The sequence below is a fragment of the Nicotiana tabacum genome, chromosome 5, assembly GCF_000715075.1.
Source record: "Nicotiana tabacum cultivar K326 chromosome 5, ASM71507v2, whole genome shotgun sequence".
Lineage (NCBI taxonomy): Eukaryota > Viridiplantae > Streptophyta > Magnoliopsida > Solanales > Solanaceae > Nicotiana > Nicotiana tabacum.
In genome coordinates this window covers 16974891-17046979 of record NC_134084.1, presented here as the reverse complement: position 1 = coordinate 17046979, position 72089 = coordinate 16974891, and the positions used below count along the sequence as shown (strand labels likewise).

At 36.9% G+C, this 72089-nt stretch overlaps 3 protein-coding genes across 4 annotated transcripts in view; all 3 read left to right on the top strand.

Annotated features, from left to right (window-relative positions):
- LOC107774763 (uncharacterized) overlaps positions 1–5439 on the top strand; it is a 7686-nt gene extending 2247 nt beyond the window's left edge. Inside the window, exons 1-4 of one of the 2 annotated variants that reach the window (XM_016594407.2) lie at positions 1–419; positions 2740–2861; positions 3389–3564; positions 5107–5439. The exon at positions 1–419 is cut by the window's left edge and continues 2247 nt beyond it. In XM_016594407.2, coding sequence (XP_016449893.1) covers positions 351–419; positions 2740–2861; positions 3389–3564; positions 5107–5327 — 588 coding nt within the window. In that variant the 5' untranslated portion in view covers positions 1–350 and the 3' untranslated portion in view covers positions 5328–5439. The remainder of the gene's footprint in view (positions 420–2739; positions 2862–3388; positions 3565–5106) is intronic. The other variant, XR_001645592.2, reaches the window with a different exon arrangement.
- Positions 5440–12301: 6862 nt separating this feature from the next.
- On the top strand, positions 12302–17867 carry LOC107774764 (mitochondrial import inner membrane translocase subunit PAM16 like 2). The gene is made up of 5 exons (XM_016594408.1): positions 12302–12616; positions 15167–15214; positions 16872–16959; positions 17298–17428; positions 17511–17867. Exons 2-5 carry the CDS (start codon positions 15212–15214, stop codon positions 17631–17633), a joined length of 345 nt encoding a protein of 114 aa, XP_016449894.1. The 5' UTR covers positions 12302–12616; positions 15167–15211; the 3' UTR covers positions 17634–17867.
- Positions 17868–30883: 13016 nt separating this feature from the next.
- LOC107774765 (basic leucine zipper 9) lies at positions 30884–39526 on the top strand. The gene is made up of 6 exons (XM_016594410.2): positions 30884–31252; positions 35863–35977; positions 36496–36649; positions 37423–37498; positions 38279–38404; positions 39105–39526. Exons 1-6 carry the CDS (start codon positions 31019–31021, stop codon positions 39426–39428), a joined length of 1029 nt encoding a protein of 342 aa, XP_016449896.1. The 5' UTR covers positions 30884–31018; the 3' UTR covers positions 39429–39526.
- Positions 39527–72089: the final 32563 nt, after the last annotated feature.

The window sequence follows — 72089 nt, the reverse complement described above, 5'->3', positions numbered from 1 at the left end:
AACTCATCTTTTTCCATGCCTATATCAAGAATAGGATTGCCCAGAATCACACTAAAGGGCTGATCACTATTAGTGGAGATGTGGTACACACTGACAGGGCAATTGAAGCAGAGATCATTGGATTTTACAAGGGACTGCTAGGCATTTGTGCTACACAACTACCTGCAATTACACCTAGTATTCTAGGTGCTGGCCTTGAAAGATATATCTACCCCTTATAGCTCCAGTCATAAGAGAAGAAGTCTACCTAGCCTTGAAAGATATATCTGATCTGAAGTCCCCAGGATGTGATGGATTTAATGCATTCTTCTTCAAGAAAGCATGGCCTATTATTGGAGATGGTGTTTTAGATGTCGCGATCCAGTTTTTTCAGACTGCATGGATGTATTAACTGCACCATTGTTACCTTGATTCTTAAGGTACAATCTCCCTCTACTATTAAGGAGTTTAGGCCCATATCTTGCTGCACTATGCTATACAAACTGATCTCTAAGGTTATTACAAAGAGGATATAGAATGTCATGGATTACTTAGTTGATAGTAGCCAGACTACCTTTGTTCCTAGGAGGGTCATACCTGATAATATCCTATTGAGCCATGAATTGGTAAGGGACTATGGGAGGAAGGGTACTTCCCCAAGATGTATGCTTAAGATTGACATGCAAAAAGCATATTATTCTGTAAAGTGTGCATTTATTGAGCAAGTGATGTTTGGTCTGAACTTCCCTAGTGCATTTGTGGGCTGGATAATTACATGCCTTAGGACAGTATCTTTCTCAATCATTATAAATAGGAAGCCTTCTAAACTTTTTGATTCCAAAAAGGGCCTGAGGTAAGGGGATCTTGTATCCCCCTTCCTATTTGTTTTAGTGATGGAGTCCTTGAGAAGATTGTTGAAGCAATTGGGGCAAAATCCTTATTTCAATTTTCATCTCAAGTGTGCCAAGCTGAATATCATCCATTTGGGATTTTCAGATGATTCACTTCTTTTCTGTAGAGGTGATGTTGCATCAGTAAAATACTTGATTAAGCATTTTCAGCACTTCTCAGCTGTTTCTGGACTCATAGCTAACCCTGCCAAAAGCTCAATCTACTTTGAAGGCATGACTACTGATGTGCAACAAGAAATTTTGCAGATACTTGGATTCACTAAAGGAGAACTCCCCTTCAGATACTTAGGGGATCCTCTTAGCTCCAAAAGAGTTTCATTTGTACAATGTAACCCTCTGCTAGATAAGATTCTGCAGAGAATCAAATCCTGGACTACCAAGTTTCTATCATATGCTGGTAGAGCACAACTCATTAAATCTGTCTTATTCTCTATACAAGTCTTCTGGGCTCAAATCTTTGTGCTCCCTAAGAAAGTTGTGCAGATCATAAAAGCTGCATGTAAAAGCTTTTTATGGTCTGGTGGTGCTGAACTCTCAAAGAAAGCATTATTGACCTAGGACAGAGTATGTCAACCGACAACTGCTGGGGGCTTAAACATTTTAGACATCACTGCTTGGAACAAAACGGTTATTAGCAAATTGTTTGGAACTTATGCCAAAAGAAAGATAAACTATGGGTTAAATGGATACACTGCTATTATGAGGCTAGTAGGAACTTCCTGGAGGACATTCCAAAACAGATTTCATAGATCATCCAAAAGATTATGAAGGCATCAAAGTACTATATAGAAGCAGGATATGAACTAACTGATATACACAACATGAATCAGTTCTCTTCAAAGCAATTATACCAGAGGCTAAGAGGTGAGTTTCCAAAGGTGGCCCGGAGGAAAATGGTATGTAATAACCTTGGAATACCCAAATGGATCTTTGTGTTAAGGCTAGTAGCTCATGGCAAGCTATATACAAGGGATACACTAAGTAAATAGGGTATGGCTAGCGATAAAATATGCCCTTTGTGTGGCCAGGAGAATGGAAGTCGCTCCTATTTGTTCTTCGCATGTGAATTGGCTGCTCAAGTCTGGCAGAAACTTCTGAAATGGCAAGGTATTAACAAGAGGCCTAGGAACTGGGATGATGAGCTACAATGGTCAGTCAGGTTTGCTAGTAGGCGTGTTAGAGCACATGTGTACATAATGTGTTTTGTAGCTTCAATCTACTCTATTTGGAGAGAAAGGAACATGAGAGTATTTCAAAACAAGCAACAACCTGTGTACTTAATGACCAAGTAGATAATCCAAGAGGTGTATTTTATAGGTTGTAAGAAACCCAAAGTAGCTAATTGGTTGGCAAGTTTTGATTTCTATCCTACATAAGTAGTAAGTAGTTTGCCTTGGTGGTTTTAGTATATAGTTGATTTTGATCATGAGCCTGACGGAAGTGTTGGAACTACTGTCCAACAGTCAGTCGCCGAATGCTTTATAATGCAACACCCATTTTGGTAATAAAATTTTTATTTACCAATAAAAAAATGACGGCTAGGCTTTATGAAGAGAATTCTCTTCAACTTTTATAGGATATCTATACTGTGTAAATCCCTTGGTGGTACTGACATCTTCTAACATAGGTTTCTCCATCCTCGAGGCTCGAACTCCAGACTTCTAGTAAAGACCGAACGGATCCGATATATCTCACAAGACATCCACACCCCTTCGCGGTGCCAAAACATCTTGATATAAACATGGACGAATTAGAATAATCAATATTTTTTGTGTACTCTTACTAGTTTTTTTCCTTTAGCTTTCACGTCTCTAATATTGGTAGTTCTTCTAATTCTCCGATAAAACAGGTAGATAGTCATGTTGTGGTGTTAGAGGACAAGGATGTAGTCAAAGCAATTGTTGAATATGTGAATAGAACTGGAGTAGAGGCATTGATTTTTGGTGCTGCAAGAAAAGACGGTTTTCTCAGGTATGACTCCATCATTAACAAGAATTAATTAATAATCTGATAAAATTATGTAACAAACATGTTATGATATATATTAACTATTATTAATAATGCTCATCGTTCTAAACTTACCATAGGGATATGTAGATATTAGTGCATGATTATGTTACAAACTTGGCTTTAAAATATTTTTTCCAAAAGTTTTTGTGAATAGAAGATAAGGGAAAAAGGTGTGTCTATACATACTTAAATGTATGCATGCCTTTCAAGCTCTGTTGATTTTTCATTTCATATGTTAGATTTGAATAAAACATCTTACTCGCATTGGTAAAAATTTACTCATATTTTATGTTTACATCAAATCTATAGGTGCATTATATGTGTCTGCTCGTATACTTTTCTCACTTCATCATAGTTAATTAAGATGTACTTTCACCTCATTAAATCACTTGACCATAGTAATTTAATATGATTTGGTATAAAAATTCTATGCAAGTAAACTTTTACCTCTTCAAATGGTCTAATTTCAATAGCCTTCTGCACTGCAGATTCAAAGCCAAAGACATTCCAGGAGGCGTATTAAAAGAGGTTCCTGATTTTTGTACTGTACATATCATCTCCAAATACGAAAAGATAACATCTACACGACCTGCTTCTCGTCCCGCTCCTTTTGTCCATCCACCACCTCACCAGTTCACCAACACTGGATTTGCTAATTCAAGAGGTGAGGTTCTATTCGATTCTAATATGTACGTGGCGGACCTAAGATTTAGAACTCATGTGTGCTTGCCGATAATAGTCTCAGAAGCAGAGGGAGAAAAAGTTTAGTTATGGGTGCTTACTCAATGATTGTTTAAATCCTTTGATAATTGCCTATATTAGGACAGTCCGATGCACTGATCTCTCGTTGTGCGCTTCATAATTTCGTGGCATACCAAATAAGGGATTGTTAGAAGAAACCTCCTATAGTGGACAACTATAGCCCTTTGTATAGGTTGGGTGCTTGTTTAAGGCCATAAAGTGCTCGCTTGAGGAGGCAAACAAAGATAGAATGCTTTTTGAAGATGAATTATCAGCACCTTGAACTGTATACGGACGTAGATGATATCATCACAACCCCTCTTTTCGTACCGCTAGGGATGCTTAACGACACTTCACCAAAAAAGGGTGCATGGCCTCTTTGAGTGAAGAAGAGAGGAGCTTTGTATAGACACTCTTGAGCGCAGGAGCCTAGGAAGGGCCGAACCACAAGGTCTATTATACGCATTCTTGCCCTGCATTTCTGCAAGAGCCTGTTTTCATGGCTTGAACCAATGACTTGATCCAGGTCACATGACAATAATTTTACTAGTTATGTCAAGGCTCCCCTTTTGATAATGGGCTTTTTTCACTTTTAGCCCGCGCCAGAAACTATCTATATTGTAAATATAGCACGGTATAGCCAGTTTTCAGACTGGTCATTCAAAAATAGTCAGCGTTTACGAAGTCAATGAAAAATAGCCACTATTTTGCTGCAACAAAGACCGGTCCAGCATAATATACTAGAGTTCGGTGCACCTGTGTATGAACTCCAGCATATTATGCTGGACTGGTATACTCTGCTGACTCCAGTATAATATACTGGAGCACCAGTGCTCCAAACTCCAGTATATTATACTGGACAATTATACTTGCTTGAACTCCAATATATTATGCTGGAACTCCATCATATTATGCTGGAGTTCCAGCATACTTGTCCTGGAACTCCAGTATAATATGCTGGAGTTCAAGCATACTTATGCTGGAACTCCAGTATAATATACTGACGTATTTTTCGGGTTTTGAACAGTTTTTGCTCAGATTTATCTTTACATGAAAAGTGGCTAAATTTCGATTACTTTTGAAACTGAGCTATTTTTGGCTATTATTTTGAGAGCGGTTATACAATGTCATTTTTCTTTTGCTTAATTGTTTCTATAAATCTACTGTATCTGGTCAAAGGCCTTGCTTCGCATAGGCTCGGGTCAATGGTAACAAAATATATAGAGAGAGAAAAAATTAGGTTGACAAGTATGCAATAGATTACAGTTAAATTCTCCTATTACGGTATTATATGCAAGACTAATACTTGATCAATAATTTAGAGAATTTTCTCTTATTCACAAAGAGAAACAAAACTTTTTTTCTTTATTTTCATTTCTTTCTTTTTTCCCTTCCTTATAATACCTATTTTAAGTTTCACACTTATTCGAAGCATATCTTGAATTTTACATGTATCGTGATTCAGGTAGAGCAAGAAATCAAGAAATGGAGGAAATCAAGAGAGAACTTCAACAAATAAGAGCTCAATTCGTCGAATTAGAGCAACATACGAGGACGATAATTGTTATGTTGTCCGAACTCTACGAGACTATTGGGAGGAACCACAGCCCCTATTCCGCAACACCATCATCTCCACCACCTCCTTCCCCTCCTCCTCCCTGTCCCGTATTTGTTGTAATCTCATAAATGGAATCCGGAAAAGATAGTGTGTATGCAGTGTTATTCCTACCTTACGAAGGTAGAGAGGTTATATTTTTCTTTTAAACGTGAAATAATCGATACTACAATAGTTTAGTTAGTTTTCTTCGGCTATGATTCTTCAACTTTTCTGCACTACTCCAATTTATATTCCTTTCACACAATGTCCTAAATGTTAAAATTTTATCTGGACACAATTCTTTATTTATTAGCACAATGTTTATCCAACATAAAGAAAATAATATAAGCAAAATCGAAATTACATGTTAGAACTCCATAGCCATTATTTTACATGAATTATTAGGTAGAAGAGAAAATTAATTAATCTAAATAACTTCAGTGATGGCAGTAGCCATAGGCCTTTCTAGGGCTGACAAATTTGGTCCAAGCCCAAATGACCCGTCTAAATCGCCCAAGGTTGGGTTGGTTATTGACATACTCATTTATTGGATTCAGCCTATCTTAACTCAACCCATCTCAACTCATTTAAAGTTGGGCGATGTCCACAAATAGCCACTATCAGCACCTGTCTTTATTTTAAAGCCAGTGTTTTAAATGTCTTTAGTTTTTAGCCACTGGTTTAATAAATTTATACCTGACTGGACGAAAATACCCTTCTGCTATAACTTATACCTGTCTTTATAAAGAGCATTAATATGGTGTTGGTAGAAATCAACCCTGAGCATCATTGACACCTTTTGCAACTTCATTAATATCAAACTCACCCATTCCTGATGACAATGTCAAACGAGTTTCAAATTAGGATGAAAAACAGAGACGATATTCAGTAAACACTAAAGTCATGATTTAATATATATATATATATATATATATATATATATATATATATATATATATATATATATATATATAAGTTCAATAAATTAAATTTTTTGCTTACCACACTCTGTGATGTAAACAGTTGGGTTCTTGTAATAATTTTTGTGTAAACGAGAAGCTTTTCAAGTCCCATTGGAGCAACAAAGAAAATGAGGTAACTTTAAACATAAAGTTAAAAACTCCTTGTCCTGAACTTTTGAACGTGTAATTCAAACTTAAGGATTGCCTCTCTTTAACTTTTGAACCTGCATTTCAAACTTAAGGACTCATGTTCTTAACGTTTGAACTTTGAACTCAAAGTTAAAGACTGCATGTCCTTAACTTTTGAACGTATTATTCAAACTTAAGGATTGTCTTTCCATAACTTTTTAACCTGCAAATCAAACTTAAGGACTCCTGTCCTTAACTTTTGAACTTGAAACTCAAAGTTAAGGACAGACGGTCCTTAAGTTTTGAACTTGAAACAATAACTTAAGGACTGCCTGTCCTTAAGTTTTGAACTTAAAACTATAAGTTAAGGACTGCATGTCCTTAACTTTTGAACCTGAAACTCAAAGTTAAGGACAGAAAGTCCTTAAATTTTGAACTTGAAACAATAACTTAAGGACTGCATGTCCTTAAGTTTTGAACTTGAAACTATAAGTTAAGGACTGTCTGTCCTTATCTTTTGAACCTGCATGTCAAACTTAAGGACTCCTGTCCTTAACTTTTGTAAAGTTGAGGACAGAGAGTCCTTAAGTTTTGAACTTTGAACTCAAAGTTAAGGACTGTCGGTCCTTAACTTTTGAACGTGTAATTCAAAGTTAAGAATTTTAAACTTGAAACTGTAAGTTAAGGATTGCATATCCTTAAATTTTGAATCTGCATGTCAAACTTAAGGACTCATGTCCTTAACTTTTAATCTTTGAACTCAAAAGAAACAAAAACAAGGTAAGAAGAAAGAAATTTTGAAAATTCAGTCATCTGCTCAAAAATTTGAACATACAGAATTTAGCAAATAAGTATTGAGGATGATGTCATTCATAAATACTTTTGTTAGTGTTAGTACAATGTAAGGCTTACTTACCCAGTGACATCCTATACTATATACCCAGTGACTGAAGCAACAAAGCCAAAGAAAAGCTCAACTACTACGCTATATATTAATAGGGAAATCGAAATCCAGAAAATTCTTTTGAACTTTGACCACGAGCTAATTTGGCTGCAACTTCATCATTATGATAATTCTCTGTCTTTGCATATTATTGATGAAATTTGGACGATTTTGGAGGGCTTTTCACATTTACCATTACTACGCTTGATATATACTTCACCTTCATCGCTTCTTTCTTTTTGCAAAAGGTTTTGGGAATATAACCATTGAAGAAAGGGTAAAAGTGTCTTTTTCCTATTAGTAGTGGCTATTTTTGCTGAACATTATAATTAGTGGATAAAAATTAAAGACCCCCTTAATTAATGGCTACTACACGCCATTTTTACTTTAAAGTTGGCTTAATTTTTAGCCCAAAGTGATCCATGAGTAACTTTATCAAAATATCTTAGAAATATTTTTTTTTGTTTGATATGTTATATGTGACTATAACAAAAGGAAAAAAAGTCTTATTTAGTAATTATATAATTCATAAGAAAATAACAAATATTAAGTAAAGCTTGATAAGAGTTGGGCGATTGGGTTATAACCCAAATTTTAGTTTATTTTCACTCAACCCATCTTAATTCAAATAAAATGACGCGTTCAACTATTGACTTAACTCATTTTTACCCGTCTAAAATTGGCTCAACTTGCCCGTTTGACACCCCTAGGCCTTTCAATCAAGAGGTCCTTTTGGAAAGTAAAATTTAAATAGTCACTTTTTTGCCACGAGTAATTGAAAATATAGCTGTTATTTTAGAATTTCAAATAGTACTATTTGAAGGGTCTAGTTCGGCACGAAGCTTGATTTCTTCAAAGCTCTAGATATGGGCATTTCTCTTTACTGCCAAATTTCCATAATTTTAAGAAGTTTAATCAAATCAAGTGACAAAGGTAAGTAGCATTCATGACAAAACTTAAATTAAGAGGATTAAATTTTCTCTATTTTAAGGGCTTCCCTTCTCAATGAATTATAGCTATGGAACCATATATTATATATGATGTTCATGATTTTGCAAAACGGTAACATAGCAGAATTACGAAAAATCAAAGATCTAAAAACAAGAAAAGATCAACTTCCTTAGTTAATATGGAACATCCTTTATTAATATGGAACATCCTTTGTGTCAAAAGGGCTAAACTTCCACCCAAGTATTTTGCGTTCACGCAGGGTTCGAGCAGGGGTCGAGGCACAAGTCAAGTTATGGATTCGGTTGAATTCAGTAACTTTTGCTTTAACAATGTATTTGATGTTTAAAATTCATTAAATATGTACAAATATAAAATTTAGAACTCAGTTACAAACACTTGAAATCATCGTTCTAAAATCCAGAATCCACAAGGTTGAAATCCTAGTTCCGTCTCTGGGTCCGAGGAAGAACCGTGATAAATGATGAAAAGTGAATATTTTTAAGTATATTTGCATACTAATTCTTGTGTGAGTCGCGGGAGATTACATGGTTTTTGAAGTGAAATATGCTCATTATGTGCTTCTTATGTGTAGGAACGAGTTTGGATGACAAATGATCAAAATATGACAATTTGACACAAAAAGGAAGAGACGGAAAGAATTGGGAGCTCGTCCAATCTCGTGCATGGCATGATGGAGTGATTCCGAGCTATGTAGATATTATGGAATGAATTCAAGTGATTTTTTTCTTTGAAATCTGAGTAAAAGCCCAAGGAATTAAGCTGGGATCGTGTTCGGGGATCAACGAATGATAGTTAAAAACAAACGAAGAATCGAGTAGGTATATTGTGCACTGTCTAGTGAAATACACATAACTTTTCTCTCAGAGCTCTGTTTGGGCTCCACAATATATTTTTGGAAAACTAATTCAAAGGACTACAACTTTCATGTTTTACATTTTTTCAAATTCCCAATAGAACAGGGTGAAAAGTGCACGAAAATTGCGTGGATGCGCACTGACCGCGCATATGGGACAGAATAGTGTGAAAAGTGCGTGGCCAAGTGCGCGGCCGCGCACTTCCTATCCAAAAAAAGTGTCCTTTTTCGCGAAGGAGAAGGTGTAATTGTTTGGGCACGACCCTACTTGGTATATATACATGGGAAAATGGTATTTTGAGGACTTTTGACCTAATTTAGACCTAAGGAGGCTAAGGAGAACTTTGGAGGAAGAGACACTACTTTAGGGATTCGACCTAAGTAGGCAAGAACACACTAGGGGCAAGGCGGAGAATTCTTCTACAAGTTTTTCACTTCCTTCTTCCTATTTCTGTTATTCGTTATGAATTCTAGTATTGTAGTTATGCATACTATTATGAATAGCTAATTTGCTATCTAGAGATTTGATAGAACATTTTGTGGGATAAATTCTTGTTATGTTTTTATATAATTGAGCTGTTGGATTTCTCTACTTGGTCAACTACGTATTTATTGTTGTTGATTGAATGACCATCAATTGACTGTGTCTATTTAGTATCTATTGCTTGGAAAATGGTACATATTTAGGTAGTTGTTGAACAACATCACTCCTGACGTATGTGAGGAATCAATACGAAGAGTTTAAAGGTGAGATTAGGAATAACGAAACCTTGGTGCGATCTTAATGAGCGGTAAACTAGTGCCAACTAGCGTAGTTCGGATGAATATGTCTAGTAAACTGTGGTAGTTGCTCAGAAGAGAATTATGACACCCGAAGTACTCACGATTGATAGAGAATACTTAGGCGAAACTATAGAAGGCATAGCGGCAAGTATTCCGACAATTGGGGAAGTCATAACTCTAGACCTCCTTAGTCTTGTCTAAAATTTTATCCTTGTTAGTTGATAATTTTACTTCTTTATAACAATTGTTAGTTAATTAGTTAGAAATAAACATTATAATCTCTATAATTAGGAAGTTATTTGAACTTGTATTTCTTAGCAATATTGAACAACTGTAGCTAAGCTTTAGTTCTCCGTGGGATTCGACTCCGGACTTGTAAATCGGATTATATTTGCAACGATCGCTTAGTCCTTTTTATAAGGCATAGTTGGGCGTGGTTAGACCGCATCCCGAGGGATGTAATATAGACAGTTTACTCTATTACATGCACTAGTGATCGCTTTAACAGCTAGAACCCATAATCTATAGGTCATACAGAGACAATTTAATCGTTGTTCCAGTATTCCCCTTCAATACGAAACCTTGTTAGCTAGCTCTATTTAATCTTTCTGATCCTTGTGAGCAAATTAACAAATTGAAAAGCCAAATTGCAAAAACCTATTTTTGTGCATCAAGCAGGTTAATGCATTCCTCTTGGACATCCTTATTCAAGAAATGACTTTGCTAGGAGGAGGATGCAAATTTGTAAGTGAAAACGCAGAATGACAGAGAGAGTAAGAGAAATGACCATAGGTTTAATTCCAACTCCATCTATTTAGGTCATCAACTTTATAAAGTTGCAAGTGGCAATAATCTTCCTTTGCTACATCAGAAGCAGAGCGATGATTTTAATTTTTTGAGTTTTAGATTTTAGACCGATGACGGTTTAGGGGTCGTTTGGTTGGGAAACAAGTTATCCCTGGATTAACTATTACGAGATTGTTGTCCCATCCTTCCGTAGGGATAAAAATAACACTACAATTCAAGATTAGTTATACTCTGATTTTATCTCAATCAAATAACAACAACAACAACATAAGGTCTGGGGAGGGTAGTGTGTATGCAGACCTTACCCCTACCTTGTAAGGATAGAGAGACTGTTTCCAATAGACCCTCGACTCAGGAAAGCATAAACACCACATTAATGAAAATTTTATCTCTACCAAACATGGAAATAAATCATCTCAACTTTAATTTCGTGATTAATTATCTCTTATCCCTCATGTCGAACAAGCTCTTAAAATGTTAATAATTGGGTTCTAATTTAATATATTTACTTATTTAATGAATGGGTGAAGATCATTTACATCCCCAAGTTTACTCTAAAAATTAAACTCATCCTCCAACTTTAAACAATTGCCATTTCATCCTTTTATCCTACACAATATCTATTGTACTCTTTGACACATTTTCAACTCCTCATATCTTTTTTATATTATCTGGATATTTTTTAATGCAGATATTTATTTATAATTTGAATAATATTATATCTTTTTATATAATTTAATCCAAGTTCACTAACATTATAAATAACATAATCATATTATTATTATTATTATTATTATTATTATTATTATTATTATTATTATTATTATTATTATTATTATTATTATTATTATTACTATTATTATTATTATTATTATTATTATTATTATTATTATTATTATTATTATTATTATGTGTATATAAAATTTTGCGTTTTGATTCTTATTCGTAGATTTTTTCTAAATTATAATTGAAGTTCAGGTAAAGTGCAAATAGATAAAAATTTTGCAAATTTATTATAAGATTTACCTCTATTTTTCGCCCATTATTTTTTATTACCTACATCGTATAATTTATAAAATTTTCACTCTTTTTTTTGTAAATAGATTTAGTTTTTATTGCTATTAATAAAATTACTGATACGGGTAAATTATTTATTGTAGTTTTTTTTATTTTTCTCGTTATTTCATTATTGAGCGTCATTAACTTATATTCTTGACTGCTAATTCTCACTTTTTTTGGTTTCGAAAAAGTTTCTTCAATTTTTCTATAGGTAAGTTGATGACATAAATTGAAAATAATTTTTTTTTCATCATATTAAAGAATAAAAATAAGAGGTAAAAATTATAGAGGGTAAAATAGGCATTTTAAGAAGTCACCTTTGATAAAAGGAGCAGAATGATAATTGTTCAACGTTGAGGAATGAGTTTGATTTTTAAAGCAAAATTGAGAGATATAAATTATTTTTACTCTTTAATGAATACCTAATACAATTACATTTTTTGAGTAACTAATAGACCTTACGCGGCGCAATGTGGGTATCAAATAGTACTATACAGGGAGGGAACAAGACAAAAAAAAAAAGCAGTAAAAACTAGCTCCTTTACAACTGAAGTTGAATAAGTTTAAAAATATTCCAATTTGAACGCTTAGGTTTGCTCAATAAATCCTTGGCTCATAAAATGGCCTCGATTCAATCTCTAATCTTATTACTATTATTATCTTGTTGATGTTATTATTATTATTATTATTATAAATTTCTTGGAATAACAGTTGAACACGCCTTTTTTTTTAAAAGGGGAAAAGGAAAGAAAAAAAGAATGCCCAAAAAGCTTCTAATCCAAGAAAAATTTCATTAATTTTTCAAAACCCTGAAATTTCCCTTCGTCGTCTTTCCTCATCAATCTATCACTCGATTTGAACAAGCTCAAGGTATGGTCTACAATTGCTTTGAATTGAGTGTTCAACTGATGTGGATAAATCCCTTGAATTTTCACGTGTGTTAAGATTTGTGGTTTTTTTTTGGGTTCTTGGGTGGGCTCATTGTCAGGATAGTGACATGTTGATTTCTCAATTTTATCTGTGTTTTTTTTATTTAATTTTTTGGCTACTGATTGATATGATTTGATCATTCACTGCTTAAATTCTGTGAGCTGGAGCTAGGTTTTCAACTGGATTGTAAACCCAAGCTATTGCTTAAGCAAAATGTTCCAAGGGGAAACCCATGTACAATTAGAACAGAGCCCCCAAACCCAATATTTGTATGGCCTCAAAACTACACACCTAGGCGAGGGGCAGATTTACATGCAAAAATATGGGTCACGTGAATCCATGGGGTCTCCGCAAAATTAGATATTTTATGTACATATTTTTTAAAATTGGTATAATATTAAATGTTGGCACTCATACTCCAAAAATGTTGAATGGTGCACTTGGTTGAAGGTTAACTATCAAGAGGAATATGGATCAATTCCCATTAAATACATTTTTTCTCCTTTTTTTTTTTGGTAATGCACCCATGTACTAGAAATCCTTGATTCCGTCTTTTCCCTTTTTATATACTTTAAAATTTTCTAATTATGATCTTACCATTTTCACAGTAGCAACTTGGAGGTGGAGATGTGTTTTCTTATTGTAACAGGATAGATAGATGGGACCTCAAGGGGTCGATCGAGTTTAGAGAAACCTTAAGGCATACATCTAGTTTTAAGTTTTTGAATGCCCATTATGAGCAGGCTAACAATTTTTCTCATATGAAATGATGTTAACATTTTGCTTTTTGACCTTCGAATTAGTCCATTATTGGATACCTCACATTGTTTTATAACTTATGACCTACGTTGTTTGGAATCTGGTGCGGGTGGCGGATACGGTTGCCGATTTAGAGGTTGGATTCTTCATGATCTCAATCTTAAGATTCAAGGGTACGGATCCAAGTGCGGATACAGGTGTTAGGATTCGGCCAAAAAAATTAAAATATCTAAACATAGAGATAAAAATATGCCTAAATTGTGGTGGATTATTTGGAAGGAAATGAATGCACGAAATTTTGAGAGCAAGTTTGAATCTGTAACTATTTTTAAGTACAGATACATCTCCTTACCGTTTTTCTTTTGTGTAACTTGGCTATTGCAAATGATATAGAGGCCATGATAGACTTCTTGAGTTCGTTGCACATTCAACAGTGATTTGACTTGTAAATAACTTTAAAGCACTTTCTGATTGCTGAATTTTTAATACAAATATCTTTAATGATTACAAAATCATATGCCTAAATTATGGTCACCCTAGCCTTCTCTGTCGATTTTGGTCAAAGTATCCAAAATCATTGACCTGATCGGGTAGGGATCCTGCACCCATACTCACAACCACGTGGTGTCTACATGGGTGTGGCACTGAAAGTGAAGAGTCCAAGGCTCCAAGCAACTTAGCTTATGACTTTTGTGCAAGACTATCCCCATCTGCACATTCTTTTAGGTTTACTGGTTAAGGTCAATTGTTGTGCCTTGGATTTGCTGTCCCAAAAAAGGAGCTTAAAGGAAGAACATCAAGTTCTACCCCAACTTTGTTCATACTAGTATTAGTGTAAGTTTTCAGTAAAAAATCTTGGCATGAAGAACATCAAGAAACCCCCCGGAGTTTGGCCCGAAAAATTTGTTCGGCGACCATAACCACTGCCTATTTGTTTTTCCTCTAAACCTCTCGCCCTCCTGCTTTTCAACCCCTCTCAAAAATGGTCATATACATATAGGTACACAGTTATAAACAAGTGTATAATGAAATTGAAAGCAAATATACCCGAAAAGAAATAGAAAAATCATACTGAAGCTCAACTTCACCAATCCCTTAAAAGAGAAATCATCAAAGACAGATTCTACTTGAAATTCACTTCATTCCACTTAGTTGACTGCACTTTCAGTTCACACCCGAATCCCAGAATGCAAGCTCCACACCACCAATTCAATTAGCCTCCACTTCTAATGCATAAGAAAAATTATGCCTCTTATGCTCCTAGAAAAGGTGTAGCACACTCACTGTACCATGTCAGAAATGTGTCTAATAGATATAGTTTGAACATAGATCAAGTGTTCAATAGGTTAGGGCCTAAGATAAGGCGTCTTAATAAAAAATTGACAAGTTTGAGGGGCCACCAATGCATTTGGCCAAATGCAAATAGCGGATGGATGATTAAGACTATCTTTACCTTAGTTAAATAAGTTATTTTATATGTTGTCTCTGCTGTGTTATAGTTGAGAAGTTAACTGTTTGCAGCATGATTTTGTTTTGTTTGCTGCATGCTTGGTATCTTCACTGTTCTTGAAAACACATGGACAATTTTACATGATGCACACCTGTTTAACTTTTTGATGTTTGAATTTTAGCTTATTTTGACATTCATGCTATATGGCTATTGGTGTAGATAATTTTTAGCTTTTATGTTTAAATTCCGCTGATCTAGTCTGGTAATTGGCCTTGCTGTAGGTACTCAATTTCCAGTTTCCTGATTTGGGTTACGGAACTTCCAAAATGGTAAGTCAGAGCTTTTCCTTGTGTTATATTTTGTCTGATACACATTATGCCCCTCCCTGTTGCCATTGGATTTCCTTATAAATTGTACTCTGTATCATTGTTTTGTTTGCCAATAAAGTCTAAGATATGTACCATTCTTATATATGTATTCAGAAATGGATTTCAATAGCTGTTATATCCGTTAACTGTTTTTAATTGGATTAGGATTTATCATTTATAACTCTTCATCTGTATGAACTTGAAAGCCTAGCGGATTTCACTGAGATTTAATTATCAATTATCTGATGAACTTGAAAGGCTTTTGATCCTTGTTGCATCTCCGTATGTTTACACATGCAAAACGTGCTTGCAAGAGAGAGAAACGCAAAAATGGCAGATCTACCTTATAAACCAGTTTTAAAGGCATATTAGCATGTGTTTAATTGAAATTCAGCTTGGAGAGAAAGGATTACTGGTTTGTCTAAGTTACCTTTTTTTTCTTTTTTTTTTTTGCGGGTGTGTGGGAGAGGTGTTGTTAGAATCTATAGCACCATTTGGAATGAGTTGGGACTTGGGAGACATATGCTACTCAAGCTAAAAGATATGCTAATTACTAGGTTATCAGCATCCTCGCAGTACTAGGATTCTTTTTTTTTTTTTTGGGTTTCGAACCCGATGGTCGGTACCCGCATTGGGGACTGACTAATCCGGATTTGCGCCGCGTTAGACCCATTAAATAGCGAAAGTGCTCCCTACTAGGATTTTTTTATATTCTCAGGGTTTGAACTTAAGACCTCTGGTGGTGCAGTACAAGGAATTTCATGGCACTAGATAAATGCATCACTTTGGTAAAAGGAATTGAGATGGGAATGGATTTGGCATTGTTATGGAATGGATTTAGTATTGATTTTCCCTTCTATTTCTTGCATTATTTTGCGGTGAATAACCTTTTGGGTGATCATAATAGTCAGTAGTCACTCTAGGTTTTTGTGTCGTAGACAAGGAGATTAGGTCAGTGAAAGAAAAGGAATTAAGACTCAGTCTTGGGTCTGAAGGGGAGCCTTGGCGTAACTGATAAAGTTTCTGTCATGTGACCAAGAGGTCACGGGTTCAAGCCATGGAAACAGCCTCTTGCAGAAATGCAGGGTAAGGCTGCGTACTATAGACCCTTGTGGTTCGGCCCTTCCCCGGACCCCGCGCATAGCGGGAGCTTAGTGCACCGGACTGCCCTTATTTTACTCAGTCTTGGGTCTATTTTCAAGTTCCACCCTCAGTCTTGGGTCTATTTTCAAGTTCCACCCTGGTACAATTGTTTGTCTCAGAGCGTATTCTTTTCCCACCAAGAGAGGCTCTCGCTTTACTTAGCAATTGTATCTCAATTTAAAGGCAGAAGAAAATTGATAATATGGCCATTTTACCTCAAGCCAAGAGAAAATGAAAACACAACAAATCAGAAGAATTATGTTTGAATAGAAATTATTGCTTCCAACAAAATTTCCCCATCGAAAGTGGTTATTTTGTGTCATAAGCTTGAATAATGTCACAGTTTTGGAAATGAGTCCCTATTCTTTTTCAATATGCTCTGATGAACCTTGTGGTTGCGGTATATTCAGATATATGTGAAAGCAAACAAGAATTATTTTGAATATTGTAGTAAAAGTTCATGTTCTTGTTACAGGCTGCAAAAATCCTTGCTAATTTGATTGTCATGGGCTCTACAATATTGGCGAGGTCCTTTGTTCAAGCATATCGTCAGGCACTGGCGAGTTAGTATCTTTTATCCACTTTTTCCCGTCATTTTGCAATGAATTGATACACGACTAATCTGAAGAGTCTGGCGTAAACAAACATTTCATTGGTACATCACTATTCTTGCTTTATACATGAGAGATAGTTCATTCCAATTAGCACTTCGCGAACCCGAAGGTTCAATCCAAGAATATGTAAATCAGTGTTAAGAAAAGGGGCATCGCGACTTTCATGTTGATTCTTCTCATTTCTCATCTAGATCTCTGACTCGTGCACTCGAATTCCACGTGGTTCGATTATCTTACTTCCATGCAAATCAATACTATCTTACACTTCCTTTTGCGAATGATGACAGATGCATCTAAAAACGGGGTTGCTCAAGAAGCGGTGCAGAATATCAAAAGAGCTAGTAAAACCATGACTGAAACAGAAGCAAGGCAGATTCTCGGTGTCACTGAGAATTCATCATGGGAAGAAATCATTCAGGTTTGTTTCGTGTAATGATCTTTCCTATTTGATGCTGCTATTTGTGTGCGCGTGACCTCGACTTTGCTTGCTCTATCTGCAGAGATATGAAAACTTGTTTGAGCGAAATGCCAAAAACGGTAGTTTTTACCTTCAGTCAAAGGTTCATAGAGCCAAAGAGTGTTTGGAAGCAATTCACCAACCTAAAGAACCAGAGGAAAAATAAACAACGTTGTTGTGCTTGTCTAATGTATAGCTTTGCTGCATAGTTGGTTACTTATAGTCAGTTCCTAGGGTTTTGTTGTGAACAAACTGTAAATTCTTTCTGATGGAGGAAGCAATATCTCCTATTGTAACTTGAATTTCCTATTCAAGTTTCACGAGCTACACTATGGTGTTAGACAAACATTGTAAAATAGCTTTAGCATGTAATAATAAAGGGCGTTTTTCGTTGTGTTTAGGTCAGGAAGGGTAACCTTGGTGTAACTGGTAATATTGATGCCATGTGACCAGTAGGTTATGGGTTTGAGCCGTGGAAACAGCCTCGTGCAGAAATGCGGGGAAGGCTGCGTATAATAGACCCTTGTGGTCCGGTCCTTCGTTGTACCCCTCGCATAACGGGAGTGCACCAGGCTCCCCCCCCCCCCCCGTTTTGGTAATTCTACAAATGTCTGGTAATTCTATCCACCGAGGCTTGAACATATGGGAAAAAAATCATCTAGTATTTTTTGCCTCCGCTAAAATTTGATAACAAAAGGCTGTTAACCACTTATCTTACTAATGTAAAAGTGAATGTAATTTCCTTCCTTTATTCATGTTATTTATATGAGGAGAGGATAGATATGGAAGGAGTAATTTTCCTCTTGTTAGAGTAAAGTATAAACTTCAATAAATATACTGTGTATATTATTATCTAGTAGATCGTATATTTGCTCTAATTTTTTTCATATAATTTTATAGGTCGTTTGGTTTATGGTTTAGTTATGCAGGAATTATAGTGCTATTTGTACATCATGCCCTTTTACAATTTTGAATTTAAGAAAATGACCTTTCTAGATCTCTTATGTGTAAAAGACAGATCTCTCACGTGTAAAAGTAAACTCCCATGTGTAAAAAAAGAGGTAGGATTATAAAACTAAAAACAAGTTTGTAAAGAGCCAAAAACCTAATTGACCCCGTCTTGTTACTATACATAATACATGCTAATTTGTATAACATAAGTTGTACCCCTTGTTAGTAATACAGTCTTTGGATGGTGATAGAGATTATATTAGCTATACATAGTTTTATCTTGGAAACAAAATGTAGTATAAGTAAATTATAATTTTATGCAAAGATTAATTTCATTTATTCATCAAACCAAACAACCCCTTGTTATCTATATGTATATATAAGTTGAAGCATCAATAGGTTGAAAATCTCTTCTAAATATGCCTTAGCTTATTTTTGCATATAACATGTTAAGGACTAGTTGAATCATAACTCCAACCGTAAATTTCCCAAAAACAAAACAAAACCATTAAGTATCACTTGAGGAAAAAATGAAACAACAACAATCACGAATCCGGTATAATTCTACAACTGGGATATGTGGAGGATAGTATGTATACAGCCTGAAAGGTAGAGATGCTGTTTTTGATAGACTTTCGACTCAAGAAAAGATGAAAAAAACAGTAGCACAAACATTAACAACAATAAAATAACAAGAAAACGACGTGAAACCAGACTAACACTAATACTAATATACTTATATGTAAAAGAAACACTCTCTACTACCTACTAAAAGAGAAAAAGCTGCAGTCAGGGCATCTTTAAAGAACGAAAAATCTCTTGACATTTCTTATTTATTGTCTTGTATTTCTAATAAGTCGTTTAATAATTGGCATATTGAATCATATACATAATAAATAAAATGGGTTGGTTCCCACTTTCTTCTCATACCAAACAAAAGAGAGAAAGTAACTTTCATTCACTTTCTCCTTCATCTTTCCATTTTCTATTACGGAAATCAGTCTATTTTGAAGTAATAGAGAGAAAAAGAAAAAAGAGAAAAGAGGTGTTAAGCCATCAAACTTTCCATGTTTACTTTTTTGGACCCAAATGTTTTCATCAAAGAGCCAATAGTTGAATACTACATGTAGAAAGGTTAGGTACTTATAAGCTATCTCAAAAGCATTAAAGATAGAAAAAGAAAGAACAACCACTTGTTTAAACAAAGTAAAAAATTTGACACTTGTTAAAGTAAATAAAGTTATTTCAACAAATCTTTCTTTAATAATTACTTTTTTTATTTATATAACCTTCAAATTAGTTGTATAAAGTAAGACCACAAATTTAAACTTAATCGAGTTAGCAGATAAAATTAATTTTTGAAAAGAAAAAAAATTGGAGTTGTTATATCAACATTATTCTTAATTAAATTTTGCTATGCCACAATAGTCGAATATTTTCATTTTATAAATAAATTTACAATATTAATTAATTAAAATAAAAAATTATACTCCCTCCCTTTCAAAAAGATTGACTTGACACAAACTTTAAAAAACAAATGAAGACTTTTGGGATGTATGGTGATAAATAAGCCATAATATTTGTGTGATTGTAAAACTTTTAAAACTTGTGGTCTAAACATGTCATAATATTTATGTGGCTATAATGCTTCTTATAAAGGAAATATTAAAAGACGATAATCTTTTTGAAACATGCTAATAAGGAGATAGTGTCAATATTTTTGAAATAGATGAAGTAATTTTTTTGGTAATTAAGTATTTTATTTACCAAGGAAAAAGTATAATTGTTATTTCCTCCACTACGAATATTATAGCCCGTAGTAGCTTCTTCCCAAAAGCAGAAGCAGAAGCAGTTTTGACTTTTCTTCTTACTAAAAATACCCTTAATAAAATATGGTATATATCAAAATAACCATTAAACCTAATACTTAGGATATTAAAGTATAAATATTTCTTATTATTTTTAGGATAGCTTTCTAATGTATAGTGACTTTAGGGGTGAATGCTTTTATATTTGTTGAATGATTTTTAATATATTTAACTTATATTAAAAGAATTAAGTACTTTTAAATTTTATTTTCACATTTTACTTAAACAAAATAAAAAGATTTAATTATTGCATGTAATTTTTTTTTTGAGATTATTTATTTACTTATAATATTAACTATTAAGTAAATATATTCATGTCGTTATTCGTAATTTGATACTTAAAAATACTTTCTGAAAAGCTTGACCAAACACAAATTATTGCTCAAAAGTGTTTTTCAGAGTGATTAGCCAAACACAAACCGCTTCTCTCCAAAAGTATTTTTTTCAAAAGCACTTCTCAAAATAAACTGATTTTTCTGGCTTGGCCAAACAGGCTATTAGTCTTTTAGTTTTTCAAAATTGTTACTGTTTTTAAAAATTGTAGATGGAAAGTATTAATTATTTCTATATTTAATTGAACAATCTTTATTCAACACGACATTCAACTTTTAAGTACAAACTTTGGATCTATAGCAGCCTTTTTTAAGGGTCGGTGCAAGTCCCAATCAATCTCCATTGCTTAGGTCCACTTGTTTCCAAAAAAGTCCTCGATGTTTGTCCTATTTGCATATTAACCCCTTGGTATCACTATAGCTTGGTACACAAGGTATTCTGAGCTCATGTAAGATCCCCACACCAAAGGGTTGTAGTCTACTCTAATGCAAGTAGTAATTGATGTTTTAACGACTCGAATTCGTATTCAATAAATCACACGAAAACAACTTTAGCGTCGCGCCAAAGCTCCCTAATGGACTTTAATTTTTCGTTGTCATAGAACATGCAAAAATAATGTTACATACGAATATATGATTTGAAGTTTATGAGCTCTTATAACTGTATCGATTTAATTTATAATAATAATTAAATTTGTGTTTAAATATTTGATTTTTTTTAATAATATAAAATTTGAACAAAAACTATTGAATTTACGTAAAATCATAAATTATGGATTCGCCTGGGATTTGTGTTTGTTTTGGTAGAATCTTTCACCGAACATATATTCCTTTGGAGGCAACAAGTATATTCTCCTTAAAGTTTGCCGGAACTAGATTTAGAAGTTCCTTCTTTTTTCTTTTTTTCTTTTTTAATTTTTTTAGTTTGAAGCCTAAAATTTAGTTAGTTATTGAAATTAATTCACAAAATGAAAAATATAGCTCTAGAGTCTAGAATTTCCATTTTTTTTTTTTAAAGAAAACCCATTTAGTTCAATAAAAATTGTACATAATTAACCAGTTAACTCAAGTTATTAGTATTTCTTTTAGCAATTATTTTTTTAATTACATAGGGGAAAAGAAAAAGAGAGAGCATTAAAAATTGAGAATAAAAAACTCACCTATATGATAGAAACTCACAGTATCATTAGATTATAACTTTGATGATAAGTTATTTATTTTCGGAAAAAACGATTGGGAGTTTGTTTATCTTAACATTTTTAATTGAAAAAAGTTATAATCTACTTGTGAAAGAATTATATACAAATTAAATATTTTCGAATTATTTACAAATTTAATATTTTTGAATTATTTTCAAAAACTTTAACAAATTATATTTTGTTAAACTCTTAAACAAAATTATCAATTAGATATATAGTTCTTTGAAGATCACCAACAAGGTCTATTCGCTTGTCCAATTCCTTCTTTTCAAACACAAAAATTTAAAAAATTAAACCAAGCATTTTTTTTAAATTATAAAATAATAAATTACTTAAAACACATTATGCAAAATATCGGAAAATTTTAATTTTTAGAAATCAAAATTATCATTTCATTTAATTATCGCCTAATAAATGAAAAGTATAAAAGCAATACGCATTCGATGGTATTTAAATGAGGTCCTATCAGTTTTATGCATTTATAAAGCATCAGCTTTCGCAAAATAAAAGTAAAAATTAAGATAGAACAAAGAGTTGGAAATCATTGTCGAAAAGTTTTTTTTTTTTTTTTTTTTTTTTTTTTTAACTTAAGGATTAAGAAATTTGACAGTCAAAAACGCAGTCCAACAATGGAAATGAAGAAAAATTTCGTCTTTATTTTTTTGTTGTTTCTTTTTTCCTTTTTCTTATTTTGGATTTAGTGGGACTATAAAATATAAAGAAGGAAAAGGTAGAAAAGAGAGAGTAATCAACCTGCAATGCCTTGAGGTTTCGATTCGAGTCTTCAGGAAAAAAAATCTAATATATAATATTTTTTTAATGAATTTTATATGATATATATTCGGATTAATTCACGAGAACTATCCATTAGTTTCATAATTTTCTCAATAAATGTATAATAATTTGATTTATTTCGTTCTATTAATTTATTGATTTTCATGACCATGTAACTTCATAATTACTCGTTAAATAAAGAAAAATAGATACTATGGTGAAACAACCGTTATTTTTTCTGTTGTTCATCACTAATTAATTCTAGCACCACTCACTTAATTCAAAATATCCCAAAAAAATGTACAGCTAGCACCAAATCAAATTAATTAAGCTAAAATTAGTACTAATTAAAAGTAGAACTACTTGTGTAGTCTTCCCTTACGTACGAAGGAACGGGACATGCATGATGTGCACATTGATACAAAGTACATATGTAAGGATAGTATATATTAATATATAATAACTGGTACAATGATAATATTAAAAGCTCGAGTTGGAAAAGTTTGGAATTTTTATTTGATATTTCCTTTAAACTAACCTTTATAACCTTTTACTATATGCACATATGACCTTTCTCCTCCTTTTTTTGTTGGTATATCTATTATTGGATAAGACGTAAGCATTTACACATTCTCGAGTGGTATAAATTTATACGCATCCAATGTTTATTACATCAAATATATAAATACTAAATAGATATAGTTAGAGGCAACAAATTTAGAATTTGAATTCTATGGATTCAACCTTCAATATTTTTAATATTGAACTCATAGTATTTTTAAAGTTATGAATTCGTATCTACTAGTAATATAGTTCTAATAAATTTTTATATATAAATTTATGTTTCACGTCAAAAGTAATGATTCAATTGAACCCGGTACATTGCCCCTATATAGTTTAGTATAAATATCGAATAAAGGTCAGTTTGAATTACCATCTGTCATATTCCTATTTTTTGAATGGCCTCTTTCACGTGATTTCCTTTCGGTCCTTTTTATTTTTTTTTTACTTGGTGGTAGGCATACTTTAGTTTTAATGTTATAGCCACTTTAGTGCAAATTACATGCAAGTGCGTCGCAAGTACAATGACAATGACTAAATAAAATACAGCTTTAAAAAAAAAAAAGGCAAACTAACTCGTATTTTAAAGAACAGTATCACAAAATGTTGGTAATATATAATATCTCGCATCAGAAACGGAGTCAGGATTTTAATTTTATTAGTTCTAAATTTTAGAATGACGAATTTAAAAACTAATGATTGAGTTCTAAATTTAATATTTATACATATTTAATAAAAAATTTAATATAAATGCGTTGTTGAGCTTGAGCAAAAGCTTATGAGTTCGACCGAACTCGTAGCTCGACTTTTGTCTCCGCCATACCTCTCACGTCAGATATTGTCACGATCCAAGTTAAGTAACACCTTCTTAAATCATTTTATGTTCACTTGAACATAAAACTCTATGACATATATTTTATTAATCATAACTCAATTACTCAAGGGCCTTGCATTGTAATTTTAACTCATAAGATCTCATATCTCGTTGATTACTTAGCTTATATTTCTGTTCTTTCCTATTCAGACTCTGAACACCAATGTTTGATCCCAACTCGATCGGCTAGTTAATTCCCCTAGCTACTCAACACTTGATTCATGCTAAAACTCGAGAGCTCAAATCACGAGGATTCGTCTGAACCCCTTAGTCGGATAATTATATCGTATATGTTAAAATTATTTTTTACCAAAAACTTGTTGCTCCCAAACGCACACGCAAGTATATGTGGTCGACAAGTAATATAGGATTGTAAGTCCAGATATCGTACTCACAGGGACTTGTGATTAACTATCAACTAAATTAAATCAAACAAGTAATCTATTCAAGCGAATCCTAAAATATGAATATTTAACTAAAATTAATCTAGAGTAACAAATTAAGAGATTAAAGAAAACAAGTTGGCGAATTATAGAGGCGAATTCAATGTGAGTGAATATTCTAGAACTATGAGTTAGCTAACAATCCCGTTGAATTTTCCACTTAAATCGTCTAATTAATTTATCTGGTTTATTGGTTGACAGAGTTAATATTGCTCGTAGCCTTCTCCCGAAGTAAAACTCGTCTATTCAAGCTAACCTAACGCCTATATTCCTATGGACTTAGGATTAACAAGAACACATTTATAATTCACTTATAGTAACCAAACAAGGCGATTAGGTATATTTCTATCCAAACCGCAAATCCACCCCCCTCAAAATTAAAATCTTGCTCTACTCAATCTTATATGCAATCTAGAATTCCCTCTCCCGAGTTCAATCCTAGATTCGTAGATAATATTCAATTGGTGATCAAACAATCAAATAATTAAGCACAAGATTGAATAAATAAATCAATATGATAAAATAACAAGAACAATTCAAGCTTCAAACTACAACGTTCATATAGCACCCAAAACTCTAGAACTAATAAACTATGAGATTAAAAGAAGAAAAGAGAAGAAAACTAGTTGGAAGCCTCCTCCAAGCGTGGTGTGTGTTCCTCCACCCGAATTCCCCTTCAAAGTTTGTTCTCTATCTCTAAAGTGACGTCTTCCACTCTAAAAATATGTTTAGTCTTACTTTTATACGTGTTGGGTAGGTCTAGGGCCGAAATAACCTTGTCCCGGGCGAAATTGGACAAAATCATATCACCGGCGCCCTGAGTAGCGCCAGGCGCCCACCAGGGCGCTGCCTCAACTTCCATTCTGCCTCCAGCGCCACAGGAGGCGCCAGGCGCTGCCTGTGGCGCCCAAATGCTCAATTCGTCCGGTTTTGTTCGTTTTGGCTCAAATCTTGCGCGTTTCGCCCTCAATTTCTCTCGAATCATTCCTACACATAAAAACACTTCAAATTAACATAAATCATAGCATTTAACATCCCAAATTCATAAAACAAAAGTAAAATATGAGGCGATATACATAAAAATATATATACTTTAAGCTAAACATCAACACCCCATACTTAGACTCTTGCTCGTCCTCGAGCAATGAGACTATCTAATAAATCCCTAATTACGTACAAGTATCAATTATAGAGGAGCACTTTAACTTTTAAACACACACTATACCCTTGACTATGATTAATACCGGCACACAAGCATGAACACGCAAAATTTCACATTCTTCCCGTTTAAGCATGCCCAAATATAACCCTTCAATTCAATCAATTTCAACAACCTATTTGTCACCACCCAACCTCAAAATACGACTTGCAACCACTAAGCACCCTCAATTCATGCACTTACCCAACATGAAAACTTACAACATTACCAATCATTCATTAGATCATGTGCCCTTCCTTACCAACAAACAAAAGAGTGAATATAGTAGTCCACACATTCACATATACTTTTAAACATAGATTAAGGACATCGCACAATTGAACAAAATTCGCTCACTCTCACAAAGAATTCATATGCATCCTGTGGTCATACCATAAGCTTTCCCATAGTTTATATCTCTATTAATTTAAGCCAGCCAAATCTAGGATCAATTAGGACTTTAAGGTTGTAATATAGGCTAAGGGACGAGTATGATACATTTAGAAATAGTGGCTAACCCTCCTAAGCATTTTAATGTACTACATTCATGATTCAAGCACATATTCTTCTCAGCCAATTCACTTGCCATATACAACATAGCCCTCTTTTCAATGAAGCACTTATATATTTCCACTAGCACAAATCAATAAGAATTGGAGGTGTGTATTTTCTCCATTATTTGAACTATCATATTTTTTTCTCTTTTCTTGCAATTTTTCTTTTCCTTTCTCTTTTTTTTTCTTTTCTTCACACACTCCATACATTAAAGTTCATCTGCTAGTGACTTTTAATTTCAACCTTAGTGCACCAATGGGCCCTTCCATAGTTCCACTCGAAAACTACTCCCCAATATCTCACCTTACTTCTTTTAGAGACTAAGTGCCTTAGGAGGTAAATGTTCAATCAATATCAAATTAAGAACAAAATAGGGGTATGACTTGTAATGTGGATGCCAAAAGAAAGGTCTATAGGCTCAAAGGGGCTAGCAACAGAAAATTTTATTTTTATGTGACAAGCACATCCATGACCAAGTAAGAAACACCTACATCATTTCCTAAATTAGCAAAACTTACAATTTCACTTCAATTAACACACGGGGCAAGTTCTAGACTACACAGAATAGCACAAAAAATCACAAATTCTTACACACACGTTGCACATGACTCAATCAAAACGGTTCTGTTCAACTCTCAAGTCAAGCAAGCACGCATAATTGAGAAATTTAAGCAATATTGCACTATGTGGCATACAAGTCAAACAACTGAGAAAAGGCGTCACAAAATAGGCTATTTACTTTACTTAGGCTTCACAATTCAAACCAAATAAACGGGAAAACAGAATGTATGTCATAGCCTAATGTACCAGCATCAACCATGTCAATGAGTATCTCAGAGCGACTCAGTTTCTTCCTAAACTACTCCTAAAGAAAAAAAAGTACCCTGTTCGAGCTACACCCTTGGAAAAGAACCGGCGCCCAAAGAAAAACCAAGGGACACTACCTAACTATCCTAAAAACAAAAAATATTTTTGGTGTTTTTAATCGGACTTTATCCCTCAAAAAAATTGTCCAAAAGATCCATCGTCGGGAAAAATCTGAACTTTCTAAACTTCTTTTTTTTTTTCAATTTTCGTTTTTTTAACTAGACTATGTCTACTACGAGTTCTAAAAGAAAAACTAAAAAAAAAATAGTTCTATACAATTACACTTCAAAAAGTAGTTTTCCCACCCCACACTTATTTTATGCATAGTCCTCGATGCATGATCATAGAGAAAAATAATACAACAAAGGTGAGGAATACTCCCTGAGACCCTCTCGGGCCTAGCTCGGACATGATCCTCAATCTGAAGGGTCGGAACGATCCCACACTTAAGCTCAAACATGCTCCTCAGCTTCAACTTCGAGTACTCAGGTTTTCCTTACTCTGCAAAACAAAAACAACACAAAACTTGACACGATATAAAAAATTAAAATACAGGCTGGGTTGCCTCCCAACAAGCGCTTGATTTAACGTCGCGGCATGATGCCATCACTTTCACCACTTTTCTTTCCACTTTGAGGATATAAATTGCTCCTCCAATTTTGCATCAATTTTTCTGTCACGTTCATGAGGCGGTTGTATAAAAATAAATGAACCAAGCAATATGTATCGCATCTTGCACTTCTTGGCCTTTAAGTGGGGGATGTTGTTTTGTCTCCTTGACATCACAAATTTTAGAATATAAGCAATTTGTTCCTTATCCATTGACTCCTTCATATGCTCGACTGGATCAATTACCATGTCACCAACCAAACACAATGTTGAAAATGTTTAGAATGAGGTCCAATACGCTCCAACTCCAAAATTGCATTATTTTTGACATCCTCAATTTTGAGCACTTCGTCAACCTTGGCATCATTAATAATATTTTGGTCGAATAGTTGAAGTTCCTCTTTCTGCTCCTCAAGCTGGCCAGTATCCACAAGGATTGGTTGTAGGACATCAGACGCTTCAACTTTTTTATTCAATTGATCATGTAGGTCATGCATGTCTAAGCCAAATTGGTCTATTTCTTGCTTGAGCTCAATTCTTTCGTCTATCAACTATTCTGTCATATTTGAAAGACCATCACGGAGAAGCTCATGAGGTTTTATCAGTTGAGCTTTTTCCTCAAGCCAAGATTGGTTCACTATATCTTTTTCTTCAAAATAATCTTCTTGTGGGAACTCGCTCTCTTCATCGAATTGAGGTTCTTCTTGGAAATTGACCATTAATTCATCCATTCTAGCTTGGAGTCTTTTGATCGTTAAGGCATCAAGACTTTGTTGCTCGACTATTTGCCTCATCATGTCCATAATACAAGTCATGCTTTCCATATCCTCCACTTCATTGCTCCTATCAAACTCATAAACATTATTAGAAATATTATAATAAGAACTCTGAGAAGGATAATAAGAATTAGGACAACCATCCCAATGGCCACCTTGACAACCACACATATTACAAAAATTCCACACATCAGATTGAGATGCACAATTTTGCCCTAAGTGTGGTCCTCCACAATATGGACAAGGATCACCATAATACGAATAACCAATATTCGACCAATTATCGTTCCAAGATGCCATGTCAACAAAGATAATAAAATATTAAACTAAGATAAGAAAAAACTTGAGTAGACAAAAAGTAAAAATCTAATCTAGTAGACTAGTTAATTTCTAAGTCCCCGGCAATGGTGCCAAAAACTTGTTGCGACCAAACGCATACACAAGTATACGTGGTCGACAAATAATGTAGGATTGTAAGTCCAGATATCGTACCCACAGGAACTTGTGATTAACTATCAACTAAATTAAATCAAACAATTAATCTATTCAAGTGAATCCTAAAATATGAATATTTAACTAAAATTAATCTAGAGTAACAAATTAAAAGATTAAAGAAAACAAGTTGGCGAATTAGAGAGGCGAATTCAATGTGAGTGAATATTCTAGAGCTATGGGTTAGCTAACAATCCCGTTGAGTTTTCCACTTAAACCGTCCAATTAATTTATCTGGTTTATTGGTTGACAGGGTTAATATTGTTCGTAGCCTTCTCCCGAAGTAAAACTCGCCTATTCAAGCTAACCTAACGCCTATATTCCTATGGAATTAGGATTAACAAGAACATATTTATAATTCACTTATAGTAACCAAGCAAGACGATTAGGTATATTCCTATCCTAACCGCAAATCCACTCCCCTCAGAGTTAAGATCTTGCTCTACTCAATCTTATATGCAATTTAGAATTTCCTCTCCCGAGTTCAATCCTAGATTCGTAGATAGTATTCAATTGGTGATCAAACAATCAAATAATTAAGCACAAAATTGAATAAATAAATCAATATGATAAAATAACAAGAACAATTCAAGCTTCAAACTACAACGTTCATGTAGCACCCAAAACTCTAGAACTAATAAACTATGAGATTAAAAGAAGAAAAGAGAAGAAAAACTAGTTAGAAGCCTCCTCCAAGCGTGGTGTATGTTCCTCCACGTGAATTCCTATTCAAAGTCTGTTCTCTATCTCTAAAGTGGCATCTTCCACTCCAAAAATATGTTTAGTCTTGCCTTTATACGTGTTGGGTAGGTCTAGGGCTGAAATAACCTTGTTCCGGGCGAAATTGGACAAAATCACGTCATCGGCGCCCTAGGTAGCACCAGGCGCCAACCAGGGCGCTGCCTCAACTTCCATTCTGCCTCCAGCGCCACAGGTGGCGCCAGGCGCTGCCTGTGGCGCCCAAATGCTCAATTCGTCCGGTTTTGTTCGTTTTGGCTCAAATTTTGCGCGTTTCGCCCCCAATTTCTCCCGAATCATTCATACACATAAAAACACTTCAAATTAACATAAATCATAGCATTTAAAATTCCAAATTCACGAAACAAAAGTAAAATATGAGGCGATATACATAGAAATATATATGCATTATGCTAAACATCAATAGATATATTAGTTGTTGAATCTCTTTGATGTAATCCAAGAGCTTTTCACATGTTTGTTTTTTAATATATATTTTGATTCCACTTAATAAATTTCTAGGCTCGCCACCTTTCACTCAGTGGAAAATATCCATGAAGGCTTTTTGTATATGCTAGACTACTTGTGGTCTTTCCTTAACGAGTTGGATCTCGTTTAATCAATCCTATACTAGTTATCATTCCATTGCTTGGTCCTACCAATCTCGATATAGGCGAGGCTAAGATTTAAGCTTTATGTATTTTGAAGTTTTGAAGGATAATTAAATACTAATAACTGAGTTTTAAATTTAATGTTTATATATATTAATAAATTTTTCATGTAAATATATTATTTGAAAAAAATTTATTAGATTTAATTGAACCCGTAGCTGAGCTTCTAGCTCTGCCCCTAAACCTCGAACCAAACAATCAAGTTAGCTCCATGTTTAGGATGTAATTCTCCTCTTTTATTTCGAGTTTGAAACCGACGATGAGAAAAGCTCTCATAAGCTGCAAAACTCACATAGATGGAGTTAGCTATCTATTATTTTTCTAAAAAATTGAAATTAATCAACAAATTTAAATGAGAAAAGGGGTAATGTCGTAAATATAGCTCATTCCAAGGGTATATAAGTAACTACAAAACAACTTTATCTGATGAATGAATTGATTCATGGCTTTTCCTTTCATCAGGAACCAACTTTGGCTTCTCTACCTTTTCTATATAATCACTCACTTAGCTACTCTTCTTTTCCCCCCTTTCTTTCTTTCTTTCTTTCTTTCTCCCACCCACTCACTCCAAACCCAAACTACTTCATTGCTAAGTCTCTAATATTTTCATCTCTCTCACCCCTTCACTCTCCTTTTTGGCTATATGGAGAAGAAAATGGCTAACTTTGCAAATATTAGAGACATGAAGAAAAGTCCTTCTTTATTGGCTTTAGAAGAGTATTTCAAAACTGGTGATGGTTTTGGAGGTATTGATCATCATCAAAATATCAATTATAATAATAATATTAATGACGACAACAACAACAACAATAATGCTCATGCTGATATTTTTGGTGATATTTGTTCAGTTGCTCCTTCATTTACTATGAGTAATCAGGTTAGCACTTTCCCTCTTGATCTTCTTGAATAATTTTCTAATGTGTGTATGTGATTTTTCAAAATTTTAGATTGGTAAAGTTGCTGTCACGTGACCGGTCACGGGTTGGAAATAGTCTCTCGTAAAAATGCAAAGTATGACTGCATATAATAGACCCTTATAGTCCGATTCTTCCGGACCCCGCATAGCGATAGATTAGTGCACCTTTTCTTGAAAGTGCCAAAAAGAAATTATACGATCACTATATTTTAAGATGTTATAGAGATTATATGTTACTCGAATTTGTGACATTTGTCTAAAATATTGTTTGGAAAATATTTTTTTTTTTTTTTTTTTTGGAATTTCTAGGATATGGATAGTGTACGAACTTTTTAATGGTGTTAAAAAAAAATCAATATATACCAGAATATTTGCTAAATAAGATCATATTTTTTTTAACACAATGAAAGCTAGCGAATCTTCTTTTTTTTTTTTTTAAATCACATACGAAAATAGAACTTTAAAAAGGAGGAGAAATGCAATGAAATGAAAGAGATGGTTATTATTTGAAGGAGGACAAGAATAATGAAGAGGGGGGGGTTGATATTTAAAGAGAAGATGCTATAAAGATTTGGAATCTGATCGGGTGAAATAAAGTATAATTGGTGGTTTATTATTTATAATAGACCCTAGCTACTTTGAAATGTTTAGAAGTATTAAATAAAAGGGGCCATCTTTATTTGGGACGTGACTCTTTATTATTGGCGGTGCAAAATCATTTTTCTAAATAAGTTTATCTATAACTACAGAAAAGATATATATATATATATATATATATATATATATATATATATATATATATATATATATATATATATATATATACACACACACACACAAGTCGTGGATAACGGTAAAATTATTTCCGTGTAATTTATATGTTAGGCGTTCGAACCACGGAAATATCCAATAATACTTGTTAGACTAGTCTGTCTACATCATACTTCGTAAAATGCGGTCCTTCGTCAAACCTACATGAATACATAATATCTTATGCACCGGACTGCGCTTTTATATTACTAGGTTAACAGTGACATGTAGATATAATTGGATATGAACTCGTTATATTATGATTCAAATTATACCATCTTGATCATTGGGAAGCTACCCCAAAGACTAATATATACATCTTATCTTACGTATATAATTGAGGATTTCACAAGAAAATTATTAGGATCTGCCAAAAAATACCAAATTAAAGTTTTTAGAAAGTTTTGGTAAATTGGTAATAAGGACATATGAGTTCACTAAAATTTCAACTTTGGAAAATTGTGACTTCATATTTCTTTGTTGCTTAGGAAATTTTTAATGATTTCTTATATATTAGTCCCTTTTCGTCTTTATTTTCAAAATACATTTCCAAAAGATTCCTTTCAATTTGGAACGGTGCTTAATTGGCAAAAAATGGGATGTGACTTTTTAAGCAATAAATTAATGAATTAAATAAGGTTTGAGGTCTTTCTAAAGTATTAGTGATATATGTTTTTTCGATCAATGTCCGGTAGTTGTATTGGAATTCGCGTAAATTAAAGTCAAGTCAAAAAAATTCTATATCGGAGGATAAAACACTCTCTAAAAAAGGCGATCCGGTGCACAAAGTATCCTATGTTCATGCAGGGTCCGGGGAAGGACTGTATGACTGTACCCGAAGGGGGTATGATTTAGGCAATCTACCCTAATACAAGTATCCGGGGAGACAACTAACTTTATCGTTTTCCAAGACTCCTCTTCGGATAAAACACTCCCTAACAAATATAATTCATACCTAGGGTTCAAACTCGAAATTTTTATTAAGAACACGCTCGTCGAATCTATCCAAAATCAGAACGAATACGTCACAATATGCTAAGAGAATAAAGCCCAAGTGAAAACATTCGAAAAATATCAAAAATCTCGAAATTAGTAAAACCCGAGCCCGGGGCCCACGTCTCGGAATCGGGTAAAATTTACATTTTCAGAATCCTCATACCCTCACGAGTCTAACCATACTAAAATTATCCTATTCCGAGAAAAAATATATACCACTCTACCATAAGTAATGAATTAAATAATGTTAGAGGGCCTTTCTAAAGTACTAAAGTGAATTGAAGTACTGAATTTCCACGTTACTGTGAATGGTCGGTTTGCTGTGTTAACTTTCAGGCGAATATTTTTGGAATCTGACAAAAACTTGAGTTTAAGAAATTGATTGTACAATTCCAAGTATTTTTTTTCTTCCTTTTTTTAAGTGGTAAATTGATTGATTTAGGCCTTTGATTAAGTTGTATGGACAGTATGTGATGCTGAGATTGTCTTAGTTCTTTGTATTATAAAAATTAGGTATAGATTGAGAATGACAGCATCATAAACTAAACCACAAAAAAGACAAAACAAGAAATTAAAAAATAATTATATCTTTCTCTTTCTCTTTCATACCACACACAGAAGTATAAAATAATAAATAAAGTAATGTTTACTTGAATGAAAGTAATAGTCTTGGTTAGGAATTTAAAAGTTCCCTAGGGACATTTTTAGAATTTTTTTTAAAAAAAAAAGTATAATCGGAAAATTCGTGAAGTCCTTTAGTAGTTAAATAACACCAAGGTCCTTTGAATTATTCAATAATAATAGAAAACAAAATATTTTTTTTAAATACACCTCACTCCTGGGATACTTCAGCTAAATAGTGGCACACTCACCCAATGCTTAAATAAAAAATAGATGGCGGATATATAGTATTTGATATATATATATATAATCCATGTATAATATGTATATAGCCTTAAATAATCAGTGTATAATTTATGTATAATGTATACCGACTAGAAAAAATAAATTGTAAATCCTACCGGCTATTTGTGTAAAGATTCCTTTTCCTATGTTACAGTTACCTGAGATGTAAATAAAAAGAATTTTATTTTGTTTTAGTCTTTAAATAACATGACATTTCTATAATAAAATAAAATATCAGCAAGGTAATTGTATATTAGCTCAGTAGCTTGTCAAATGTGTATATGGTATTAATTCCTTTTTCCCAATAGAAGATGGGCTACCTAATTTATTAACGAAATAGCCATTCAAGTTCTAAAGAGACATCTATAGGCTTTTTCTTTTTTTGAATCTATACCTTTCTTGATGATGCAATATAAGTGGTACTCCATCATTTTTGTTTAGGCATTTCTACTTTATTGAATAATTATTATAAGTTAGAATAGGAAATTTTAGTAGTGACGCATTGGACAAAACAAGTGCATACTATTGCAAAAAACAACAAAGAAATCTTCCCTTTCTTTTTATTTTGCATACTAGCTAGAAGAGAACTTTTGGAGTAATGGTAGTGTTGTCTCGGTGTGATCCATAACTCACGGGTTGAGTCCTGGGAGTAGTCACTAATACTTGCAGTATGGTAGACTATCTACATCAGAAGCGGATCTAGAATTTGAAGGGCGGGTGCCATAATTTCCTTTACTATATACCTTGTAATAATTAATGCGGAATTTGTTAGGAACGTTTATTCGATTTTTTTGAGTTTATTCGGGTCAGCCTAATAGATATTTTATTTACAAATATAAAAATTACATCTCAAATATCAAAAAACAAACGTAATTAGTATTTTAAATAAGGAATAATACCTTTATTATAATAACACAAGTAAAATCAACATTTTTACTAGGAAATTATATGTTTTTCTGTACACTAAAAATAAATTTACACAAGTAAGATAACATCCTTAATAAGAGAATTACATTAATCAGAATAAGAAAAATTTAAAAAATATATCTTCACTGGGTAAATTATGCCCCATAAGTATAAAATTAAATGAACTACAAGTTTCCAAAAACCAAAACCATTAATCTCATTTAATTTTTAAGCAATATTTATGAAATTTTCATCATAATTTAATAGTAAAGAGGTTTAAATTATATTTAAGAACCATATATTAACACAAATATTTATGAAGCAATACAAAAAATGGAAAAAAATTGATCTCAATCCAAAATTCTCATTAAGACCCAAGTTTTTTGGATGTGAAAGAAGAAAACTCATAAACTTAAGATTAAGCGGAATGCTTATAATTTTAAAGTTTTGAAGTCTCTTTTTTGAGTGTTTTTGCTAGAGACCATACATAAAATAATAGAATAGAGAAAATAAAAATATAAAAATAATAAATGACAAATAGAAGCCGCAAAGGGAAATAACTGGGATAAAAGGAAATAAAAAGCACAAAGAAATTAGAAAGTCGGACAAGGTTCAAGATCAATTTCAACTTGAATTTTACACACGGAAAATTTTTTCAAAAATGTCTATTAGTCATGTCACCTTTGCCTAGTTTACGACCGTGGGTGGCAGAATCAGATATTTAACGTAGTTTAAGAAAATTTCAACATATGTATATAAATTTTTTATCATCTTAGAGGGTGCCATACCACCCCTTCCAAAAGGGGTGGATCCGCCCCTGGTCTACATTACACCCTTTAAGGTGCAATCCTTCCTCGAATCCTGCATGAATACGAGATGCTTTATGCTCGGCCCCTTTTTATTTTTTATTTTTTTATTTTGCATACTTAGTATCTTTTTTCTTGCTAATGCAGGAGATGGTAAATGGTTTCTCAAGTTGCGCACTGACAGACAAACCCCTTTGGTCTCCAAACCTTACTCCCAAGTCCTGCATTTCTGCAACTGTGGATTCACAATCTTCAATATGTGGTATTTATATCCAAATTCACCCTCTAAAATATATTTTCCTTGCTTTTTTTTTTCTTTCCTGAAATTTTCTATCAATTCCTTAATATTATTTGTGTGTTTGTCATGACACAGAGTATTCTTTCGAAAATGGTTTAATTTTTACACGATAAAATGTCATTTTCTGGTGTTTGATTGGTTGTCAGAAAATATTTTTTCAATCTTTTACAAAAAGGAGGAAAATTGTGGACCACAATCTTTTTTCCTTCAACCTCTTGATTTCATATGGTTGATCCAACCAATATATACATATTGTTATCAATCTTTAAAGTTCTACTAATATTATTATTAATCTTTTATAAATTATTTTCAAAAATATAGTTTCCTCTGCAGCCGAACAGCGAAATTTTTTCTAGAAAATAATTTATTTTTCAAAAATATTCTTCATCATACCAAACACACAGATTATTATTATTATTATTGTTTCTTTATCTTTCGTATTTTCTTTCTTTCTTGCATATGAATTTGTATACTATACTCAGCTGGGAGTCCAACGCCAACTATAATGCCTAAGATGAGGGACAGTCCAGTTACGGGAGCTACAAGTGGGTCCTATTCAGATGATGATGACGCGGACGGTGAAGTGGGTCCCTGTGAACAAAGCACTGACCCATTGGATATTAAACGCATCAGAAGGTGAATCTTATTTTTCGACCATATAGTAAAAATATTATACTAGTAATTCTGAACTTTCTTGTCTGTGGAGAGAATATTTTATTTATTTTATTAAAATAAATAAAAACACAGAAACTTTTTTTCTTGAAAAAACATTATGTGTCAATTAATTAACCTACAAATCATGAGTTTAGTGGTATCAGTAAAAGTTTCACTAAAGTTTCACGACAATAAGGGTGAGTTTAAATTTTAGTGTCTTCCCTTTCTTTTTTTCCTTTAATATACCTAATGTGATAAGAGTTTAGAAAAAGAAAGATGGAAAAATTATTGAATTTTCATGTCAGGAAACACAATATTTTTAACAATACAAATAAGAATTAGCCATTTATCTACTCTTAACCGGAGTTTTCAGGTTCGAGTCCTAGGATTTTTTTTTTTTAAATCTGAATTAGTCAAGGCTCCAATATAAATATCGGGATGGAAAAGAAAAAAAGAACTAATCATTTTGATTTAACTAGTGGTCTTTTGCTCTATATAAATGATATCTTTATTTTATTTGATCTTATTATGTTAATCTAATTACGATAATAATGGTACACGTGTACTTCCAAATAAGATATGTATTATTCCTAAAGTAGGATAAAAAATTGGAAGTAAAAAGCATGTTTTGTAAATAGACCAATGATCTCCAAAATGTCATTGTCGTTGGCTTGATTAAAAATAATAATTATTTGTCTATATATAGAGTTTTATTTTTGGCTAATAAATGTGGATATGGTGATTTCAATTTTTAGGCAAGCCTCTAATAGGGAATCTGCAAGGCGTTCGAGAAGAAGAAAGCAAGCACATTTAGCAGATCTTGAAAATCAGGTATTTAAATAAATATTAATTCTTTTATAAGAGTTTATCTTATTATTCTATTAGGAACATATAAAAGTATTTAAATTTATAGAGAAAGTATTTAAATTAGAGATCTGTGTATAAATTTGTTTGTCTCTTCATATTAATGTTAATTCACATCTTGACTAATTATATCTAGGTCAATAATCATCTCATATATATGGTTATTGAATTAATTATGAACTCATTATATGCTTGTGAACTTTCTTATTACAACCATTTTGAGCTGAAATCTAGTGATAGTAGTTACTAAATCCTCTTCGGTTCAAACCTCCAAAATGGTTTAAAATATAGAACAATTAGAAAAATATTATTGAGTACCTAATAAGAGTAGATTTTTGGTTTTTACAAAATGGGATTAAGACAGAGTAGTATGTCAAAAACTAGACTTTAAAAGAAAAAAAAGACAGTCCAGTGTATAAAGTATTCTGTATTCACGTAGGGTCTGGGAAATGGCCGCACCCCTTAGGATGTGGTATATGCCCTAATGCAAGCCTTAATGACTACTTTTACTGCTCGAACCCGTAATCTATAAATCACACGGAGACAACTTTACCGTTGCTCCAAGACTCCCCTTCAAATAACATCATATTGATAGTTCACACATTCATCCTAATTAGCAATTTAGGCTATGTACCAAGATCAGACTAATATTTATTGTAATATAAATACTTTACTACTGTTAATTGTTATAAGTTCTCCTTTTTCTACATTATTTTTTTGAGGTATTTTACGTACATATTTTCTCAGGTTGATCAGTTTCGAGGTGAAAATGAATCATTGTTCAAGCAGCTTGCAGATGCTACTCAACAATATAAAGATGCTTTGACTAATAATAGAGTGCTCAAATCAGATGTGGAAGCATTAAGAGCCAAAGTATTGTACCCACTATTCTTCCTTTTTAATTTTCCATTTTAATGTTTTTAAATGGTTCCTCAAAATAGAGGTTTAATTTTTCCCATGAAAATACATCGCTTAAGTTTAAGAAAAGTTATGTGTATATATATATATATATATATATATTTGCAGGTCAATTTTCGTATAACCCAAATTACCCCACCTAAAAGTTCGGGCCAATTTGGACTGTCTATTAAAAAACTTATTAAGAACATTAAAACATACTAATTTTTTTAGCAAAATATTATTTTGAGTTTGATTGATTAGATTGAAAAGTTTTTGTTAGTTTGATTGGTAATTAAATAGATTATAAAAGGAAAAATAATTTTGATTTGAGGGTTGGATTTATAACGCGTTGTTTAATCCAAGTTGACCCGGTTTAATGCAACTAAATTTTGAGTGGGTAATGACTTTACTCATATATTAACTCAAACCTATTTTAACACGCTCAAATTCCATCCAACCCATTAATTTTATACCATTACTATTAAAACTAATCCATTTAGCCTTTGAGAAAAATGACTTGACTAATGGTCAATTTATGTGATTCTTTTGCATGACGCATTTGATATTTTATAATGTGCTTAAAAAAGTCAAATCGTAATTTAACATGATTAATATATTTAAATAGTATTTGCGTATCGTGCAGATTCTAATACTAATTTTTTATGCGATGCAGGTGAAGTTGGCTGAGGACATGGTGGCTAGAGGTTCATTAACCTCAACAAGTTTAAGTCATCTTCTTCAAAATTACTTGAACACTCCTCAACCACTTGGTACCAACAACAATAGTTTATGTCGACTCGATAATGTCTCTCCGACCATCACCGTGCCCGGAGAAAACGAGTGGAGTGCAATTTCCGGCCCGAATCCGGTGATCGGAGTCGAAAATGTCAATGCATTCAACCGGAATTTCAAGAATGGTGGTGCTATGAGTGATGCTGTTAGCTGTGTTTCTGATGTTTGGTCCTGGGAATCACATGTCCCTTCTATTTCAAAGTGATATAATTATTATGGTTTTATGTAATATAAATATTAATTATTGTGGTATGTATGGTCACAGACAATTAATTTATAATATGGTTTCTAATTTGTATGTGAGACTTATCATAGTTGTAACTATTTCAGGACTTAGTGGTTAATTTAAGCTACTTATATGTTTGAGCTTACCAATACTATATGTGAACTTTAATTTCTATAGTGGATACCTCGATTCTATGTTGTGTTATTTCACCTTTAATTATTATCTGTACAAATTAGCATATTAGCCTTACATTAAAGAGCAAAATACAAAGTGAATTGAACTTGTAATAGCAGGTTAGCTAGTTATTATTTTTATCAAATCACTAATTAATGCTTATTAAGATATTTATGTAATGACCGTTTTTAACTATGGACATTTAAGTCATTAGCTAAATTAATAAAATAAAAGAAGAAACAAAAGTTACTAATAGCAATTAATGGGACGAGCCCACCATAATATTACACTACGGGAGTTAGGGATTTGGGGGGGGGGGGGGAGGATATTCCAAGATTAAAGAATCAAAAGGTAATAGAGAGGAAAGTTTTACTTGGAGCAAGATACCGAACATCAACTCAACTAATAATCAAGGTGAAATACTTCAGCAACGTAAAAGAAGGTTTAGAAGAATGAAGTTTGTCTTTAAACCATTCAAGATACAAGAAGAAGCAGAGGTGAAGCTCATAGTTATTGCCACACATCGACTTATACAGATTGATCGAAAGAAGTTGTACGGACTGCTCGAAGTTGTGCGCTTGATATTTTTGCACGAGTATTATGAGTAGTAATCTTACCGCAATATGTATTTTTCATAACATGTATTATTTACACATAATTTTTAATATGAATATGTTACCGATTATTTTGAGTTGCATGTGGGGACAAGTCCTTCACTCGATATGATACCAAAATTGATTATTTGAGATGATTACTGTTATTTTAGATATTCTCGTTGTTACAAGATATTTTTTTCGTTTTTTGAAAGTTGAAATTACTGTTATCGAATGAAATTTTATGATTGATAAGAACTGAGATGCCCTGTACTATTTTAAAAATATTTTTATACAAGTATTAACTGATTACAAGATAAATATAAATGGGAGGAGACTTTGAAGGATCCCGTAGCTAATGACATATTCGTTAGACCTGGTGCACCTTGTATTACAGATTACCGATTACAATTATAGCTCTCGCTAGTAGGAAGTAGAGCTAGCATACATTTACAGTTAGTTTTCTCGAGTAGGGACCCACAGTTATATTTGACTCCTTTTACGAAGGGGTCCACACAGTAATACAGATTACATGATCCTTTCTTGAAAACCTCCCAAACATAAAGATTTACTATGATACAGTGTTTACCGAGACACATGAATAAACTAATTATATTTACCATTTTGAGAGGGCATTTTATTATAATAGTTTCTGATTATTATTATACGGGCATGTTTTCTGACTTGTCCCCAATTTAAAACGGTTGTGGTTAAGTAATATTACTCACTGAGCTAACGACTCACTCCCCGCTATTTTGTTTACATAGACAATAGTTAACGCGAGTGAGGATTTTGTTAATTAGAGTACACGAGTTTATAGTTTATGGTGAGCCCCGCACTTGTTCGCGTGGGTGAAGAGTTTATTTATTTGTTATCGTCTTTCCTTATGAACTCTTAGAGTCGCTCCCTAGTTATTTTTATTAGTGTCATGAGTATTCAGTCGTTATATTGGACTAGGTACTAGTATTATACTTCTTCCTGCATTTTTTGATGGGTTTAGTATTATTATGTTGATAAGGTTGGTAATATTGGTGAAAACTCATTTTTGGTTAGTTTATGAAGATTGTGACTGATTTGGGTGAATATTAGTTGGTTGTTATTTATTTATGAGACAGGAAAACTTTTGGATAGTCCTAAAATAGGGAAAACTCTATCCGATTTTCTGTAAAATACCGACGAGGCTTACTTGGGGGGTACTTGCTCCTAAGCGCTGGTTATGATCCTAAATTGGGTCTTGACAAAGTTGGTATCATAGCCCTAGGTTATTTCTATGACTAATGGAGCACAAGTTAGTAGTAGAATCTCAATTATGGTATATAGCCAGCCATTCCTATAATCGTGATTCTACGAGACGTGATAGGATATTTCTTATCTTCCTTTCTTATTCCTCTGTACGTGTGTGGCGATTAGGATGAAATAACTGAATGTCACCTTTTACCTTGTTCCTATATGGTGCATACCAGTCATTCAACAATAGAGTTTGGCTAGAGGTTCAAGGATACTAAAATGCTGCCACTGGACATCAACTGTCTCCCTGCAAAGAAAAGCCACATAAATAGTAAACAAGGCTAATGAAAAGTTCGTTCTGCCACAATAAGGGGGCTTTCATACCGCTAAGATATGTAATGAGGTCCACTCTGAATTCTAGACCACCATCATAACTAAGAGATTATTGTCATTGAAGTGCTTACCTTTATGCAGAGAATAATTGAGAGCTTGATAGATATAATTGGTAGATAGGACAAAAATGGGTAATAGATTAGGGATATAAAAGCTTTAGGTATCTGGACTTATTAAGATCGTCAGAAGCAGAGATGTCTTCTTAATAAAGTTCCTAAAATTGAAACCACAAAGTTTACTATTGTCACGACCCAAAATTCAACTTGTCGTGATGACACCTAACCCAATCTGCTAGGTAAGCCAATTAACATCTATCCAATTTCAATGAAATTAATAAGACAATTTAAATAAAAGAAATTATCTGAATCTTATACATTCCTCAAAGACTGATAGTAAGAATAGAATTTACAAAATTGGTATGAAATACACACATCATATGTTCGAAATGTACATAAACAGATTTTTTATTAATCTAAGGCTACCATGAACAAGAGGTAGCTACTACCGGAAAGCAGGTACGTCTTCAATTCCAGCTCCCGTCGATCACAGCAATATCAGCAGCCAACATCTGCACGCAAGGCGCAGAGGTGTAGTATCAGTACAACTGACCCCATATACTAAATAAGTAACAAACCTAACCTTAGGTTGAAAGTAGTGACAAGCTGGAACAAAGGTCGGGTCCAACACCAATAGTTAACAACAGTTCATAACAACATAAAGCAACTAATAAAAGAAGTAACTCAGAGATCAAATGCTTATTTTTTTTCATAGTTTCCCAAAAAATAGTTATGCTTTTCAAGTATATGAGTGAAAATCCAAATCCTTTACCGAAATCGTCGAAAATACGAGTAAGTTTGAAAATTGTAATTTTTCCCAAAAATCCTTTCAACAATAAATAAGATATTTTATTTTCTTTCCAGATAGCAAGTGTAAAATACCTTTCTATGCCCATATGTCAATATGTATGAGAAGTCATGAATGACGTGATACCGTACAACATGAGGAAAATGCATCTCTATGCCTATATGTCATGTGTGCATGTCAGTGCAATGTATCTTAGAGATGAACTCATGTACTCACACTCTCAAAATACTCAATCTCATTGTCTCACACACTTTCCACTCACCATGCTCAATCACTCAGTACTGTATATGGTCAATCCGGCCCAAGGAAGATCCATCCCGGAATATATACATCAACTGACCATCCATCACTCAATACTGAGTAGGGCCAAATCTAACCCGTGGGGAAGATCTATCCCTAGGTATATAAATGTTTCGGACAAGATCCATATCCAAGGAAGATCCATCCCTCAATATAATCAACCGCGTTCACTGGGGGTGTGCAGACTCCGGAGGGGCTCCTTCATCCCAAGCGCTATCATAAATCAGTATAACCACTGCGGCGTGCAACCCAATCTCATAAATGTCACTCATAATCAGGCCCGCGGCCTCACTCAATCATCAATCTCTCTAGTCTCTCGGGATCACAATGCCATGAAACTATCCTAAAATAATGATATGATGTGTCAATAAATGGTAACAGAGACTGAGATAAGATATGCATATGAATGTGTATGGCTGAGTATATAAGGTAATAAAAATAGATAAATCAATAGCGGAAATGACCTCAGTGGGTCCCAACATGATAAACATGTAGCCTAGACGTGGTTTCTAACATGGATCACCTCTCAATAGCTCTAGTACGTAGAGATTTCATGGTTACAGATAAGATCAGGTAACTACACAGTACCACAGAAATAATGGAGTCACAATTTACACGGTGCACGCCCACACGCCTGTCACCTAGCATGTGCGTTACCTCAACACCAAACACATAATACGTAATTTGGGGTTTCATACCCTCAACACCAAGTTTAGAAGTATTATTTATCTCGAACAAGCCAAATCCAATACCCAGCAAGTCAAATGATGCTCCAAAACTGCCATCACGCGCGTACCGACCTCCGAATGGCTCGAAACTAGCCAAAAGCAACTCAAATACATCAAATAATGCCAAAGAAAACAAACCCAATCGATAAAGGCCGAATCTTTAATCAAAATCCCAAAATCGACCAAAAAGTCAAACTCGGGCCCGCGCCTCAGAACCCGACAAAACTCACAAAATCCGATAACTCATTCAATTAAGAGTCCAACGATACCAGTGTCACTCAAATTCGACTCCGAATCGATGTTCAAAACTCAAAAATTTATTTTATGAAATTTTAGACAATACCCTCAAATTTTACTTTGAAATCATCATCAAATGCCAAAACGAAGATGGATTCATGAAATATAACCAAAATCGAGTATAGAACTCTTACCCCAATCTATATGGTGAAAATCGCCTCCAAATATTGTCCAAATTCGAGCTCCCCAACTAAAGATATGACCAAATGAACAAACCTTCGATATTAAGTATTTTTGCACAATTGTTCTACCTCGTTTTGCATAACAAACAATTCTTAAACTTACTTTTGATGCCTCCAATGGATTTCTTGTGAAATTTCAGTCAAGTTAGGCTTTTGAATCACTCCATTTGACCTTATAATGAAGGAAATATGTTGGTTTCAATATTTGAAAATAATGCAAATTTTTAAATACGAAGTCAGTGGCAATTTCCTAATTCATCTGAAAAAACTGACAACCAAATTCTTAGTAAAATGACCATAAAATCCTCATACGATGTCCACATTCGAAGATTCTTTTTTCTATGGATCCGTAATTACGATACGAATCTAATGCTTCAATCAAAATCGAAATCGGAGCGCATTTATTCAATGTGGTACGATTTATGCTTGAAAAAACGACGTCGAAACATAAGAAAAACGAGCACAACACAACCCAAACCTATTTGAAACTCACTCGAGCCCCTCGGGACCCCATACAAACATACCAACAAATCCCATAATATAACACCGACTTACTCGAGGCCTCAAATCACGTATAATAACATCAAAGCGATGAACACACCTCAAATCAAACTTAATAAACTTTCGAACTTTCGACTTCCAAAATCTCGCGCTGAAACATATCAAATCAACTCAGAATGAACTCAAATTTTGTACACAAGTCGTAATATATCATACGGAGCTACTCGTGCCCCCAAACTATCGAGAAAAGTGCAAATGCTCAATACAACCAGTCGGGTCATTACATTCTCCCCCACTTAAACATACATTCATCCTCGAACGTGCCAAGATTTGTTCCTAAGCCATCAAACCGCCGTGTAACCTTACCATGCACATACCCGGGGGTGATCCCACGTCACCCTATTTCAGCTAGGCCCGACAACACCACACAACTGAGTATCATTGCTCCATCCTTAGTCCGTAAACCACAATATCCAATTTCCAGCATCCGGAATTTACTACAAGACTCGAATTTCACATTTACACACTGTATAAGTTTGAACAAGCTGTATCAATCCATAACCATGACCCAATACACAATCACAGGATATACCACACAACTCAAATTCTCATAGCGCTAACTTCCGACCGCGATAGCTACTCGACACCGGTAACGAACCTCATATCAACTAAAATCTTGTTCTGAACCTTTGTTCACTGCCAATGATGAAAGAAACATGCAAAAACTCGTAACCACTTACTAGACCAACAAGTCATGGAACTCTCCCTCCTTCGACAAGAATTATAGCCAATTTCTAAGCCGACTTTTGATATCATCCTCCATACATGTTGTAATCAAATCCGATAGTATCCATACTAGGTCCAATGACCTCATCTCATCCAACACAACCACTCCAGTGGCATGCCACATCAATACAATCTAAAACCACAACCCGTGCAATCTGTGCAGCAATAAGCCACATTCTAAATATACTCAATCATGGAAAATGACTCAAATGAGAGAACCATCCCGCAAGTTCAACAAATACCACCACAACCGAAATGCTACGAACCCATCATACCTGGTAGAACCAAGACACACGAATCTAACACAAAGGATCATTTCCCGATATAAGCATGCTGCAATGCATGACCCCATCCAAACACTGGTCCATATGAAATACCTCAAGCCACAATACTCAAAATTAACAACCACACGCAATTTGACATTAAGTACACGAAGTGCATGACCATAAACATAGAGAAGCAAATAACACAATACACCACTATCCAAAAAGATCATAACTAAGGCGCAATCAACCATTCCACACCCCAATCACCATATCGCTCTAATTCCGCTATAAGGCTCAAATAAAACTGCACCATGTGTGCATATAACCAACAAATCACAACCCCTCATAGCATGGAAGAGTAACACATAGAACATATCCGATACGAATAAAATCAATTCTAACCGAATGGCATATCCCTCAACAATAGCAATTTGGAGTCAACAAATCCGACCCGGTGTAGAATACACATCCTCATTGGGCATACCAATATGCCCCCAAATCAACTCCAGTCATCCCCGAATGGACAAATAGCCCTCCAAAAGTCCACAACTACCTAACCATAATACATACTATCATCTGGCTAGGTTTGGCCACATCATCACAGTCCACAACCATGAAATAGCGTGCTTCTGAGAACTCCCAGTCTCCAAATCCATAGAACACATGATTCACCATATCTGATCCTAACTCTACCGCTCGCATATCTAACACATCTCTCATACATGATAATCCCAGGAGGAATACTTATATAATTCTTTCGTGCCACGTAGAAAAATCTGAATATCAACAATCGATCAACCAGGCGAGTACCGCAATACCAATGAAGCATCTATAAGTCAAAACACAATGCGCCTTCCGAGATGTGCACCCTTCCTAGGCAAAATCAAGCAGTTATAACATTCATCTAAACATTAAAAATTGTCCATGTTGTCTATAAATTTATGACCTTCCCTTCAAAACTAAACCATGATCTTGCACACGCAAACCTCTATCCCACACAACACACCGCATCTATCATGCCATCATATAAAAAATATGAGAACCTCATAATCAACTATGAGTAACAAATAGAATACATATCCGATGAATCAGAAACCTTCCATTTGATCCCATCCAATAGGAAATCACAATTCTCAACATGTTCCTCTCGCCAGTAGATAATATCCACATCGAATCGTGATAGAAATCATTGAGAACCACTTTGGAAATCCATTTGCACATAGCCAAGCTATCATAACCGAATCCCTCTAACTCAACCAAGCCATGCAGTTTCCAAAACCCAAGAGCATTGCCACAAAAACCTGTAGAGACTCACCACATCATAAGTACCCAAAGAACCGATCATATCCATTACGGTGTTGATCCAACCTACTACTAAACTGTCCTATTTTTTCGAGTTCTTTCCGAATGGCCTTCAAGTTGATACTTCTCCTCGCCATAATTCTATGACCCTCAACCAAAACTCACCATATGAGACCCTAGCATAAAGCCACACCGCCCTAAGGCCCATAAGCCATTGTATTCCTTCTTAAGCACCCCAAAAGTACCACAATCGAGACACCTACTCTGAAGAGACCTTTTTTGCGAATCTAAAGTCATTTTCTTCACCTTCCTGATACTAAAATGTATACTCCATAATGATATACAAATATCGCGAGTCTCGACACCATCTAATGTAAATATCCTACCCTTTCCATATATAAATCCAGAAAAATTCTCAATTGCTACATATAAATCTCGAACCCATTAGAACCTTCTCTAGAGTCCTCCAATCAGCTCAACTCTCAATTGCACCACCCCAAATAGGCTGAACGATCTGTGCCCCATTAGCACAATAACACCCAAAGAAGTAATCCACACCTCTAAGCAACCGAGTGAATCCTAATCCATACGCACTACATCCTTTACGAATAACAAGTCAATCATTCAATGTTTCCCATATACCCATAAAGTGTAATACATCATGCATCCAGAAAATTCTCTTACTTAATTCATCCTTAAAACCAACATCTGCAAGTCATAACCGATCCACAAGTATGCCTCATACTGAAACCGATACAACACATAATCATGCAATCAAATCATCGATAACAGATTCCCCCACTTGGCCCAAAGCCATAGATCAAAATATACAATAACTCACAATGTCCATACTCTATTACTGCCATAATATCCCAGTGAGATTCAACGAAATCCTTCATGAGCTCCTGTAACCCAAACCATCTAATACTTCAAATTATCTGCAAATCTTGCATTCACCCTTGTAATAGTCAAGCCAACTTCAACAAGTGATCCAAACTCAAATTGCAACACATATAATTCACTGGTAAAAGATAACTCTCTACAAAAAAACATAGGGATCACACAACCTCAGGACACCCCGTAGGAGATAACCCACCCGGTTTGCCTCAAACTGACATCTCTCTATACCTTCCACAGCCACAACTACTACGCAATCACATTATCTTCCTAAATTTGAACTCACAACAAGACAAGAAAATCTACTTCACTCCACAATTAAATAGCATGAAAGATCCCTCATCACACCCACAAATCGAGCTAATACATCAAATCAAGATAAAAATCAAGCACCCAATAGTCCTTTTTATATTTCAAGCAAACTCTTCCCATCATATTCAATCCATCTGAACATTTCCTGCAGTCACATTATGTTCACCGTATGGCAATCCAACCCCTCATCGAGCCACAAATTCCACTAATATGCACACTACGGAACTTATAAGTCCAAAAGCACGTGCTCACACAACCGAAACCCTCGTGCTCAAGCTATTGTCAAAACCCGACCTCAAGTCCTCTAAACTGGCCCACAATCTGCACACCAAAATTACATCTCGTACCTCATTCATGGAATCACAAGCCAGCAGAGCAGAGCTGATATCGAGCGCTCACATGCGCATATGAATGCGTGGAAGGAATTCAAAGAATTACGCTTCAAGCTGAATCAATGCTACACGATAAGGAAAGAAAGATGGGAAATATATCCTAAATATCCTGTACCCTCTCGAAGATATGTATGGACATCATCATACCAATCCGCAAGACTCTACTAGACATTTGTTCATGACTTGTAGAACCTATAAACCTAGAGCTCTGAAACCAACTTGTCACGACCCAAAATCCAACTTGTCGTGATGGCACCTAACCTAACCCGCTAGGTAAGCCAATTAACATCTATCCAATTCCAATGATATTAATAAGAAAATTTAAATAAAAGAAATTATCTGAATCTTATACATTCCCTAAGTACTGATAGTACAAATCATGAGCTTCTAAGAATAGAATTTACAAAATTGATATGAAATAAATACATCATCTGTTTGAAATATACATAAACAGAATTTTATGAATCTAAGGCTACCGTGAACAAGAGGTAGCTACTACCGGAACACAAGTACGTCTTTAATTCCAGCTCCCGTCGATCACAACAATATCAGTTACCAACATTTGCATGCAAGGTGCAGAAGTGTATTATGAGTACAACCGACCCATGTACTCAATAGTAACAAACCTAACCTTAGGTTGAAAGTAGTGACAGGCCGGAACAAAAGTCGGGTCCAACACCAATAGACAACAACAGTTCATAACAACGTAAAGCAAGTAATAAAAGAAGTAACTCAGAGATAAAATGCTCAACTTTTTCATAGTTTCTTGAAAAACAGTTTCGCTTTTCAAGTATATCAGTAAAAACCCAAATCCTTTACCGAAATCGTCGAAAATATGAGTAAGTTTGAAAAGTTTAATTTTTCCCTAAAATCCTTTCAACAATAAATAAGATGTTTATTTTCTTTCCAGATAAAAAGTGTAAAATACCTCTCTATGCCCATGTGTCAATATGTGTGAGAACGTGATACCGTACAACATAAGGAAAATACATCTTTATGCCTGTATGTCACGTGTGCATATCAATGCAATGTATCTCAGAGATGAACTCACGTACTCATACTCTCAGAGTACTCAATCTCACTATCTCACACTTTCCACTCATCATGCTCAATCACTAAGTACTTGTACGCGGCAAAATCAGAAGACTTGATTTCTCGCTGTCAAGTCATTTTGGAAGCATGCCTCAGGACCCCGAGGATGGGAGGCCGCGATCGAGTTCCCGACCTCAGGGCTCGTTGAAGCCCTACTCAGAGGAAACAGGGACCAAAGCCAGGATAGAGGGGGATGCTCCCAAGGCATACGGCTAAGTCTGTCAGGGCTGACCTATCAAGAGCCTATGCTGAGGCATCACATCAAGCCATCCCATCTCCCTACTTTGTAATTAATCTCCACATACTTGTAGCCGAGTCCCCCCTCCTATATAAAGGGGACTCACCCTACCTTGTAAGGGACTGATGTTGCTCCATTTCTCCACAAGTGCAATAATCTCTCTCTCTCTCTCTCTCTCTCTCTCTCTCTCTCTCTCTCTCTCTCTCTCTCTCTCTTTTCTTTCTAGCTTGCTCGTTCTTACTGGCCCGAAGCCGCTTCAATATCTATCGTCCTCTTACTTGTTCTTCACTATATTGCTTATTATTGGTCGTAAAAAGCCTTGATTAATCCCATACTCAATTGTTATCCCATTCCCGGCTGACCCCAACAGCTCGAGCTCGACCCGAACCTGGGCCCCGAGGTCCCCATCGATCAGCCCCGCATCCGGGCAACAGGCCCCTCGGTTTGACTACTACCTCGTTTTAGTCTGGATTTTATCGTTAAACTTAAAATTATTAGCATCAACTGCTCTAATAACTAGCTCGGGAATAGATCACGTATTTTTAGAATCCCATTTATAAATTTAATTGTTGTTACCATTTTTACGGTAAACAGTTTGGTGCCTATCGTGGGGCTAAAAATAATAGTGATTATTTTCTTACTGGTTTCATTTCACAAATACACATTATCTTTCACACTTTTTCTTGTCCAAGATCCTTTGATTTCAGGTTAAAATGTCTGGCTCGGTAAGCAAAGTCGAGAACGACTACCCCAAAAATCACGACGAAAATAGTGTGGCTGTTCCAGCTGCTGGCGCAACATTGCAGGACCCTGATAACGCATCTGAATCGATTCAAGCGAACGCGGGCTTGCAAGGCGTGCAATAGGCCAACGAAGCCTCGCGCACTGATGGTAGCATACAACATATCGACCAACAGGAAGCTCAAAAAACCCCAGCCCGAGAAGAACAGGAAGTTAGTCTTCATGTTATTTTTGAAATGTTGCAGGCACAGCAGTTGGCTATCGCTTAGCTGCAAAGTCACCCGGAGACTCTTGGCGTAGTAGTGTTGGAAACATCTCCCTATGCCGAGTGAGTATCCGAGAGATCAAGACACAACGGATCGGTAACTGACCCCACCGCAGTAAGGATGCTTGGGGATCTCTTCGAAAGGATCGAGTCAGGTTTGTGGAAGTTCATACATCAATCGTCTCCTGAGGAAGCGGTCCCGGAACTTGCTTCACGAAAATCCGAAATGCCGAAACTCCCCAGGTGAGACAGGACCTTGGATCCCTATGAGCGCACCACCGCAAGATGATGAGTGCGAGTCTGTCTCATTGAGGAAGTTCGAGGAAACACTATTGAAAGAAACCATGACGCAGTGCCGCAGCCTGGCACCTGGCCTCGCAAACCCACTTACCATATCAGCAGACCCCTCCGCAGGAGCACATACCGATGTCATCGAAGCAGTGATGAAAAAGCTTGACACACCTAGGTCCAGACAAAGAGAGAGTGAAGCACCACAGGAAGTCGCGTCCTGTTTCCTAATAGGACGAATGAGATCGCTCCCGGTTTCGGATGACTGGACAACCCGGGCCTTCGCCCGAAGGTTAAATGAAACATGCCCGACGACTGTAGGGCATTTCAAACAAATCTTGATCAGATACCCAGCCGAAATCTATCGGATACCCGCACCCGACACCAGCCATGGAGCAAGGCCGTGGACAATCGCCCGGGAACCTCCTCGGGCTCGGTATATCCAAGCAGACTCCCGACAAAGAAACTAATGCCAAACAGGTGGAGGTACCATCCATGCGCCACGTATGGGAGGAACGACACAAGATGCAACCTACCTCGCAAAAATAGGGAAATAGCTCGAAGACAACCTCCCCGAGGAATCTCTAGTGGAACCAGATTCGACAAGGCACAACCGGCAAGGGAACCTTGCCCAGCGGAGTAAGATTTCAGCATTGCTATACCAAATATCGTGATCACCATAAGCAAAACCAGGGATGCCAAATGACTCAGGCCTATTCGACCAAGGCCTCTTCAAAAGAATAACAACACGACGCGGGAGTTGCAGAATGCACGCGGCCGCGGGGTCAAAAACGATCACCAGCTCAGAAGAACGACAGTCGTGCTACTCAATAAAAATCACCACCAAGTATCATCGGGCGGTCAGACTCGAACCCAGCCCCAAGGGAGGAAAGCAACCAGGAAGAATAAAGCAAACAAGCCGCAACGTATTACCACGACAGTGAAGGAGCAACGACACCCCCCAAGAACTCATGAAATGGAAAGTGAAAATCTTCGTCGCCAAGGAAAAACAGGTCCGGGGAAATATTCCAGAGGGTACCCTTACATACAATTAAAAGGACACCGAGACCTCACCGCGGTCTCACACTTACACATTGGTAACCCTCCTCCTCGTTTAATCCATTTTCAATAAAATATATGTTCATGGGTTCAGGAGATTCGATCAAGCACACCGACAATGTCGGTCCAAAGTAAATTGAGCGGTCTGGACCAACGGACCGAATCGCTTTCGCATCTCGAATCCCCAACAGATTCCCTGACAGATTCCAGATGACGATCACCACAAAAATCATTCTCTTGATACAGCCCGTCTGAGCTCGGGCTAAGACGCCGATCTCCGCACCATCAGAGAAGGCGCAAGTATTTATTCAAACGGCCACCGGCACACCGCCCAGAGATGGCATCGACCCCGCTTCGTCGAAAAGATGAAATCCCACGCAAAGGGCGGGATTAAAATAAAGCGGCAAGGGGAAACATGCGCCGAGAGAAAATTCCTCACCACATAACGCATCGCCGACATCAATGCCTCCACCCTCAAAGGGATGAAAGGGTAAGCAGAACCATATCTTCGGCCAAGCCTGATTGAATACAACAGAAGGCTGTATTAGGGATCGCACCTCGGAATGACAGATATATACCGAACCTCGAAATGTTACCTACACATCCCGCGGTGAGGAAGAACTACTTTGCTCCTTCATTATTTTTTCACTAACCTATACGCAGGAAATCAGGCGGGGCATTCGGAAGTTCTAACTCCAATCGGAGATCCAAGGCCTTAGCAGGGCCCACCGTGCTCTCATCCCTTAATCGGGCTTCCAACCCAAAGAGGGTCCCGCTAGCAAGATTATTAGTAGAGCGGCATACCCCTAGAAGAGGATCCGACGAGATCGCAGGCCTTTCTTTTACAATCAGACTACGTGCGATGACCTTCTCTTAGGGACACCATCCCCTCAGAAGGGCCAAGAAACGGCAGGCTGAGTTTCAATAGGGAATCGTGTAACTGGATCAAATGATCTGAGGAGCTGCACCCCCGCGGGCCGAGCTCACAACAACGAGACAACATGTTTTTAACACATATATTTATGCGAAGCAATAAAGAGTACCTTTTTGGCATTTCATACTTCGGAAAAGGCGATTTCGGCATACTCGCAGCAAGGGCCACTCCACCAAATGCATCCCGAGATACTCGGAGACTTAGAATCAGCAATTCAACACCCGCACGACCCTAGGGTCGGAACTCCAGGCTCATGAAGCCCCCACAGGGCAACTCCGAGCTCACGAGAAGTGGTCTTCAAGCTGAAACAAACTCGATGACTCGGAGATTGGCATTAATCGCCATACGCTGGAAAACTCGAAACTGTAAGACCCCTGGCGGGCAGCCTCGGCGTAACCAGATCTATTTTACATTACACAAACTGTAAGACCTCAACAGGCATGACAAACTGTAAGACCTCAACAAGCATGACAAATTGTAAGACCTCAACAGGCATGAAAATCCCGAAGTTTAGGCTATACGTTGCATTTGTAAGAATCCCTAAAGGGAATACCCTCGGTGTAGATGCCTAAACTACCACTTGGGATCAAAGAAATGGCTACGGCCAAACACATATGACTACAGTCAAAATGGCTGATACAACCAAAATAATGCGACTCCGGGATGCCCGACCGTTGCTAAACAAAATCGCAGGCCACTACTTCGAATATACTTTGGAAAGAACTAGTTAAAATAGGCTTCCCTCAACAGGCAAAAACGAGCTCTAACCATGTCAGCTCCAAATCGTAAAAGCGTCGATCTACGAGCTATGAACCTTCCGAGGTGATCAAAACATCACTGACAATGACTTGAAATCGAGGTTCTTCCAGAACCGATGATGGGTCAGGCAAAAATATTTCAAAAGACCTTAACGAGCGGAAAACAAAGCCTACAAAAAAGTCAACGACAAAAACAGCGTAAGAGCCATTGTTGCCAGCTAAGCAAGCCTCCGAGCCACATATTAAAAGGTCTCTATGACCAAACATCATAAGAGCCATTGTTGCGAGCTAAAAAATTTACAACTTGAGGATTAAAATGAGCTCGAATCGTAACCCGATTCGGAGACCAGATCCAAAATAGTTAACTATGCAAGCCTCCGGGCCACATATTGAAAGGTCTCAACGACCGAAGCAGCGTAAGAGGCACTATCGCCAGTCTGAAAACCAAAGGTACTTGAGGGTCAATTAAAGCTCAAGTCACAACGCGACTCGGAGACTGGACCCGAAATAGCTAAACTGCAGTATGCCTAAGGGCACGACGTAAATGCCACCATCACTAGGCGAGCGAGTCTCCGGGCCGCACGCCCGTAAGGTCATTTCGACCGAAAGCATAAAAAGCCATCATTGTCCTCCCATAAAGGCAGGAAAGAGCTTGAGGGTCAATTGAAGCTCGAGTCACAATGCGACTCGGAGACTGGAGCCAAAATAGTTGAAACAGCAAATGCCCAAGGGAAAGAATTAAGAACAATTACTACCTGCCCGCACTGGCATAGAATAATCAAGGGCAAGAAGGCTCGAGTCGAAACCCGACTCGGAGACTAAGCCTAAACAGTCGGGCCAAGCGCGAAGGCCCTGGCACCTACTCATGCTAAGGATCGCATTTAAGAGCCCCCGGGTCTGTCCGATCAGTTCCGAACCTACGGGGATCCCGCCAAACACCAGCCTGACCGGTCGAAAGCAATAACAGAAAAGAGGTATAGAAGAAATAAAACTTCAAGTATCTTCCTATATATTACATGCGCGAAAAGGGCGCATCCTCTATCTATAGGCATGCTCTACATATATCAAAAACAAAGCAACAAAACGGCGAACTCTGCACTCTGCACTAAAGGGCTACAGCTTGTCAAATTTGCCCTATGCGAAGTCAGCGAGAAGTGACCGAGCGTCACACTCGTCTGCCCTTACTCGATCCAACTCATTCGAGAGAATGAAGCCCCTCGCACCGACCTCCTCGAGTACCTCTCTTCGGGATCTGCAACGAACATATTCCTCGATCCTCTTCTCCCAGCCGAGGGCTCGCTTCAGCTCAGCTTGGGCATCAACAACATCCTTCATACGAATCGCCATCTCTCGATCAGCCTTGGTCTGGCTTAGCGCTGCTTCATTCCGGGCATCAATTATCTCAGCTCTGACCTTCGAGAGATCAGATTCGAGTTTCCCAATCATGTCTACTTGAACTTTGGCGTTATCACGAGTCAAGCAGAGTTAGACCTTGAAGGCAAGGACCTTGGCCGTGGCACTTATCTCCTCCAAAGCTCGAGCCTACACTTGAGCCCTTAGCTCTCCGCAAGCAACTCTGACGCTGTTGACGTCGCCTTTGAGGTACTCCAAGGCCTCTGCCTTTTTTTTTGCAGTTGATATAACAAAAAGGGTTAGCCTTAAGGATAGAGAGGAGTGAAGCGCGTATTACAAGAAGTTACCTGCTCTATCAAATAGCTCTCATAGTTTGAGCTTCGATATGCCTCATATCTCCAACGTGCCAACTCAGCCTCCTTCTCCTCGCTAAGGAGCCTAAAGGAATCGCCCTCGTTCAGGATTTTCTAGAGCCTGGCCCCTTGATGGAGCAACTTAGACATAAGCCTATCACAGGACTGCACAAGGAAAACTCAATAAAGGGAGGAGGGCACGACATACAGGAAAAACACGCCTAAACTTACCTCGAAGAGAAGCTGACGGACTTCTTCTAAGTCAGAACACACTCCTGTTGATCCTGCCTCTCCGGACCTAGAAGAACCAACCTCAGGCAGGGCATATTCACTCAGAGGAACCGCCCGGGAATCTGATACTCCGGGAATATCAGGCTTGGACGATGCCCTCTCTTCAAAGATACGGGCCCGCCCAATGCCACTAAAATCTCCATCACACAGCGGGTGCCGATCCCCCTTATCGCCATCGTCCCTCGGCTCGGAGGCCGACGACTCCTTCCCCTCTTCGGAAGAGCACTGCTTCATCCTGAGGAACCACCCGATATCTGCAAACGGCGAATCTAGTACAAATGAAAGGGGAAAATATTACCTCGAATATACAAAGGCCAAGGCAAAGGCAACATACGCACATACCTTGGTATTTCACTCCCCATCTAGTGCAAAATACAGCTCGCCACCTGCGCTCGTCGCAGGTTGAATGGGTTACCAGCTTCCGGATCCAGCCAGGCAGGTCAAGGACTTCGCTCGGCATCCATGAAGTTGCTGCAACAAAGGACACAACATTATTACTCAACTGATTTTTGCCATAGGCAAAATCTGAAAAAGTTCCAAACGCCCCACTCACGTGCATGGTTCCACCCTTCGGGAAATGGCAAAAGCCCCACTATGATAATGTCAGCCGTCCGAACCCGGATAAACCAACTGGACCACTCTCGGTCCTCGTCTTATTCATCATAAAAAATAAAGGGCGTGGACGAACGATACTTCAGAGTTAGCAGGCCTCGATGATGAAAGGGCCGGTATAGCCTAATGTGGTGATTAAGCGTGAATTTGAGCCCAGCCTTCTCCGCGAAGAACCTCATCATCAACACCATTCACCAAAATGACGGATTAATCTGCGCTAGAGTAACCTGATACTTCAAGCAAAAATCAAGCACAACCCTATCAGGGGGGCTAAATGCGAAAGGATATAGGTATACGCTCAAGAATCCATCAGTGGAGTCCGTAATACCCTCATCTGGGGAAAGCACCTACAGTATTACCCCTCGCTCCATCCACAGTATCTCCTCACCATCTCTAGGTGTTCCTCTCTTATCAAGGACGCCATCTTCAGAGCAAACTCCCTCGTTCCTGAGTGCCGGGAGAAACACCCCCCGTTCCCTGCTAGACCGGCCCCGAAGTGGTTTCCATGACTATGGTAAAACTAACAGGTCAGAGCAAGGGCACGCACCAACACTTTTTGCGCCTGAAGAGATGAAGTACCCTATGTTTAAGCAGAAAAGCGGCTATCTAAAAATAGCGAGGCCTTGCGAAGAAGCCGAAGCCACTCCACATATATGCGAGAAGCAGCAACGACTTGCCTACCCGAGGCGAGCCCCGGGAAGCATGCAGCCTCGATACAGATCGACGGATCGATACCTGATCTAGATAGCATCCTTCAACAAGAAGTAGAGACCCAAGGGACCGTCCATATTATTTCCAAGCTTGATACAACATGCTACCTCAAGGATCTCCCACCCAAAGAAGTCGGACTTCGGGAAGTTTTTTAACACCGACACTCAATGCAAGGCAAGTACCTGGTCTCGTGATTCCCTCTTTCTAAAAAGAGGAATAAATGCAGGAAGCTCCGATCGCGAAAGCTCTATGAAGGTCCGAGGCAGCAGGCAACTCCTCAGCAGAAGTTTATCCTATATGCTTTAAAAAGGGGGGGAAATCTCAATCTACATCAAGATCAAAGGGGACCCCCGGGTACCCAAAGCTGACCTTTATTCAGGATAACATTCCTCAAGGTTCCAAAATTCGATGCATTATCTCCATACAACTCGGAGGGCCTCGGTAGCCCGGACCTATCAGATCAATCCAGGATTGGTCCGAAGTACGACGATGGGTTCGAAAGAGAGCCATGTCGATCAGTAGAGGATCGGAAAGAACGCCCACGCCCAAGTCAGATATCAGCAGTCAACGAATAAAAAAGAGCATTCAAAGGGCCTCGAAGGGCATGAGATCATACAGAAACAAAGTAAAGATCGAAAGCAGAAGTCAATGGAGTATATTCATATTCATAAAAAATCCATGTACAACAGCCCTCGAGGGGACATTACATACAATTACAAAAGCCTACAGAGGATCTCTACACCTAAAGGAAGATACAAAGGGATGCACACGCAGAGTGAATGCCCAAAAGACCGGTCCACCTTCGAAGGTCCGCAACAGGTGCCTCTAGACGCGCATCCTCGGAAGTTTCATCCCAACCTTCCACATTGATATCCCCAAGGGACAAGGTGAGTGGCAGGGAGGGATGAAAAAATGCCATAGCTCTCCAAAGCTCGAGGACCCTCTTTGGCCAAGGGAACCTCGGAGAGACAGCAAACCGAACAATCCTCGATCCCACTTGTACGGCTACATAGAATCCACTTCTTGGAACGTCTAGCCGTGCAAGCCCCTAACTTGGAGTGGAGCACCACGTCAAGCCGGGGTATGAAGTTGAGTAGAGGTGTATAATCCGAGCCCCCTTTTGAGCAGCGGTGCATAATCCGAACGACTGTCTACATGAGGGAAAAACCGACTCCCCTTCCATCATCACCTCGGGCCAACAACAGCAGCCACACCGAACATGTTGACGGCCACGGTAGTAGTGGGACAACATGGTTATGCTCGACGAAGGGAAGCCCCGACAGAAGGACACAACGCAGTCCAAGAAAACTCCTCCAAATGGCCTTAAGGTCATAAGACCCTAGCATGATGTTCAAAAGTGAAAGAAAATGATATGAAGAAATAGGCAAGCAGGCCAATGGAGGCACTGGGATAGGAAAAGCAAAGCCAAGGCACCCCCATTTATAGGGGGTTACGACACAGTCATCTAGGCTTTGGGAGATTGACCGACGGGCGCAGTCAATGCATCTATGGAAAACCAAACCGATGGCGGTACCTTCACCTTGGGAAGCAAGAACTAGGAGTGCAATGAATGAGGTCGAAACGCATGAGCCCGTGGATGTCCGGTTACCACAAAGATCACGATAGGAGTCGCATCATCGATATGGCGTCACCGAAAGAAGCTCGAGGAGTCAAGTGTTAGAATCATTTCCCATCACTTCATTATGGGAAACGTAGAGACTATCTGTACGCAGCAAAATCAGAACTTGATTTCTCGCTGTCAAGTCATTTTGGAAGCATGCCTTGGGACCCCGAGGACGGGAGGCCTGATAACTAGGGATTTTGATACCTTTTATACTTCTTCTTGCTTATGTTTTGATTAGGAATTTGTACAAAATAGTCCCAAAGGCTCACAAGTTGTGCTTGATTGCAGGTTTGATCAACAAAGTGACAAGATGTCAAAGATCAGCTCAAAAGGAGTGAAACTTGCACAAGTGCCAAAGACAAGACACGCTCAGGCAAAACAGGCCCAGTGCGGCCGCACACCATTTTGTGCGGTCCGCACTAGGAGATTCAGAGAGGCTGATTTGCTGGCAAAGAGGCAATGCGGCCGCACTAGGTTTTGTGCGGTCCACACTGGAGTTAATACGGCCGCACTTGCGGTCCGCAGACCCAAGGATCAGAGAGATGCCAGATGTGAAGTTCCAAGCCAATGCGGTCCACTGTCTATTCTGTGCGGACCTCACTAGAAGCCTCCGCGGCCGCAATCTATTCTGTGCGGTCCACATTGCCCGAGTTCAGAGAGTTGTATTTTTAAGATCAAATCCCTAGTGCGGCCACACTCCATTTTGTGTGGTTTGCACTAACCCCGCAGGGGTATTTTTGTTCAGATTTTTCAACTTAGTATAAATAGCTTCTTTTCCATTTTTAGGGGATCGGATAGTTTTGTAACGTAGCTGCACTCGTGAGTTCGACTTTCTTAGCCATTTTTGGGCAATTTTATCTACTTTTCATCATTGAATCTTGTTATTTACCTTAGTGATTAATTAATATGGGTTATTCTTCATCTATTTCTTGCTTTTCTTATTTAATTATGAGTAGTTAGACCCATAAGTTTGGGTTGTGACTCAACCCTAGTGTGGGTAATTGATGAGTCTTGTATTTTAGGGCTAGATTGACTATGGGCGTTTGATATTTGGGTCAATTTCATGGTTAATTGCTGAATTAGTGGTTGCAAACACTAGTTTGTGTTTAGCTGATTAAGGCTCTTCTTGAGAAAGAGAGCCTAAGTCTCCGAAATTGGCCCAACAAGGAATTGAGGCGTACTCAAAAGATTTATATCCCCAATTAAAGGGTTAAACCTCGAGAGAGTAATACCCGACTTGAACCGTAGTTGCTTGTGCAAATTTGCATACCCAATTAGTCTTGAGAAAGTCAATTCGGGCAAAATCACTCGAACCACCGAGAGGTGTAGAGTGGGTAATATCGTGCAATAGTTATATCACATTCCCCAATTATGTCAATCGTGTATTAGATTCAATTACCCGTCAATTAACCACCTAGGTGAAAGTCAGGACCCTAGTGCCTTTTAAACCATTTGAGCAACCCTTTTTAGTTTAACTCTTAGCTTAATCTAGTTGCATTTACCATTTGTATTTTGATAATAGTAGAAGTAAAAAAAAAACCCTAAAAATGAGTAGAAGTGTAATTTGGAACACATACACAACTCTACACTAGGTAGATACTCGATTCCAAATTCTAGCTCTCTGTGGAAATCGATCCTGACCCTAAATTGGGTAAAAGCTGCTCCGACCCTCTCTCGCTACTCAATAGTAGTGCAGAGTAGGTCGCGATCAAGGCCGTGACCGAGTTCCCGACCTCGGGGCTCGTTGAATCCCGACTCAGAGGAAACGAGGACCGAAGCCAGGGATGATCCCAAGGCATAAGACTAAGTCTAACAGGGCTGGCCTATCCAGAGCCTATGTTGAGGCATCACGTCAAGCCATCCCATCTCCATACTTTGTAATTAATCTCTACATACTTGTAGCCGAGTCCCCCCTCCTATATAAAGGGGACTCACCCTACCTTGTAAGGGACTGATGTTGCTCCATTTCTCCAAAAGTGCAATAATATCTCTCTCTCTTTTCTTTCTAGCTTGCTCGTTCTCACTGTCCCGAGGCCGCTTTAATATCTATCGTCCTCTTACTTGTTCTTCATTATATTGCTTAATATTGGTCATAAAGAGCCTTGCTTAATCGTATCCTCAGTTGTTATCCCATTCCCGGCTGACCCCAACAACTCGAGCTTGACCCGAACCTGGACCCCGAGGTCCCCATCGATCAGCCCCGCATCCGGGAAACAGGCCCCTCGGTTTGACTACTACCTCATTTTAGTTTGCATTTCATCATTAAACTTAAAATTATTAGCATCAAGTGCTCTAACAACTGGCTGGGGAATAGATCACGTATTTTTAGAATTCCATTTACAAATTTAATTGTCGTTACCATTTTCACGGTAAACAGTACTATATATGGCCAATCCATCCCAAGGAAGATCCATCCCGGAATATATACATCAACTGACCATCAGTCACGCAGTACTGAGTAGGGCCAAATCTAGCCCGTGGGGAAGATCCATCCCCAAGTATATAAATTCTTCGGACAAGATCCATGTCTAAGGAAGATTCATCCCTCAATATAATCAACAACTCTCACTAGGGTTGTGTGCAGACTCAGTAAGGGATCCTTCAGCCCAAGCGCTATCATAAATCAGTATAACCGCTGCGGCGTGCAACCCGATCACATAAATGTCACTTATAATCAGGCCCCCAGCCTCACTCAGTCATCAATCTTTCTAGTCTCTCGGGCTTATAATACCATGAAACTAGCCCAAAATGATGATATGATGTGTCAATTAATGGTAACAGAGATAAGATATGATATGAATATGAATGCATATGACTGAGTGTATAAAGTAATGAAAGCAGATAACTCAACAACGAAAATGACCTCAGCGGGTCCCAAAAGGATAAGCATCTAGCCTAGAGATGGTTTCTACTATGGATCACAGCTCAATAGCTTTAGTACATAAAGATTTCATGGTAACAAATAAGATCAGGTAACTACATAGTACCACAAAAATAATGGAGTCACAATTCACACGGTGCACGCCCACACGCCCATCACCTAGCATGTGTGTCACTTCAACACCAGACACATAATACGTAATTCGGGGGTTTCATACCCTCAGCACCAAGTTTAGAAGTGTTATTTACCTCGAGCAAGCCATATCCACCATCTAGCAAGCCAAACGATACTCCAAAAATGTCATCCCGCGCGTACCAACCTTCAAACGACTCGAAACTAGCCAAATAAATTCAAATACATCAAATAATTCCAAAGGAAACAAATCCAATCGATAAAGGTTGAATCTTTAATCAAAATCCCAAAATTGACCAAAAAGTCAAACCGGGGCCCGCACTTTAGAACCCCACAAAACTCACAAAATCCGACAATCCATTCAAGTACGAGTCCAACCATACTATTTTCACTCAAATCTGACTCCGAATCGATGTTCAAACTCAAAAATTCACTTTATGAAATTTAAGACAAAACCCCCAAATTTCACTTTGAAATCATCAATCAAATGCCAAAAACAAAGATGGATTCATGAAATATAACCAAAATTAAGTATAGAACACTTACCTCAATCCATATGGTAAACATAGCCTCCAACAATTGTCCAAATCCGAGCTCCTCAACTAAAAATATGACCAAATGAACAACATTCGATATTAAGTATTTTTGCCCAGTTGTTCTGCCTCGTTTTGCATGCCAACTGATCCCGAAACTTACTTTTGATGCCTCCAATGGATTTCCTTTGAAATTTCAGTCAACTTAGGCTTTTGAATCACCCCATTTGACCTTATAATTAAGGAGATATGTTGGTTTCAATATTTGGAAATAGTGTAGATTTTTAACTATGAAGTCAGTGGCAATTTCATAATTAATCTAAAAAAACAGCAACCCAATTCTTTGTAAAATGACCATAAAATCCTCATACGATGTCCAAATTCGATGATTCTTTTCGATATGGCTCCATAATTATGATACGGATCTAATTCTTCAATCAAAATAGAAATCGGAGCTCATTTGTTTAATATGATACCATTTATGCTTGAAGAAACGACGTTGAAACATAAGAAAAATGAGCGCAACACAACCCAAACCTATCTAAAACTGACCCAAGCCCATCGGGACCCCGTACAAACATACCAACAAGTCCATAACATAACACGGACTTACTTGAGGCCTCAAATCACGCATAACAACATCAAAACGACGAAACATACCTCAAATCAAACTTAATAAACTTTCAAACTTTGGACTTCCAAAAACGCGTGTCGAAACATATCAATTCTGCTCGGAATGAACTCAAATTTTGCACACAAGTCCTAATACATCATACGGAGCTACTCATGATCCCAAACTACTAAGCGAAGTGCAAATGCTCAAAATGACTGGTCGGGTCATTACTACTATTTCTGAAAGTGTAATCATATTCTGAGGTTTTTGGAAAAATACTTAAAGCATTATGAGCTCTATAATGTTCCAGTGAGAGGCATGTGGAGCTAGCAACTTATAGATTAGAGTACATGACAGATATATGGAATAGAACCATACTGTTAGAGATGCGGATAGGAGCAACCCAATTGACTTAGAAATAAGTTCATAACCTTTTGTGAATCACTGCATTCTTGATAGTCGAAAGCGCAAACCAGATAGGTGCTTAAGAAATTAATTCACGATGGATGTACTAACATGTGACACCAAACTTTATTAGATGGCTAGGTACATGACGACTTAGGTTTAGAAGCTTGTTGAATGATTAGTTAACCGTTTAAACAAGGCTATAATCCCACATATGAAGACTCTGACCTTGAACTTGCAAAAAAAAAATAATTTTTTTTATCAAGAACTGGATGTGATTGGCATGCAATTAAGAATTCATTTAAGAAGGTAGAGACTAAAAAATCTCGCAATATGAATTTCTTATATAGGACGAAGAGTTAGATAAATGACATCTTGAGATATTATAAGATCCTTTAATAGTTGCTACTTTTATGGAAGAGTCTCGTATAGTTGAAACTTTGTATTAATCTTGTCAGATTCAAGTTTAGAGAGAGGATGCCCTATCTAGCCAAATTGTACTTGACCTTGTTAATTTTGACGTGCTTATATGTGTGATTGGTTGTCATTTTACCACATTACCTTTTATTACCATGTGAAGGTAGTTATATTGACATATCTAGTAAACCTAATTGTAAAAATTAAAAATAAACAGAAATAATTATATCTCAGTGATAGTTGAGGTTATATCATTTAAGAAGATTCTACAATTATTGAATAAAAATGGTTAGGGTCTCGTAATTTCCGTAAAAGGACCCAAGAGATGTGAAACTTAGTTTGAAAAAATAAAAGTACTAATAGTGAGAGAATTCTTTGACGTATTTCTAAGGATTTTCTAGTACTACCCGAGTACGAGAGATAAATTTTTTATTGACTTGACATTAGACACAACTTATATCAATACCCCCATATTGTATCAAAATAGTGAAGCAAAGAGAACTAAATAAAAAGTTGCATACCCTACTGGCGAGGATTTTATCAGACCGAGCATATCACCTTGGGTGCACTCACTGATATCTTTGTGAAAAAGAAAGGCAGGTGCAGGGACTGCATGCAATTGAATAAGGTGGCAAGGCACAAAAAAAAATATATTTGTCTTATAGATGGACTATTTCATCAGTTACAAGGAGTCTCCACTTCCCAAATATTGATCCTCGGTCTTGTTATCACCTATTAGAATTAGAGGCGAAGATTTTTTGTACGAGCACTATGAGTTTCTTGTGATACCTTTTTAAGTATTATTACTCACTAAGCTAGCGACTCACTCCGCACTATTTTTTTTACAAAGACAACGGTTGACGTGAGCGAGGATTTTGTTAATTAGAGTACACGAGTGATAGTTCATGGTGAACCCCGCACTTGTTTGCGTAGGTGAAGAGTTTATTTATTTGTTATCGTCTTTCCTTATGAACTCTTAGAGTCGCTCCATAGTCATTTTTATTAGTGCCATGGGTATTCATTTATTATATTGGACTAGTTACTAGTATTGCACGTCTTCCCATATTTTTTGATGGGTTTAATATTAATGTTGATAAGGTTGGTAATATTGGTGAAAAACTCATTTTTGGTTAGCTGATGAAGATTGTGACTGATTTTGGTGAATATTGGTTGGTTTTTATTTGTTTATGAGACAAGAAAACTTTTGGATAGTCCTAAAATAGAAAAAACTCTGTCAAATTTTCTGTAAAATACCGATGAGACTCACTTGGGGGAACTTTCTCCCAAGCGCCGGTCATGATCCTAAATTGGGTCGTGACAATTTACCTCTAACTACCTATTAAGAAAGCAGTAAACCTACAAAATTGAAAGGAAAAAACATTTCAAAATTGCCGAGCTTTGTTATAATTTCTAGCAAAAAGACCACATAGCTTACAAATTCTTCCCATTTAATTACTTGTGCTCATCATTCTCTTTATCGATATTGATTGTTAAATAATTTAACAACTGATTATAACTCAGCAAATCCTAGAATGAAAAACTCTCACCTTTCACTAGAGCCAGGATGGATAATACAATCAAACCACTAAACATCCCACCATAACCATCGGATAATAACCCCATGAACGAAGACGCTAACCCAATATATTCCTATAAGGGAATGCTACTGGATAAAAAAGAAACAACCCAAGTCCAGTACTATGAAAATAAGCCTTGCATAATAGAAGGGGGAGAAAAGGGCAAAGAAAATCTAGGCCCAATCACCCTCTCCCAAGATGATAAGAATCACCTATACGAACTATGGAGTTTCTCTGTTATTATCAAAATCTTTGGTAGAAGAATGCCACATCACCTCATACGATCCAAACTAATTGATCTATGAAACCCTTCCGAACAGTTAATCTTGATTGACCTAGGATGAAATTTCTTTATAGTCAAGCTTGGTAAAGAGGAGAATATAATTAAAGCATTACACCAAGGGCCATAGTTCTTATTTGGGAACTTTCTCTCAATCAGAAGAGGGGAACCAAAATTTGTCCCACAGGAGGCAACACTGTCCTTTACCGCTATATGTGTAAGTTTACCACAATTACCTATAGAGTTCTATGACAAAGGAATACTTGAAAAGGTCGGGAGAAAATTGGTAAAGCTCCTCAAAATAGACACGTGCATGTTGGCCATTCTACGGGACAAATACGCGCAAATTTGTATCCAAGAACCACTGGAAGTGCCAGTAGAAAAGAGGAAGGCGGGCCTAGCAGGAGAGGACTAAAGCGTCAACTCCACAACAGGCCCTACCCAAGCAGAAGGCCCAAACCCAGCATCCCTCATAGAAAATGAAACAACGGGCCCAAAGGTATTAATTAGGGGTTTGTCGGCTAACCAAAGAACGACCCACCCAATCCTAACAAACCCTTTTGTCACAGGGGTCCATACCCACTTGGAGAGCCCATTACCAATGATACCCCCTACAGAGCTATTCCACCCCTACCAAGTAACCCTGCAGAAACACCCTCCATGTATACTCAAATGGCTTACCTGCAAAATCACCAAAACTCAAGTGATTTGACACTCTCTGTCAACTCAACCGGATACACAATTAATTCCAAATCTCCGATATTAGACACAGTTATCAAAACCTAGCAGCCCGATAATAATTTGAACCCAATAACGGAGATAAATTACCTACCCCAAACCCCTCCTAATTAATTACAGTCCCAAAAAAAAAATAGCAAAAAAATCCAAAAATGGATCAACCCACCAAGCTCCCAATCGCCATAACCTCCATTCCACAGCCACCAGACCACACGCTGGTATCATGGCTAGAATGGAACTGCAGGGTCAGGACAGTGCTACAATTTTTAACTATGCAATCAACCTATCACCCTCATCATCCAAAACCTAGCCAATGTAGCAAGGGTGACAATAGAGGCGCTGAATAGGGGTTTAGTGATCTTTGGAACCCAACTTTGGCAATCAATGGCCCTCCAGAATAATCTCAGTTCCATGCAAGCCAATAGCGATCCCCCAATAGTGCACAACCTCATGCGGCAAGCTTTTCACTCAATCCCGTTCTTTCCAGATCCAACAACGACAGACCTAATGGTAATGCTATAGTTCACAGTGATCGAACAATGGCTTCGGCAGGAACCTTCGTCTTCAATACTGGAGAAAAATCAAATACCACTATTAGGGAACATCTCAAGGGAAATAACAAAAGCGTTGGATATCTTGACGGGCAGAGAGCCAAAAAGGAGATGTCATCACAAAGATTCTATTGCTCACTGAGGACAAACTTTCTTTTGCTAAAGATAGTGAGAGAAATAGAATTTAATATGGACTGCAGCGGGATCCTAATCTCGTTATGCCCCAAAATGCTAGCCAAATATGGATTGAGCCTGGGATCTCACTAGAGCCAAGGGTACTGAAGCCTTTGCTGACACTGAATCCAATGATGCGCTCTCAGATACCAGCATCAATGAGAAAAGAAATGCCTGCCTAGAGGAAAAAAAAGGAACAAGCAGTGACGCCCCAAACCAACCACAACCCTCTAATGAACTTCATCATATGGATTTTTAGCGGTGCAAACAATGTTGAGTTTAAGAGGCACTGCCCCGAAATGATCAAGATTCATAGGCCAGTCATTCTTGTGCTGCTAGAAACCAAGATGGTAGACCATAAGAAGCTAACAAAGGAGCTACAGTATGACATGCACATCTAATTCCAAGCACTGGGCCACTCAGGAGGCATCACCATTATATGGAAAGAAGGCATCCTCCAGGTAGATGAGGTATCCACCACACCCCAAGGTATCCATGCAATGGTCAAAGTACTACCCTCATATTCCCCATTTTTCTACTATTTATGCAAGCAATAATCTAGATGATTGGAAAACACTTTGGGGCAATCTAATAGATATTTCAAGTAGCATAAATAGAAACTGATTTATGGGTGGGGACTTCAATGAAGAAAGCGAGAGATAAGTTTGGTGGCAACTACATTAATTCCAGCAAAAGCAATTTATTCTGGAATTGCTTTAACCAGTGTAAGCTAGTGGACCTAGGCTACAAAGGTAGTAAATAGACATGGACTAATAAGAGATACAAGAATAGATCAAATCTAATCTTAGAAAGAATTGATTGTTATTTTGCTAATAACTGCTAGATTTCAGAATACCCTGAGGCATCTGTAACACACCTTCTTAGGACCCATTCTGATCACTGCTCCCTCCTAATAAAGCTAAAACATGACCCCCCAATGCCAACACCAAACCCTTCAGATTTGAGCCAATGTAGTGCAGCCACCTTGCCTTCCCACAACTCATTCAAGACTCTTTCCTAGCTGTCTCCACTCTTGTCCCATCATCCTAAAGGTTCAAAAGAAATTCCACTCATTAGAATAAACACACCTTTGGGAATATATTCTACAAACAGAAGAGACTACTAGCCAAGGTTGTTGGGTTCTAAAATTCATCTAATTACCAGTTTAGTCAATTCTCCCTGAATCTAATAAACACCTTAATTGAGGAATTAGACTCAATCCTAAAAAATAAAAAGGATTTCTGTAAATTGAAATCCAGAATCATCTGGATCATTGATGGAGATGCCAATACCAGATTCTTCCACACTTTTACTTTAAATAGGAGAAGAATAAACATGATTCTTTCTCTCAAAGATTAATTTTGTAACAAGCAATATGAACAATTTGACATCAAAGATTCCATTACTAGATTCTTTAGTGCTTTTTACACATCTTCACACACACAATCACCCATCAAAACTACCAACCCAAACTCCCAGAGCCATACACTATCTACAATCCAAAAAGCCAATTTGGCCCTACCCCTAAGAGACAGTGAAATTAAAAGAGCACTCTTCTCCTTTAAAACATTCAAAGCACCAGGTCCAGATGGCATGCAACCCTTCTTTTACCAAAAATATTGAGACATTGTTGGGAAAGATGTTATCCAATTTTACAAAGAATGCTTTGAATAAAAAATAATGCACCCAAAAATGAATGAAACACTCTTATGCCTCGTACCATAATTCCCTCAGGCCTCCATGCTTAAGAACTTCAAACCTATAAGCCATTGCAATACTGTCTATAAAACTGTGACCAAAATCCTGGTTAACAGAAGTAATCCCTACTTGCCCCATATTATTTGTCCTCGCCAAGTCAGCTTTCTATCTGAGATGAGTGCTTTTGATAATGCTATTATAATCAAGGAGTAATCACCCATGTTGGGAAGATGAGAGAAAAAAAAGCACATATGACCTTAAAAATTGACATGAAAAAAACATTCGACATGATTGAGTGGTCTTTTATTAGGGACACCCTCCATGATTTTAACTTTTCCACCGATCTTATCAATCTCATCCTATTTCGTGTAAGCTCCTCCTCTATTTCAATCATGGTGAATGGAGGCCAAACTCCTCCTTTCAAACCATCCAGAGGCATAAGACAAGGAGATCCCTTATCCCCTTACCTATTCATTATGTGTATGTAAAGGCTATGTAGGTTAATTGATGATGATGTTCAGGCCAAAGAGTGGTGCCCAATCAGCATCAGCAGGTCTGTCCCTAAAATCTCACCTTTTTTTTGTCGATGATCTAACCTTATTTGCTAGGGCTGACTCCAAAATTGCTCAACCATCATCAATACTCTAAGCTACTTCAACCATACTTCAAGTTAGACAATTAATCTTACAAAGTCAAGGGTCTCTTTATCTGCTAATTGTCACCCTGTTTAGATAGAGTCCAACATTTCCAACCTATCCATCCAAGCCTCATCTACCTTTGAAAAATATCTGGGCTTCCCTATTTTCCATAAAAGGCTAGTAAATAGTGACATGAGAGCTTCTGATAATGCTATTATAGTCAAGGAGTACATTACCCACTTTGAAAAGATGAGAGGGAAAAAAGCACATATGAACTTAAAAATTGACCTGGAAAAAACATTCGACATGATTGAGTGGTCTTTTATCAGGGACATCCTCCATGGTTTTAACTTCACCATTGATTTTATCAATCTCATCCTATCTTATGTAATCTCCTCCTCTATTTCAATCTTGGTGAATGGAGACCAAACTCCACCTTTCAAACCATTTAGAGGCATATGACAAGGAGATATCCTATCCACTTACTTATTCATCATGTTTATGTAAAGGTTCTCTAAATTAATTGATGATGATGTTCAGGCCAAAGAGTGGTGCCCAATCAGCATCAGTAGGTCTTGCCCTAAAATCTCACATCTTTTCTTTGCTGATGATCTAACCTTATTTGCTAGGGCTGACTCCAATAATTGCTCAACCATCATCAATACTCTAAATTACTTCAACCATACTTCATGTCAGAAATTAATTGTAACGACCCGGTTGGTCGTTTCATGAGTTATAGCTCTGTTTTCCCTGTTTCTACTTTTATCTATATTCTTCAACTGTGTTTTATTGTACCGTGTTGGTTGATTTGTGTCCAGAGTGGTTTTGGAGTGGAATGAGGCACTTAACATCCTATTTAGAAGCTTAAGTTGGAAAACATCAACCGGATGTTGACTTATGTGTAAACAATCTCGGATGGGATTTTTGATGATTCTGTTAATTTCGTTGGGTGATGTTGGACTTAGGAGCACATCCGGAATATGATTTGGAGCTCCATGGTAGAATTTGGTCTGAGTTGGCGAAAGTTGGAAATTCGGCGATTTTGTGCCAACAGTGAAAAATTTGATATCGAGTTCGGAATAGAATTTTGGAAGTTGGAGTAGGTTCTTAGTGTCATTTGTGATGTGTGTGCAAAATTTCAGTTCATTCAGAGGTGATTTAGTAGATTCTAGTGTCATTTGTGAAATTTGAAAGTTTAGAAGTTCTTAGGCTTGAATCCGAGGGTGATTTGGTCTTTCAATTCTGTTTTGAATGATTCGAAGGTTTGAATTAGTTTAGATGATGTTATAGGGTGTGTCAGTATGTTTGGTTGAGGTCCCGAGGGCCTCGGGTAAGTTCCGGGTGGTTATCAGATCATTATTTGGCCTTGGAGGTTGGAAATATCTGATATCTGGTGTTGGAAAAGTTGCAGGTCTCAGATCATTGGAAGTGCGACTGTGGTTTGAATTACGTGAAAGACAATAGAAGAATGCGGCTGCGATGGGAACTTCGTGGACCGCGGAAGGAGTTGATTCAGTATTTGCGGTCGTGGTGGGAATCTCGCGGACCGCGGTAGAGGTTGCGGCCGCGATGGAATTTCACTGATCGCGGTAGTAATTGTGCGGACGTGATGAGAAATATGCGCACCACGGACTGGAAGTTCAGAGAGCACTATATAAGCGAGGTTTAGGGTTTTATTTCACATCTTGGACTTTAGGAGCTCGGTTTGAGACGAATATTCGGGAGTTTTTCAAGGAAATCATTGGGATAAGTAATTCTAACTCGGTTTTGGCTAATAATCATGAATCTATCATTGATTTCATCATTTGATTAATGATTTGGGATGAAATTTGGGAAAAATTTGTGGAATTTCACAAAATGAACTTTTGGGATTTGGAAGTCGATTCGAAGTTGGAATTGAGTAAAACTAGTATGGTTAGTTTCATAATCGAATGGGTTGTTGGATTTTTTTGACTTTGGTTAGATTTCGATACGTGGGCCCGAGGCCCAACTTTTGAGTTGACGTTTTGACTTTTGACCTTAAGCTTAGCATTTTCTTATGGGATTGATCCCTTTAGTTCGTGTTGATTGTATTAAATTGTTTGTGGCTAGATTCGAGGCATTTGGAGGTCGGTATGAGAGGCAAGGGCATCACAGAATAGAGGATTTGATCGGCTTGAGGTAAGTAACGGTTATAAATGTGGTCTTGAGGGTATGAAACCCCGGACATCATGCCGTATGACTATTTGAGAGGTGGCGCACATGCTAGGTGACGGGTGTGTGGGCGTGTACCGTAGGGATTGTGACTTGTCCGTCCCGTGAGACTGTGGAATCAATTGGCCTACTATTTAATACATGTTCCCTCTATTTCATGGAAATTTCATGTACTTCATGTTAGAAATCATGTTTAGGTCTTATGTGTTCACTTTTGAGACCTGCGAGGTCGCATACTTGCTAAATTAGCTGCTAATTGCTATTTTATACTCAGTCA

Bases quoted from the DNA above. Each gene is read 5' to 3' on its own strand.
- LOC107774764 (XM_016594408.1), top strand. The intron at 16,960-17,297 runs GTTAGTATCTTT...GAATGATGACAG, and splicing joins ATATCGTCAGGCACTGGCGA to ATGCATCTAAAAACGGGGTT. The intron at 17,429-17,510 runs GTTTGTTTCGTG...CTCTATCTGCAG, and splicing joins CATGGGAAGAAATCATTCAG to AGATATGAAAACTTGTTTGA.
- LOC107774765 (XM_016594410.2), top strand. From the start codon at position 31,019: ATGGAGAAGAAAATGGCTAACTTTGCAAATATTAGAGACATGAAGAAA. The intron at 35,978-36,495 runs GTATTTATATCC...TACTATACTCAG, and splicing joins TTCACAATCTTCAATATGTG to CTGGGAGTCCAACGCCAACT. The intron at 37,499-38,278 runs GTATTTAAATAA...ATATTTTCTCAG, and splicing joins TAGCAGATCTTGAAAATCAG to GTTGATCAGTTTCGAGGTGA.